The 72089-nt window shown below is 39.9% G+C and overlaps 1 protein-coding gene across 1 annotated transcript; it reads left to right on the plus strand.

Moving 5' to 3' along the window:
* Positions 1-27862: 27862 nt before the first annotated feature.
* Positions 27863-59341, plus strand: LOC308705678 (uncharacterized protein; the record flags this gene model as incomplete). The annotated part of the gene is made up of 10 exons (XM_081390803.1): positions 27863-27875; positions 45603-45727; positions 46004-46100; positions 51265-51359; positions 54344-54427; positions 54519-54586; positions 54672-54758; positions 55475-55529; positions 56270-57119; positions 57954-59341. 10 exons carry the CDS (start codon positions 27863-27865, stop codon positions 58340-58342), a joined length of 1863 nt encoding a protein of 620 aa, XP_081246929.1. The 3' UTR covers positions 58343-59341.
* Between the last annotated feature and the right edge of the window lie 12748 nt (positions 59342-72089).

Consider the following 72089-nt stretch of genomic DNA (forward strand, 5'->3'; position numbering starts at 1 on the left):
AAACACCTGTAATGATGCACACTGCTGAGGGAAATGTTATCCGGCCTTATGTGTTCGAGACGAACTCGGATCCCGAATCGGCGACGACATGAGACAAACAACCACCTCCTTACTTTCGGCGTTATTGTAAGAGTATTATAATTACCATTACATCAATGCTGCACGCATATTTAATGTTAACACTAATTTAAACTGTCTGTAAACACACTCAGACTTTTTTATTTGTCAACTACTTTGTAATGTAACGTTAGCAGAAACACACTGAATGCAGTAAGCTGTGTAACTATTGCTTTCTTACTTCTTACCTTTTTTCTGTAAAAGGTCTACTTATGGTAAATGTGCAAAGATGCCCACAGAACGCGAGAACATATGCTGCAATTGACGCCCAAGTTAAACTTGAAAAATTAACTGTAGGGACTGCAGCATCTTTGAGGAGTGGATTCTTTGAAAAAACAGCACTGAACTGTGCCTGACTGACGAAGCAGTCACCTGTGAAATATTTGACAATATGGGCCCTTTAATGTTAACAGCTCAAACAAATCAATGCATGCTTAAATTTCACACAGATTCTGGAAAATTACTAGCAGTGAGAATGAACCAAAATCAAACAATCCCGGGACAAATCCCAGGTCACATTATCCGTGTATTTTCCGGAATCTCTGTGTGAAAGGGGCTTAGAAATGAATCTAATATTGCATTTGGATGTTTCTTGATGCATTCAGACCTTGGAATGTGTCCTCCGAAGGCAGCATTTATCAGTTTTCAGATGCAGACAGTATTGTTACTACCCATACAACTTACCTGACTCCTTACCTGAACAACTCACCTGTTGAGATTCCTGCCTGTCATCGTCCTTCATCTTCTTGTCTTGTGATCCACAACAATCACAATAGCAATCACAGAGCAAAAGGACACAGAGACTATTACCAGTCTCTATTCCATTGTCTATATCTTACATTCATCTATTTTCTGAACACTCACCAGATTATCCTGTTTGCTCTCTGCTACCTGTTAATAAACTTCTGTGAACTTGAGTTACCTGTGTTGTCTCCTGTATCGTGACAAAAGACCAGACCATAGACATGAGAAGTAGCATGGTAAATGCAAGATGCATTCCCATATTGTTTTTCTAAGACATGTTTATAAAAGCTACTGAAATGTCCTAATTGAACTAAGGCCTACACTGTAAAAAATAATTCCGTAAAAAAACGGATAATGTACTGGCAGAAAATTACCAGGACATTTTCCATTAAATTACGGACAGTTCCTTCACTTCTAAAACGGAAAATTCTGTATATTAACAGTACATTTTCTGTACTATTAACGGATAATCCTTATACAGACATTTCTATTTTATAGCATATATTTTGGTGGCAAAAAATTCAAGAACGAGTGTTGTGTCCTCTCTATCTATTGAACTGCTACAGTAGCATGTCCACTAGGTGGCACTGATGTGTTTACATGTTCAACAGATGGAATAGCGGTGAAGAAAAAGTTAAGTAAAGAAATGCTAAGCTACTGCTCGTGTCTGTCTGCGTTTTATCCATTCCTACTCCAACTTAACAAGTGGCGACGAGGATGTTAAGATGGCCCTGCTCTCTCTGCAACCCCCAGTTGCGTTCCTGGAATGCCCAGGTGAACCGAAACTGTCCTTTGATGCATGGGAAAAGTTATTTCAGAACTACCTGCTTGCGATCGGCGGAGAAGAGTTTTCTGCCGAGAGAAAGAGAGCACTGCTCATACACTGCTTAGGAACAGAAGGGCAACAAATCTACAATACATTGCCTCTTACTGCTGATACATACGATGGATCGTTACAAGCACTGAAACAGTTCTTTTCTTTTCTCCTAATGTGGTTTCAGAGAGATATCGTTTTAGACAACGTGCTCAAGCCGTGGGTGAGTCCACTGATCATTACGTTGCAGCGCTGCGCGAACTAGTGATAACATGCGCTTTTGGAAATATTGAGCATGAAATGATCCGTGATCAGATTGTGGAAAAAACGTCCATGCCTCGAATTCGTGAAAGACTGTTACTAGAGCCAGATTTAACCCTTGAAAAGACGATAGCTATTGCAAGACAAATTGAATCGGCAGTAGCAGACGCCAAAGTCATAGCTGACGGGGAATCAAAACAAGTAGCAGCGATTCAGAGGCAAGAAAAGACACAAATGCAAAAAAATAAAACAAGGATTAAGTCGAAGGAGGATAAACGGGTGAAGGGACAGCAGCAGTGTTACCGTTGTGGTTCTGCTAACCACCTCGCAAATGATAAGTCCTGTCCTGCTAAAGACTGCAAATGTAGAACATGTGGAAAATTCGGACATTTCTCAAAGGTGTGTAAGACAGCATCAAAGTCAGTTAATGAAGTATGCTTGCCTGAAGTGACAGTACTGTGTGTGAATGACTGCCATACAGATGATGGAGCTCCAGTGGGTACTTTTACCATAGCCACGCCCACATCTCCTATACAGACTTGTACCATTAGGATGATGGTGGATACAGGGTCTGGTGCATCAATTCTACCGCAACACATATTCAAAGAATATTTCAGCTCATGTGTTCTGTCACCACCGAAAGTGCAGCTTTTGACTTACTCAAAGGAAAACATACCTGTGTGTGGCTCCCTGAGACTGAATGTGACATATTACGGAAAGACCGTTGCTGGTGAGCTTAACATTGTCAAATCAGGAACTCCTCTCATTGGACGTGACTTATGTAAAGCACTGGACATTGGGATTAAGGGTGGTCGCTTGATTGAACCTGCTACTTACTGTGCAATTCTTCAACCATCCAGCATTTCACTTGTTTCTGCTGATAGTCCTGTTTCCGTACCAACTGGCGCTGGATTTGGATGCGCTAAAAATTTCACACACAAAGTGAAGTTCCGCCCTGGAGTTAAGCCTATACAACAAAACTTCGTCACTTACCTTTATCAGTGCGAGCAGCAGTGTCAGACGAACTCAAGATGCTAGAGGAGAATAGCATAATTGAGAAGATTGATTCATCTGAGTGGGTTTCTCCTATTGTGGTCACAAAACGAAAGAACAACACAATCTGTATGTGTGTTGATTTACGAGAACCTAACAAGGCGGTGGTACAAGACAGTCACCCCCTACCACTAATCGAAGACATACTATCTGAGTTGCATGGATCAGTGATGTTCTCTTCTCTTGACCTCAAAAATGCATACCACCAAGTACAATTACACGAGGAGAGTAGAGGACTTACTGCTTTCATTACCCATGAAGGTTTATATCAGTTTTGTAGAGTACCATATGGACTGTGTTCGGCACCATCTGCTTTTCAGCGAATGATGACCATGATCTTAAAAGGCCTTGATGGTGTACAGTGTTACTTGGACGATGTGATTGTCCATGGTGCGTCCGAAGCCATTCACAATGCAAATCTCAAAGCTGTTCTGCACAGGATCAGTGAAGCTGGGTTGAAACTGAATACAGAAAAGTGTAAGTTCAACTTGACAACACTTAGTTTCCTTGGATACAGACTCTCAGCTGATGGTCTGCATGCAGATGATGCTCATGTTACTGCAATTATAAATGCACCCCCTCCTACTGATGCAGCTACACTACGGTCGTTTCTGGGTCTTAGTGCCTGGTACAGTAAGTTCGTGCCTGCCTATGCTACTCTGGTTGAGCCAATGAGAGCCTTACTCCGTAAAGACTGTGAATTCCACTGGAATACTGCAGCACAAGAAAGTTTTGATAGAGTCAAACAGGCAATAGTGGATAGCCCTGCTCTTTCCTTATTCAATCCCAATCACAGTGCAATCCTCTCCTGTGACGCCTCAGACTATGGTGTGGGTGCTGTATTGACTCAGCTGGATGACACAGGAACAGAAAGAACCATTGCTTTTGCTTCACGTTCCTTGTCTGATGCTGAACGAAAATACTCCATCGTCGAGAAGGAAGCACTGTCATGTGTCTGGGCTGCAGAGAAATGGCGTACATGGCTGTGGGAAAAACAAGAAAATTCTTACTACGCACTGACCATCAAGCTCTGACTACTCTTCTCACGAGTAAAGGAAATAGTCGAGCTGGGTTACGTGTGGCTAGATGGTCTGCACGCTTAATGGAGTTTGACTACAATGTTGAATACAGACCTGGTCCATTGAACAGTGTTGCTGATTGCTTATCAAGATTGCCTCTTGTTAACAATGTACATGACTTTGCGGAAACCATTGAGTCTGTTGCTATGATTTCCTTTGATTCCAGCACAATCACCAAGGAAGATTTCCAGTCTGCATGCAATAACTGCCCAGTGTTCGCTAAACTGCGTACATATCAACAGACACGTTGGCCAAAATACATGAAGGATGTTGATCCGGACTTACAGGGATACTTTCCTGTCCGACATGAGCTCGCTGACGTGGATGGATGTATTGTCAGAGGAACATACCGTCTCTTGGTACCTGAGTCACTACAGAAGAAACTCATAGAACTGGCACATGAATCACATCAAGGGATGGTCCGGACAAAGCAAAGACTTAGGCAACTGTACTGGTGGCCAAAGATGGACAATCAGACGGAAGCTCTGATACGTAACTGTCAGACGTGCAACCAAAATGACAAATCTGCGGTGATACATAATGCTCCTCTCAACCCTGTTGAATTGCCTTCTGCTGCATGGGAAAAGGTCTCCATAGACATTGTCGGACCATTCGAAACAGCACCATCAGACTGCAGATACGCAATAACGCTCGTGGACTACTTCAGCAAATGGCCGGAAGTCGCTTTCGCGTCCAGGGTTGACACATCTACTGTTAAACAGTTCTTGATTACTGTTTTTTCTAGAGAAGGAAATCCAAAGGAGTTGGCCTCAGACAATGGACCTCAGTTTATCTCTGCTGAGTTTTCTGAGTTTCTGAGAGAGAGAAACATAAGTCATTTCAGATCTGCTGTCTATTATCCACGTGCGAATGGAGAAGTTGAGAGGTTCAACAGAGTTCTGAAAGACTGTCTACAAACTGCTTCAATTCAAGGAGAACCTTGGAAGACGTTCACTCAAACATTCTTGATGGACTATCGAAGTACTCCTCATGCTACTACAGGAGTTACACCATCTGAGTTACTCCATGGTCGATGTATGAGAACCAAGTTACAAATCATGGACTTTCCAGTAAAAGAAGCTGACAGAAACTTGATACGAGAACACGTAAAAGTGAAACAAGACAAGGTTAAACGGTACACTGATGCCAGGAGAAATGCAAAGCCCTCAAGATTCCGACCTGGTGATCTAGTTCGAGTTAAGAAACCTTGGATGGTAAAGAAGGGTGATCAGAAGTTCACACATCCAAAAGCTGTTGTACAGAAGAAAGGTGAAGATTCTTACCTGCTTGATGATGGTAAGGTGTGGAATGCCTCACGTCTTGCTGAGATGCCGAAATCAAGTGGAAGTGTTACTCCTACTGAGGTACAACATGGAACAACAACAAGTCTGTTAAATAGGTCTGTTAGAGTTAGACAAAAACCCGTCTGGACCAAGGACTATGTTTTAGATATGTAAGGAAATGCAGAACTTTAGATAGTGGAGTTAATATTTGAATGAAAAAAACAACACGAAAAGTAAAATTTATTTCGTTGTTTCAAAATACTTTTATTCTTGATTTTGTTATTTCTGTTGTGATATACATACAGTTGTATTCTTTCTGAAAAGGGGAAGATGTTGTGTCCTCTCTATCTATTGAACTGCTACAGTAGCATGTCCACTAGGTGGCACTGATGTGTTTACATGTTCAACGGATGGAAGAGCGGTGAAGAAAAAGTTAAGTAAAGAAATGCTAAGCTACTGCTCGTGTCTGTCTGCGTTTTATCCATTCCTACTCCAACTTAACAACGAGATATACAAATTGAACATGGTTTATTTTTGTACAAATTTTCATACATTCTTAAATGCATTCAATGTGTATATATATATATATATATATATATATATATATATATATATATATATATGAAACCATGTACAAAGCACCATTAAAAAGTGCTTGTATTGTGGAATAAGTTTTAGACATTAAACAAAAAAGAGACAGAATTCAAAAAAGAAAACATGAGAAGGTACTTGCACAATTCTTTGAAAAAAACTTCAAACTGTGAAAGTCAAGATTCAAAACATTTTCAAATGCAATACAATACAAATACAATACAGAAAGAAAGAAACAAACAAAAACAAATGCAATACGAATACAGGTCTGCTGCTTTTATCATTAAAATAGCTTTAGACAGTCAATAGTAGAGTGAAATGTTAGTGTTGATGCCATTTTTCTGCAAGAGAACACCATATTCCTTAAAGGGTTAGTTCACCCAAAAATTTTAATTGTCATTAATTACTCACGCTCATGTTGTTCCACACCCCACAAGACTTACATTCGTCTTCAGAATAAAAATTAAGATATTTTTGAGGAAATCTGAGAGATTTCTGTCCCTCCATTGACATCTTACGCAACTACCAATTTCAAGGTTCAGAAAGGTATACAGACAAATGTAATCCATGTGACTCCAGTGGTTTAACCTCAAATTTAGGAAGTAATTTCTACCTTTCTGGAGCTTGAAACAGTGATGCGCGGGTTGATCCGAAATGAGCGGGTGCCTGCGGTCACCCGCGGTTACCCGGGGTTACGAGTCATCCAAAAATATTTTTAATGATATTCGGGTTGCGGTCGGTCGGGTCGTTTGAAATAAAGATGCCAATTAAACCTTTGTAATTTATATAGCCTAGTTCTAGACACAATTTGTTTTAAATTTAATTTACACTTTATTGGCTGAATAACTGGCGCGAAGATGACGCACGAGCTCAGTCTGCAGGTAGAGATGGAGGCGGCAAGAGAAAAGGTGAAGACTGGGGAGTGGAAGCTCCGCAAATACACAAATAGAAAGAGCAAAGTGTGGGAGACATTTGCCGAAATAATGAAAGATGATGACCAAAGTGCTGGCTTTGTCATGTGTACTTCTTGCGATGCTATTTACACATTTGATAACCACAAAACTGGCACGACCAACCAGGCACGGCGCCAGGATTCCAGTTTTGGAAAAGCCAGACCAATTGTGGGTGGGCCTTAAATTAAAAACGTTAAATAAAAAAAAAATAAAAAAAAACGTTATCCAATCACTGCTTAACCTAATAAAAAAATACTGACTAATATAGCCTACTGTTATATTATCTGTGCGTATAGCCTACATAATATAGATTTTAATAGCTTGATGCTCTTTAAATATTGTGTTGCATTGTTAAAGTAAATCCGCGATCGCTCTCCATGGTTCTGACCAAAGAAGAGCGCTTTGGAATCTCCATTATGCATATACCTGGGCTGCATTTTCCGATAACATTGTCTCTTAGCGCGCTGCGATAACTTAACTTAAGGTCTACTACCACTAAAGGTATATCATTGCTAGGCGTCTTCAGGGCTATCATCCACTCACGAGGCAGAGGCGCTGAAAGGCAGAGGCGCTGAAAGGCAGAGGCGCTGAAAGGCAGAGGCGCTGAAAGGCAGAGGCGCTGGCGCCCTCCTAGCAACGGCGCTGTTTTTGGTAAAACATGATTTTGACGACTTCATTAAGTTTTGTTTTATAGAAAACTCTTTTTAAAAGATTTTCGTTTTGTATAAATTGTATCTTAATTTTGATCAATGTTTTATCAATCAATTACCCGTATTTATTAAATAAGAAGCAAATATATAGCAGACAAAATAAGGCGCCGGTACCATCACTGCATGTGAACTGGAGGGCGCCGAAACTCAGCTTGTGCCTCACAGATTTGATAAATATAGGCTATATATTACAGAAAGCTTGAAATGTCTACTTTTAAACGAAAATATTCAAACCAAAATAAATAGGCTATACTCTCTGATTATGTAAGCTAATCCATATGAAATGTGCATTTCTCTCTGGCTTTCATGGCGAGTCCGCAATCTCCGCATTGTCAACTTCATCTTTGCAGCGACACAGAAAACACCAGTTTATTACTAAACAATTAAATGTCTCCTTGCTAATTTAGACACATTCATAATCATTACTTTAACCGGTTCTTTGTGGAAAGCTTTATGCGTGCGGTCATTACGCTTATTCCTGTAGGCTAGACTATTTAAGTAGCCTAATTAATTTAATATAAAGGGACGATTTGTCCACGAATGGCTTAAATGAACAACTAGTCGACTAGAAAAAAAATTAGTCGGAGGCAGCCCTTATTCCACATATTTTCGAACCAGCAGGCCATCTGGGTTGGGCAAGCGACCGTGAGCGGAGCGGAATATTCAGAAATGCACTCTCCGCTCACGAGCTCTGATCGGAACAAACCCGAACCTCACTGTCTGCTGAACTTAAGCAGAAACATCAAAATAGACATAGCCAGCTTTTTTAAAATTGTTTTTAAAACCAAACATTTAGACTATTTTAGTACAAATTATGAGCTTATATTGACGATTTTTTATAATTCTTGACAAAATTAGAATATTAAATTATATTAAGACGCTACGATGAGCATTATAGCTACTTTTAAAAAAAATGCGGGTCAGGAAGCGGGTCGGGTACAACTTTTTCTTTTTCGTTTTTTGCGGTCCGAGTTGCGGGCGGGTTAGTTGAAAACGTCGGTCGGGTGCGGTTTGTTTATACAGTGACCCGCACATCACTGGCTTGAAAGTGGTAGTTGCGTAAGCTGTCAACAGAGGAAGAGAAAGGTCTCAGATTTCATCAAAACTTTCATCCTTGTTCTGAAGATGATCTAAAGTCTTGCAGGTTTGGAACATCAGGAGGGCGAGTAATTAATGACATTATTTTCATTTTGGAGTGAACAACTTGCGTGAAAAACTTTCCTTCTTCTGTATGTTCAGTTAAAGGTCCATTAAGAGATTTGACAAAAGCTTAAATTTTACATGGGTTTTCAGTGGTTCATACAGGAACTTCAGCAGTCTTGGAGGAGTGTGTAGATGTTTGGTTTCCTTCATCTCAGCCTTTTCAACCTTCGTTCAGAATTTCTGCACAGGAAAGCTGGATATGAAGAAAAAAAAATATGTTTTTAGCTACACAAGAAATTAAATAAAGGAAATTGAACTACAAAGTATCATTAAGACCAGGTTGAGGTTGAAAAACAATCGTACAGTATTTTACGTTCGTTAAATTATCAACTGCCATCCCTAATTCTTTCAAATTCAAACACTGTATAAAAAGCTAAGACTTCTGTTTCCAGTGGACTCCAATTGTATGTCATGTTAGCTTGTCTGCTCAACTATACCTTATAATATGTTTAATTATTTCCAATTATATAAACAGTAACACAACAACATGCTCTATAAAAAGTTTTCATTAAAATTTCATTAAAACCCATTATGAACTCCAGGATAAGTGCCATTTTCTTTGGGTATTTTGTAGCTCACTGCCTCAATGGGGTAGGAGATGTGGTCAATAATAACTTCTTGAATGACAGCAATCCTGAATGCCCATCACCTTAAACAAATAAGATATTACAAAATGAAAAACATTACACAATCGCTTCAGAAAGCCGCACCAGAAATAGTGGTTTAAATCTTCCCTATACGATGTTTTTCTACTGACCATATAAGCATAAAATCTTTGAAGGGGGTATTCAGCAGGGGGGTAATTGAGCGCTCGATTTCCGTACTACCCCCGGGAGCCGCCATTGGCTAACAAGCCTTCGCCTGCTGTTAGCATCCCATTGACTCCCATTCATTTTGGTGTCACTTTGACAGCGAATAACTTACATCTGAGGCGTTTAAACACTCCATTTGTCCATTATTTATTTCTAAAGAAACACAACAATGTATAAAAAGGCTCCATTACCTTGTAGCTTACGTTATGGCCCCGTAGAAGCAGTTTTTGTAAAAGTAAGCTAACGATTGCGTCATAACCACGCGACTCTCTGGAAATTACCGTAGAGACAGGAAGAGAAGCTCACAGTCAATCAGGGGGACGTGGAGGCATAATGTCCGATAAAGTCTAGGGAGAAGCCCATAGAGAGTCATGACGTTGCTCCTGCTCCTAGCTCATGGACAGATCCTACTCACACTCTCCGTCTCTGCCAGATTCGGAAGGGAATGGTTCAGATTTCGCTCGGCACAGCTACTAGAAAACTTACAACTGTCAGGCAGGCTGCGCACGTCACATCCACGTCGTCAAGCTCAGTTTGAGACTGCGCAGTACGCTCGGCAATCAGGAAATGAGGGCTTCTAATTTGCTTTACTTTTCTCCGTTGAAGTCTATGGGGTCGCTGTGTCCAGTTTATATACTGTCTATGGTATTCAGCAACCTACTTTTTCTATAAACATTTTTCCTCAGACTTTAAATTTAAATGTGTTTTGCCAATATTGAATATTCATAATGATTAAAAAAATATATACTAATAAAACAAAATACAAACCCATAAAGAGCATGCAGGGTGGTGCTTGGGATGCACAGTAACTCACAGTATCAGCAAAATCCTGTCAATAGATAAGAAAACAACAGAAACACTATGAAACAAACCAACGAAGAGGGAGCTGGTAAAGAATGACTAGCGTTAACGTTAACGTTACAGGCAGAAGTATAACAGCAGTCATGTTAAATGTAAATTAATCTTTCAAGGTCATTATTTGGGGTTTAAAGTCAAATAATATGTGTAGTGTGTGTACAATGTCTATGTGTTGTCTAAAACAAAGACAAGACAATAAAAAAGTCTAACGTAATCATAACATTAACGTACCTCATTTGGCAGAAAATGTTGCGTTATCCTTGATCCAGCTGTAACGTTACTGCATCTTCACACACAGTCTCTTCACGTTGTATCTTTATGCCTTTTAAATCAAGCAAGTATTGAATGGCCTTTCCTTTTCTTGGCGATTCATCTAGTAGCTTTTGTTTGAAGCCATTAAACTGCTCCAAAAACATGAGTAGCAGCTAACATTAACGTTACTGCACTTTAACATATACTGGTTAACGGGTGCGCTCGGCACGAAATATACCGCATCATCACCGACAAAATAAAAGCCAATAAAACAGTTACAATGAGGACACTATAACACATACAATCAGGGGAACTTCCACGAGTGTGAACTAAATCTTTCAATGTGTGACGATATGCATAAAACGATAACGTTAAACACGACGGCTCCGACATTGCCTAACAAGCCGGGTGGCAACTAAATAACGTTACGTAAACAGCTTATTTGACATTTAGCCAAATATAATTTTCGGTTTTTACCACAGAAGTGTCAGAATGGTTTCCACACATCTGAAATCCGACTTTAAAAAGCAACTTTGGCTGCGTCATCTGTGTGTGTGTAATGGCGCTTGCGTCTCTAACTTTTTTGCGCCGACCAGATTCTAGTTCCCACAATGCATCGCGTAATTCAAAATACTGGTAAAAGTCCTGTAAAAGACAAATACTGAAAATTCCTTCAAATGAATATGGTACATTGTACTGTATTTTTACGGAATTTTTTTACAGTGTAATCTTGCCTTGATCTAAGCCATGTGTGTGAAACCAGGCCATTGACAATTAAGATAAGAAAATAAATAAAGTTAACTAGAACAACTGTTGGATTTTACAGTGTATTTCTTCAAGCTTTACAGCCTACAGCTTACAGTTGGCATTCATTTGGCATTGACTGTACAATCTTCTTGTTTCTGAAAAGAGTTTTCTGTCATAAATCACTCCCCCTCATCTCGTCCCAAACCCATAAGGCTTTTTTGAAACACAAATTAAGTAACAAAATCTGTTGGTCCTCCACATGCTGTCAAAACAGTACTGACCTGCTGAGACATGGACTCTACAAAAGCTATGGAGGTGTCCAACAGTATGTGGCATCAAGATAAAGTAGCAGATGTAGTTTGCGAGGTGGAGTCACCATGGATCAAACTTCTTGGTCCAGTACATCCACAGATGCTCAATTGGATTGGAGGCCAGGGCAACAGCTTGAACTCTTAATCATGTTCCTCAAACCATTACAGAACAATTATTATTAGAATTTATTAGGATTAACCCCTTGAGATGTATCATCTCGTTTTCGAGGGGGTCCTTACAATGAAACACAGTTACAACTTAGAGAACATAACAAGATTACAAATAACAATACATCAACAAACAAACAACAATAAAACAATAAAACACCACCCACAAAAAAAAAAGAAAAAAAAAGGCAACAGTACACATAACAACAACGACAGTTTCAATGATAGCATGTGCAATCTACTTTAAAATAAGATAATAAAGATTGTTTGAACAACCGAAAAGAAGTAATGGATCTAATATCTACAGGCAAATTATTCCAGTCTAATACAGCTTTAAACATAAATGCTCTCTTACCAATTGATTTTTTAACACGAGGAACGAGAAAATAAGTCTGGACAGAATGCCTAACTTGGTAGTTTGAAGAAAAGAGTACAAAGTATTGTTGTAGATAACTAGGATAATCAAAGTAAATACATTTAAATATAAATTGGAGCCAGTGAATCTTCCTTCTCACATTCAAAGATGTCCACTGAAGTGCATCTTACATTGTACAGTGGTGAGTGGAAAAAGAACATCCTAAAACGAATCTACAAATTCTATTATATGCCGAATTAAGTGAGACAAGTTCAGATTTTAATGCCGTCTGATAAACCACATCACAGTAATCAAAAAACGGAAATATTAATTGAACAACTAGTTTCTTACGAACACTATAAGAGAAGCAATTTCGAGATCGATGCAAAATACTCATTCCAACATTGACTTTTCGTAAAACATGATTAATGTGTGGTTTAAAGGAAAGTTTAGAGTCAAGCCATACACCAAGATATTTAATAGTGTCAACTCTATGCAGGGGAGTACCGTCTTTACATGATATAACACAAGAACAGGTTTTAGAATTAAGTGTATGTCTAGAGCCAAAAATCATAGTATATGACTTGGTTTTATTAAGCACTAATTTGTTAGCCAAAAGCCAGTTTTGTAAACTATTAAAATCCGATTGAAGAGATAATTGAATTTGTATAGGATCAGAATTACATGTATATATGACAGTATCATCCGCATAAAGTTGAACCTGACAGTTTTTAAGAAGTAATGGTAGATTATTTACATAAATAGAAAAAAGAAGTGGTCCCAGAACCGAACCTTGAGGCACACCTCTTTGCTGAATCAGAAAATCAGATTTATTCCCATTTAGGACAACGCATTGTTTCCTGTTTCCATTATCTGAGGCTGAAAACACATCATTTGTAAACTTAAGTAATGCAGTAGTTGTGGAATGATTAGATCTAAAACCAGATTGAGATGATGATAGAATATTATTGATAGATAAATAATTTGAAAGTTGTTTATAAATTAATTTCTCAAAAACTTTAGATATAGAACATATAATAGATATTGGTCTATAATTATTAATATCAAGTACATCACCTCCCTTATAAAGCGGAGTAATGCGTGCACATTTCCAGATCACCGGCAACTCACATGTAGACAAAGAAAGATTAAATAAATCAGCTAGTGGATACATAAGAATATGTGAAGTTAATTTAAGATACCTATTTTCAATTCCATCTAATCCTTCACCACTAGTCACTTTTAGTTCATCAATAGCACTCTGAACATCAATTGGAGCAATCTTCTCAAATGAAAATGAACTATTACATGATGCAGTCTCATTACAAATATCAGTATTCAAGTAAGAGGCAGATACTAAAGTAGACCAAACTGAAGAAAAATGCTGATTAAATTCTTGCGCAATAGATAAGGAGTCATGAAGTATTATATTATTATTAACTCTAATTTGATTAACTGAATGTTTATTTGATGTATTAATAATGCTTTTAATTTTATTCCAGAATTGTTTAGGATTTTTATAATGAAAAGAAATACATTCTTTATAATAATTAGACTTTGCATTTCGAGTTTTTGTTTTGCTCAAATTTCTTAAATGCCTATAGACTTCCCAATCAGCATTACTTCTTGTCTGACGAAATATTGTCCATGCTTTGTCCCTTTGCCTAAAGAGACTAATAAGTTCCGAATTAATCCAAGGAAGATGATTGCCCTTAACCCTAACAATTTTCCAAGGTGCATGCTTATCTACAACATTTATAAACTCAGTATAAAAAAAATCCCAAGCGTCTTGTACATTAGGAATTAAATGATATCTATTCCAATTAATAGAAATCAGATCATGAATAAATAAATCTAAATTCAGTTTTTTATATTGTCTGATTTTAATTAATTTTGGTTGCAATTTAGGTACTTTACTTTTCCATACACAGAATATAATCGAATGATCACTAAAGCAGTCAGACATCACACCAGACCTTGAAAATCTATTTGGGTGTGAGACAAGTATCCAATCAAGAAGAGATTGTGTGCGAGAAGTAATTCTAGTAGGCTCAGTAATTAATTGGGTAAGATTTAAATTATTAAATATATTTTTCTCTTTATTACATGACATATCCAACCAATTCTTATTGAAATCGCCTAATAAGATTAGCTCATTTTTACCAAAAACTGAATTAATAGTGGATATCAGACAATTAAAGGACTCCACTGGTGAAGAGGGTGGCCTGTATATGCTCCCGATGATTATACATTTATTTAAATGGAAAACCACCTTAACAAAAATGCATTCAAAATATAAAGGATCAATCGAATGTAGAATTAATTCAGAAACAAGACCTGTAGAAACATATATAGCCACACCTCCACCCCTGGAGCACCTATCCGATCTGTAAACAATATAATTGGTTAAGTTAATTTCATTATCCGAAACATTGCTATTGAGCCATGTTTCGGAAAGAGTGATAATATCAGGCTTATTTAAATCAACCCACACACGAAGTAAATCAATTTTACACACCAGACTTCTAATATTCAAGTGAATGATTTTTAATCCCTTAACTTTATCCATCTTGAAAAATAACTAACAATGATACTGTCACTGGTCAAATATAAGAACAAAAATAACTGAATCCAAAAAATCATTACAAGGGTGCAAAAACTATCAAATAAACTGATCACAACAGAACAAACAGACAGGACATTTAAATACAAAACATATAAACATAAAAACATGACACCCTTCAAGATTAACCCAGCTGCCCCAGAGACCATGTTCCAGGGCATTCCAGTGAGTAAACCAAATAATAGGCCCTATAGGTCAAAAACCGTCTCATCAACTCAACTCAAACAGCAATAATAATAAAAATAAATAAAAAGAATGTAACTTGAAAATTAAATCAGAAAAAGAAAAAAGAAAAAAGAAAAGAAAAATATAGGCTATATGCCAAACAGTAGCTCTGTGTGAGGTAATACAGAATCCAACGCTCCAAAATAGTATTTCACATCACAAAACTACCTCCACACAATAGTAATAATTATGCTACTAACAAACTTCGGTTATCCGAAAAATCAAGCTTCTCTTCAGACAGTCAATAAATTATTCTGGTGAAGTCTGAGGTGACATGTAGACAGCTTCAGCATCTTTGTGGCAGCTATAACGCTGCTGTTTGCCATCAACAAAAACACACAACGTGCAAGGATATCTAAGATAGTATTTCATATTAAGTTCGCGAAGCTTACGTTTAACAGGATCAAAGCTCCTGCGCTTCTTCATCAGGTCAGCGCTGAAGTCCGGATAGATATATACGCGTGTCCCGTTGTACTCAAGCTTCTTTTTCTCCCTCGCAATGCGAAGAATTTTCACTTTGTCCTGGAAATTAAGGAGCTTGATCATAATAGGTCTAGGACTGGCTCTATCACTTTGACGAACTGTCGGAGAGCGATGAGCCCATTCAATGATCAACGGAGTGGAAAAGTTGTCTTGACCCAAAAGCTGTGAAATCAAACGGGACATAAATCCGGCAATATCACTGCCTTCCGATGACTCTTGAACTCCAACAAAGCGGAGATTAGAACGTCGACTTCGATTCTCCAAATCGTCAACTTTATCCAGCAGGTAGGAGTTGTCTTTCTCCAGTTGTTGAATCCGATCGACACATACTTGCACGTTGTCCTCATTAGCCCCAACACGTTTCTCTAACAAATGAACTTGATCTCCCAAAGTACTTAATGAATTCTGAATACTAGTCAGTCTGCTATGAATGACGTCCATTTTTACATCAAAATGATCCAGCATATCAGTCTTACTCTGTGTAATGGCGTTCCACAAAGTTTGGAGTGAGATATGTGACTCATCCATTGCGCCAATCGTGTAATCCAAACAACAGAAAACGTGAGGCTGTATGAAAAACTTTAACGCCAATGTATTGAAAAGCAGTCAAAAAAGAAAAAAGAGGAGATCTTACAAAGCTACTATGATAGCAATAAGCATGCTTGAGTAGAGCTTGACACACGTTCACTCACGCCGCGGCCATCTTGAATTATACAATGTGTGCAGTGTGCAATATCCTGCTGAATGGGGCCACTTCTACCAGGCAACACCATTGTCATGAATGGGTGTACCTGGTCTGCAACAGTGTTTAGGTAAGTGGCATGTGTTAAATTAACATCCACATGAATGGCCGGACACAGGGTTTCCAGCAGAACATTGTCCACAGCTTCACACTTTCTCCAGCGGCATGTCGTCGTCACACAGTGATACTGGTGCCATCACTTCCCCAGGTAAAGAGCGCACATATACACAGGCATCCACATGGTGTAGAAAAAAATGGGATTCAACAGACCAGTTGTCTTTCTTCCACTGCTCCATGCTCCAGTTCTGACAATCATCCTTCCTCGGACGGTAAATTCTCACCACTGCTGACAGAGCAACACACAAGTCTTGCCGTTTCAGAGATACTCTGACCCACACTGTAAAATCCAACAGTGGTTCTAAAAATCTAATAATCTGTACTATTTACATACCATGCCCTTTTCACTCAGAAAACCCAAGTTAAGATGAATTGATTAGTTTGAGTGCCATTTTGTGAAAAAAAAAGGATAAATAAATAAAAGTTAAGCCGGGGCAATTCTTTATAGACTTTTCACTCATTTCCTCCACTTCTGCAGTTATCTTTCTCTAGTTGCATTCACTGATTTCCCAAAGTCATCTTAAATGTTTCATTTTCAATATAACTGAAAAATTTGAGAGAACATCAAATAAGAATTCATAAACTGAAAGTGATTTTCCTCTAATGTTTTTGTTTGAACTTACCATTATGTTGATCAGTGTTTATTTGGTTGGGCACTTTGAACTTTCATATAATCCCTCTATATTAATGACAATATCTTGTAATTGACCATGTTTGAGTCACACACAGACTTCAACATTCATCAGCAAAACACAACAATGGTAACAACATTGTATTTTTAAAGTTAATTTTCAAGTACTCTCTGTTCTTTTTTTAGTTGCTACAACTCTTGTGTAAGTGAACTATACTAAGCATTTGTCAGTACAACATACTATTCCTATTTACCTTGTTTTTTTTGTTTGTTTTTTTTATTTTTTAAGGCAATCGGTTTGCATGCATTTTTTTCACTCCAATCTTTACTCCTGCTCATTTCTCCTGCATCCAACATGCTGATTACGAGAACCGACTGTTTGCTTACCATCTAATCTACCCAGACCTTAATATGTGGCTTTGTCAGGAGATGATCAGTAATATTACTTGTGAATGGCCATTGTGTTTTAAGGCCTGGCTAAATCGAACCAATGGGGTTTTGCACGTTACTGTCTTTCCTTATACGCAACAAAACAAGATTAAAAGGAACACATTTTCTCATATGTATTTTCTCATTATTTCATGTGACTCCATAAATTAAAAAAGTTTTAATGATATCTGTGCATCATTAAAAGTGAGCAAATGTTTGATTATTCTTTTTTAACTCTTAATCATATTTTACCCGCTCAGATTAGGAAACTATATCACTTTGAGGTCCTTTCACAGGTCTCCGACACAGTCTCGTCAGTTCCAGTCATCAAACAGGGGCGATTGGTTATAAACCTGAGATTTGCCGTATTCACACTTACACAATCAAAGATACGTTAATAACCCCCTTGAAATGCCTCCTCTTGAACTTAATTCAATCGTTTTACTTTAGTAGAGGTTTTGGCCACCATTACAGACGTTAGTCGAACAACTTACTTCTCTTATAATAGTTTGGATTGGCCAAGCCCGTGATTGCTCACGCACACTTATCTAAAGTAACATTAAATCAAAACAGAGATATTAGAGACACCCAGATTTAAGTCGATCAAACCGCATTCGCTGCACTAAACGGAAATAACTCGTCTCTGCACTCAAGCACGCTTGAACTGATGCTAGATATTAGCTGTCGCTAATCTGACGCAAAACTTGTGGGAGTATACGAATCCTGAAACACAGACAGCTCAGACAGTTTAATCTCTTAACTTTGTTATGCAGAAAGCAACGTCAACAATTTATCAAGTTTTTCAAGCATTTCATCAACAAGTCTTCTTTTAAATAACTCTGTTTTTACCAATCCAGTTTCCTCATTACTCTGTTCTAGTCTGTTCTAGGTAACCTGTTCTAGAAATATGTTGTCAGTTTGGTCAGATACATGTCTTGACCCTTTTTTCACTCATATTTTGTAATCAGTTTTTAACATGAAACAGACCCCTATATTCATTAGCATGCTGCTATCAGATACAGTACGCCAATGTCCCATACAGAACACTGTGACATACAAGAACCTCTCTTATTCAAAGAAATGTAGAGCTGATTCTAACCTGCATAAAATTAGTTTAAAAAAAGAAAAATGCAAATTCATGTTACAGTAGAAAATCAATACATAGGAAGTATATGCTAAAGTTGACTAAAAAGAGGAATAAAAAAATCATCTTTTGGAAATTGTTCTTAGTGCCTTAATTAAAAAAAAAATCGTAAATAAATAAATGTTCTTCCTTAAAATACAGGGTGCATAAGTCTGGACACCCCTATGTTAAATTCCCATCGAGGCAGGCAGATTTTTATTTTTAAAGGCAAGTTACTTCATGGATCCAGGATACTATCCTGATAAAGTTCCCTTGGCCTTTGGAATTAAAATAGCCCCACATCATCACATAGCCTTCACCATACCTAGAGATTGGCATGGAGTACTTTCGCTTGAACGAAGACTGCTCTTATGTTATGAGGATACTCGACAAAACTGACATATTGGCGTAATTGTGTGGGTTATTGTTCGTTCAAGCGCAAAAGAGAACTCGATTCTTGCGCACGATACTGGTGGCGCACGTCTTTCTTGTGTGTCGTGTGTGTGTCACAGACATTCAAACAAAAATAAGATTTAAGGGTGAAAATGTTTTATTACACAGGAAAAATATGTGCAGAAATATAAAAATATAACAACAATTACCATAATAACTGTTTTTCCGAATTGTTTACTTTAAAAAAATTTTTTAAAAAATATTGGCAGTACGATTATATAGACATATATATATATATATATTTTTTTTTTTTTTTGTCTAAAGTTTTGTCTAAAATACTGTAATATGATTATAAATAATTTCAGGCAAAGTACTAACTATAGTCACCCACTCTTTTTGAATACAAGTGTGAGGACATTTAGCAACATTTAGCCAGATTTTGATTATTATCATATTTTGCTTAACATTGATATTTCTAGTTCAGATAATGCAACTTTTTAGCATATTCACGCATTACATAAGACACTTTTGGTTGTGAGGGAGGAGCTTAAGCAAATAAATAGAGGACCAGCACTAAAGTATAAAGAGATGACCAGAGCTGATTATTCAGCCAGACTCTTCATAGGAATCAGGTGTGTGAATGTATATTTTTATTTAATAGAATCTGTGTATAAATTAATTGACAGGACATATATATATTCAATTAAACAAAGAATATATATATAAAAAAAAAAAAAAATATATATATATATATATATATATATATATATATATATATATATATATATATACAAAACAGTGGTTTCCAAAACAAACAAAAAAATATTCTGAAGAAAGTCAAATAAAATAAAAATGCATGTATTTGCAGGGAATTCTTCTTGGGAGATCATACGTTACATTTCAACTGCGGAGATTCCAGGTCAGTTAAATTTTCAGGTAATTATTCACATGTTTTTTTTATTATTATTATTATTATTATTATTACATTCTTTTCTAAATATTTTAATGTTTTTGTTATTGGAAATGACAATTCTCACAATTATTTAAAAAAATAACACATTACATAATGAATGTTAATGTTAATAATTAGGATAAAATTTATATAATTTGTGTTTATATGGAGCATAGTTTTAAACTGTAATTTAAATATGCTTGAAAAATGAAAGTATAGTATCAAACATTTTTTCGCCTATCGTGCGTCTACTCTACACCTGTACCACTAAAAAGACGGATTATATCCAAGACTTCAGTCATAAATTAGTATTAATATTGATAGCATCACTGGTAGCGTCGTTGCTAACTTAATTTACTGTCCATCTGTTAAAATGGCGAATATATCAGATGTAAGTAGTCTACCTTTTGGTGCAAGTGAGGACACATTTGAGCTACACGCGTTGCAGTCTGAGCTGGAAGCTGTTGAGAAACAGATCCACGACCTTTTAGTGAGAAAAGCCGAGCTGATAGACCGGCGGTTAGCTCTTGAAACATCACGCGCCGATGAACACAAATCAGTGATTAACGTTACTAACCCGCTGACTCCGACCTCGTCTACTCCGTGCGTTACTCAGCATCGGTCACGAGCGTCGAGGCCGCGATCAGCTATGGTCTCGTTTACGCCGGCTCCAACATGCCACCACGAAGCCTGGATATTTCCGCAGCGGAAGACGCGAGTCAGGTCTAGACCAAGAAAACTCTCTCCGACCCTCCCGGTTTTCGAGATATCCACACAAAACCGCTTCTCCCCTCTTCGCGAAACAGAACGCGATGCTGTGATCATCTGTGATTCCATCGTTCGACACGTACACGCTACGTTAAATAAAAGTAAGGTGCATAGTCACTGCTTTCCTGGTGCTCGTGTTTCTGAAATCGCTGCTCACGTTCCCGAGACTCTGAACGAGCGCGTTGGAACTGTGGTCCTGCACGCGGGAGGGGCCGACATCAGGCTGCGCCAGACAGAGGTTCTGAAGAAAGACTTCAGGAATCTGATCGATACGGTACGCAGCACATCGCCTGATATAACGATCATTGTGTCAGGACCGCTTCCCACGTACCGACTAGGTCATGAAAAGTTTAGTAGATTATTCGCGCTAAATGAATGGTTAATATCATGGTGCAATGAGCAGAAACTGCTCTTTGTAAATAATTGGAATCTGTTCTGGGAGCGTCCTAGGCTTTACCGTGCTGATGGCTTACACCCAAGCAGATTCGGATCGGATCTTCTGTCAGATAACATCTCCAAAATGTTAAATACCTTTTGACTAGTAACCAAAAGTTCAAATCATAGTCTCTGCTGCACCAAATTAACTGATATAAATAGTGTAGAACATTGCATAGAAGCTGTGTCTATTCCTCGTTTAGTGAGATCAAATAATAAATCTACTGCAGGATCTAGAAAAAATCTAATTGTTATTAAACCAGAAAATGTTGCTATTAGTAACCAAAAACAATTTCTAAAGCTAGGTCTTCTAAACATTAGATCACTCACACCTAAGGCTGTTATTGTAAATGAAATAGTCACGGATAATAGCTTCGATGTACTTTGCCTTACTGAAACTTGGCTTAAACCTAATGATTATTTCGGTCTAAATGAGTCTACTCCATTAGGATACTCCTATAAGCACGAACCCCGTCTGATTGGTCGTGGCGGCGGTGTTGCAGCGGTCTATAGAGGTATTCTCAATGTTACTCAGAAAACGGGTTATAAGTTTATTTCGTTTGAAATACTTGTACTAAATGTCACGCTCTTAGATGTTAGAAAAAAATCCATATTATCTCTAGCCTTGGCTACCGTATATAGACCGCCTGGGCCTTACGCTGATTTCCTAAAAGAGTTTGCAGATTTTCTCTCAGATCTATTGGTCAATGTAGATAAAGCATTAATTGTTGGAGATTTTAACATACACGTAGATAATCCAAATGATGCGTTAGGGGCTGCGTTTATAGATTTATTAAATTCCTTTGGGGTCAAACAAAACGTCACCGGACCAACTCATCGTCTTAATCACACACTCGATTTAATTATATCATATGGATCCGATCCAATCGATATAGATATTGTAGCGTTTATACGCCCACGTATAAATATTATTAATTATTATTCATAACGAATTATGATCAATAATTAATAATTTAATTATTTTCAATTATTTACTGTAACAGAATCAATAATATGATAATTTATCAGTTCATCCAATGAACAGAAAGCATAAACAATTATTAACTCTAGGAAATATAATATCTTCCTGGCCAAGAAAGAATAACCCCCTAACAGTAAATTAAGAAATAGGGTAAAAGCATAGGTAACTTTTGATCGAAGTTCAAGACAATAAAATTTGATAAGCACATACACAAGCAATCTCTTTTCAAATACAAACAATACTTTATTGATTATATACTAACACGTACAGCTAATGTCTAACACAAACACACACACACGCACACACACACACACACACATTCATACGAGTTGCAGAAAGGAAGAGAGTGAGGAAAGAGTGGGTTTAAGAGTGAAAGGATGAAATCTCACGATTCCATAATGCACTTAGACATGACCTGAACGAACCATCAAACATTAATTTAACCCTTCTATCGTTTTAGGCAGGTTATTAAAGTTATATAAATACACCAGTGCAGCTTTAGTCTGGAGGTTACTTGCTTGTCTTCTCGTTCCTTTTTGGAATTCCTTTGGTCAGCGTCAAAGGGGTTCGTTTGTTGGTTATGGTCTTCTCGTGCTTGGATAGATGCGGCGAGAACCAGTCACGTGTGGCTGGCGGTTGCTGATGGTTGAATGAGTCTTTGAAGTTGAAAGCGTGCGTTGCAGCCGCGAATCGTGGAACGAAACTTTGCAGCAAAACTTAACTTTGACTTGAAAAACTTGACTTTCAATCGGAAAATAAAGGAAGACTTAGAAAGGAAAAGAAGACTTAGACGAGAGTAGTAAGACGGCTTGAATGAAACTGTTTAACCCATGTTCTTCAGATCTTGATTTGGGTTATTTCTGCTCGTTTGTTACATGGTACTAGTCTGCCGGAACTTAGAGAGCTTAGAGCTTTGAGAGCAGCGAGAGAGCTTCGAGAGCAGCGAGAGAGAGATTTGTTTTTGGGTCTAAGGTTTTAAACTAAAAGTTTGTCCAACCTCCAGGATGAGTTCTGACCAATTAGACACTGCCTTTGTTTTCAAAGTCATAAATCATGCGCTATCTGGGATCTCCTTACTAGCAGAGAGAACAGAGGCTACAGTTTAGACATGATTTCTAATTAAAAGAAGATCAAAACATATTACACCGATATCATTCAAGCCATCTTGCTAGTTGTGTTCGTAAGATAGCATTGATATGAAACAGTACACACTTTCATTCATTCACTCCTTCTAATAGTTAATATAATAACTATTACCTGAATTAAATGGGATCAAAACATATTATCTTATTAAAATATGCATATAAGTGGTGGAAACAACCCAGGATTAGGTAGTTGCATGATTGTTTGATCATGAGTCCATTGAAAATTGTTCTTGAATGATTTTATGTATAGTTATTGATAAGAATCAGTTCTCTGGTGAAGAGACAGAACACTGTTTGTTCTGTTCAGAGGTCTTAAGGAGGAGGGGTCAGGAATGCTGTGGTGTCATTTCTGAACCAATTTGTCTTTTAAAACCCCCCTCATATTGACAAGTTCTTCCTTTAGCTGGGCTCATAAAAGTTCTTAGTTGGGGGTTTTCGTTGGTTTGGTCATTAGAAGGGTCTTTTGCAGACTCTGTGGCACCAGGATGGGTGACTTATGGCTCTGGACTGTGAGGACACTGTCTTTATCTTAACCAGTCCGTAGTTGGCCACAAAGCTAGCCATTGACCAGTTATTTAGTTAGTGTTGGGGGAGGCTCTTTTAAATAGCCAGAGTGATGAGGATCATTTGACGTTCTGAACAAATCTTCTGTTTTGTTCGGCAGGAAGTAGAGAGTTTGAATTAATTTTCTGGAAGAAAATTAGTCTGTGGTTGATTTCTTCTCATTGTCGTTACATATCCCCCCTTCGGTCGACGATGTGTTGAGTAGAAGACATCGGTGAACGCTGGAGAAATGGGTAGAGGAAGCAAACACAAACAGCAAACAACAAGACAACACCTCCATGACTGGTCACTTTACTGGTGCAGGGCATTAGATTACCTAGGCATAAACAGGTTCACTCTCTCAATATAGTTAATCACGTTGACTAAAGTTTAGTTCAATTTTAGGACGTTATCCTAATTTGTTTTGGGATGGTGATTAATTAATTTTGTGACTAAATTTGATTTGTTTGTTTTATTCTCTTCTAAATTGTTCTAGGTTTAGACCAATTTACCTTTCAATTTGTGATTCGAATGATGCAGGGAGTTCTCTGGCTCACATTCGTTTTGAGGTGACTTACAAATATTAGGCGTGGTGTGTCAATCCTATTATTGTGACCTTGACCCTTATGGGGCGGACAGGCATTTTACCTAATAAAAGAAGAAAAGGAAGGAAGGAAGAGGTAAAACAAAACAAAGCAGTTGAGTGTTCCTCCTGATATGACTTGTAACTACTGTTGCACAGCTAAGGTGTCAGGGATCATGATGTAATGATAGGTGTTCTCAGGTGTACTTGTTGGATGAGTAGTTAGTTGCCATGTTTCCTATGGTAAGTGTAGCTAAGTTGTTAAGCTAGTTTCTGAAGTTAGTTTCTACCTGTGGGGGAAAACATGTTTGTTGAATGTTTTGCACAGTAGAGGCGGTTAACTTCTGTATGTTAGTGAGTATGTTAGGGATGTTGTGTAGTGTATGTATGTATGTATGGTCAGATCTGTTTCAGTCTGTTTTGCTCCCCCCTTTGCTTGATGGCTTAGCTTTGATGAGCTTGTTGCCTCTTTGCCTTGGAAAAGGGATCTTCTGTGATCTGCTGGGAGTCAAACCAGTAAGGCAGGAAGTTCTCTGGCAGACATTGGGAGGCAGTTTGGCATGGCTGCGTGAAGCTGTGGTGCAAAACTTGGTCTCCGTTGTTGCATTCCTCCGATGATACCTTTTGGTTGTGACAGACTTTCTGACGTTCTGGGCTTACTGTTGTTTCTGTAGCACACATATGGTTCTTGAGTTTGGAGCTCGTTTGGTGGTTTCTTTATGAGTGATGGGTAGCCAGGATGGTGTTTTCTGGTACCTCTGGGTGTTTGTCAGTGGTTGACTGTGAGAGACCACTTTGTTCTGTGTTGTTGTAGAACAAGTGGTCGTCATCTTCATTATGAAGGTGTATCAGATGAATCAGTGGTCTTCCGTGTTCAGCCTGTTTTCTAGGAACACTTCCAGTCGCCTCATTAGTTGCTCCATGTCTTTTGAGGGTAAACTGTCTTGTTCTTGGGCATACTCAGTGCTGTGCTTAACTGAGTGGTGCCGAGGTGGGTTTCCTGAGATGCGTGGCTGGTCCCATGACTTTTCCATGTGGTTGGTGTGGTATCTGTCATCAGCATGGGAATCACGTTCTCTGTGCTTCTTACGAAGAACTGTGGTGTTGTCATGCCACTGGTTGTCTTCCAGTGCAAGGCTTGTGTCTTGGCTGAAGGAGTTTGAAACTGTGGATGTTTTCAAACCTTTCTTTGAGGACATCTTCTGTTTGATGTGGGCCTTGTGGGTCAGGTCACGTAACTGTTGAATTGTCATTGTGTCTGCGCAGGCCTCAAGACCAAGATGATGACTTAATCCGGGGTGCAGTTTTCTCAGAAAGAGGTTTTTGAAGTTCACATCCTCTTCTTGTTCAGGTGAGTTATGTGCACCAAAGAAGGCTTGTCGAAAACGGTGGTAGTATGCTTGGGGAGTCTCGTGTCGACCTTGTTTGGTTTCCAAGGCGATTAACACACCGTGTTCTGACTCTGGGCCTGTGAATTCTTTTATCAGTGTCTCACATAGCAGCTGGTAGTTTGACTTGACATGAGCAGGTTGTCGGTCCAGGAAGCTTCGTACCTCTGAACTGGATGTCGATTTGAGGAGGTAGAACCTGTCTCTGTCAGTCACATGTGGTCTCACTTCTAGGTGGAAGTTGATATCTCGGATGTGGGACTGGATGTCCGGGCATTCCGTGGAGTTCGGGTTGAACTGAGTGATATTCTTACCCAGCTTGTTGAGATCTTTAAAGGTCATCGCCTGTGCAGCTCTGGGGTCTGCCTGGATGAGCTCTCGTTGCTTGTTGGCAGTGAACGGTTCTGTGGTGAAGGCCTGTGACGTTTTGGGTTGTGGCCATTCACTTCTTTCACTGTATGGCAGTTCTTGGCTGGAGGACTCTGTCCTGCTCGGCAGTGGTGATGCTGAGGGAGGTCTCTCCCTTCTTGGCTCTGGTTTCTGTTGGAACATGTGCTGGAGTTCATCTCTGACCGCGTAGAGCTCGTCGTTGACGTCATCTCGCTGTTGGGTCAGATGGTTGATTTCAGCATTGCACCTTTCCAGGTGGTCTTTCAGAGCATTAATTTCAGAGTTCTTATCTTTAATGTCAGCTTTAGCTTCCTCTAGCTGATGTTCAGCAGATTGGAGTTGGTTTACCAGGTGTTTCTGGACAGTCTTTAATTCTTGTTTGTCACTTTCAGTGGCTGCAAGGGCTTCTTGGAGCTTGTCAACTTGGTTCTTTGTTTCTTGCTCCACTTTGTCAGGCACTTGAGCTTTCGCTTTGAGCTGGTCTGTGCAGCGTTGAGTGTGCATCAGCTCTCTCAGGAACTCAGTGGTCTGACGCTTGAAGTCGTCCTGGACTTTCACTTCCAGCTTGTCCATGCGGCTCTGGGCACGTGTCAGCTCCTCCTGAAGGTGGGTGATGTGCTTGTCGCTCAGTGTCAGCTGGGCTGTGAAGGCATTGCTTAGGGAACAGATGATCTTGGTTAGTTCCACTTGGTTGTGGTTCTGATTCTGGCTTGAATCATGTGTCAGGAATCTTCTCAGAATTATGATTATTATTAAAAATAATAACAGTTCAATTGTCTTTGGTGTGAGGCAGTCCGTAATGCCTCTGAGCCAGGCGTCCACGTCAGTGGGGTTTGTCGTCCACGGCATGTTGGCACGCTGGGGTGAAGAGACTGACACAGATCTGTGTGGGGTGTAAGCCTATGTGGTTGAACAGCTAAGTGTCGTTTCAGTGACTGTACAACAATAGTGAAGTGTTGTAATGTCTAAGTGTTGGTCTCAGTGTAGACAGGTAGGTTAGTGATGTGGAAACTTCGTCACTCAACTAAGTGAGGAAAAGAGAGAAAAAAGTTAAAACAAATCTCAATTGAAAGAATTTTTTTTTTTCCAATGGGAGAAATATTTTTTTTTTTATATTTTCTATCAATGAAAAACTGGTTTAAACTCGTGATGTGTCACTCAACTGAGTAAGGGGGAAAGAGAGAGAGGTTAAAACCAATTTCAATAAAACAAGAAAGAAAATTCTTAAGTAGGAGAAATATTATTTTTCTCATAAATGCTGCCTATCGGTGAGAATCTGTTTCCAGAAAGGTAAACAATATTATTGTTTATGTTTACAAGGAAAAATAATACAATAATAATGCTGATACCTTTTTCCGAGTTTTACAGGATTGACACCACACACCGTCAGTTGGACTGCTTACAGCTGGGATGCTATGAAGGCGACTGTTGCTCAACACTTGTCTCTGTTAATTTATCTTGGATAAGATGTTAAATTGTAAATTGTGTTTACAACGACAAAGAGAGTATGGAGAACAAGAGAGGGTTTGATTACAAATCAAATACCTAATAATTGTTTTCTTTGGAAAAATTATCTTTCTCTTCCTTTAGACTCGATTGATGGTTCTTCCAGGTTTGTTTCCTACAAATGTGAAGAAAGGGGATGGAATAAAGCAGGACAGAACAGGAAAGACGTGTAAAGGAGGAAGAGGAAGGAGTGAAAGGAGATTGGGTCCACAAATGGCTCTGAAGCCTTTGTGTCGAACTACGAGTGTAGAATTGATAGTTGCCAACAACTAAACATTCAAAAATAAAACTTTGTAAGAGAGGGTTATCTCTGATTTATTTGACACTTGTAGTGAGATACCAATGTCTCCTATTGAGGCTCAGGTGTGTTACTCCCAAGCTTTCAAAGTTCAAAAATGTATTCACCTGAAGTGATTAAATCTAAAAGAGAATTTTAGAAATTAGGAAAAATTATGAAATTAGATTTATTAAAAAAAATAAATCGAGAAATCATTAGAAATTACCTGTTTAGGAAAATAGAATTTAAACCCTTTTTAAATCAAATTAAAATTTGACAATTAATAATCATAAACCAGTATTTTCTTTTCAAGTAAAATGCAGGTAAATGAAATTAATAATTGTGAACCAAAATTTCCTTTTCGCAGAAAAATATGGGTAAAGTATAATATGAGACAGGTAAAATAGGAAAGAAGAACAGGTGTAAACATCAAGGTGTTTAAATGGTTAAATCCCTTTAACGTTGTTCAAACAGACACTGTATTTAACCACTGTCAATGACAACCGTAAATAATGCTTAAGGCTTTAGTATAGGTTAGGCCTCAATGTAAACAACTACCTAGCTTAGCTTTAGCTTAGCTTAGCTTAGCCACAAATGGGTTTGTTTCAGTTTGTTTACACTGTGGCCAGACGGGCTTTGCTGTGGGGTCCGAGTTCCCCCGGAAGCGTTGGTTAAGACTTCCGTGTCACGATTGTAACTATGGCGACAAAACAAACTCTAGTGGGCGAACTTGTGAATTGCAGCTCGTAAACAGTAATGCATGTTAAGTTACATGAAATTTCGGCACATTTCAAACAATGTTCAAAGAATATGCACGTCGATCATATTATATGAAATGTCGGCGCATTTCAAAAATACAAATAAAGGACACCACTCGTAGCTGTTTTTACGACGTGGGGCTTCACTCGGTTGTTTAAGAGTGATTAACTTTAAAGGACAGCTTTGTGCTGTAATAGATGGAACAAACGATCTCGGCGGATCGTCTCTGTGCAATGTTATCTGAGCACGCAAAAACAACAAGGTTTTTAACTGTTGGTTGAGTTTCAACGTCAAGCTTTACTTGAACACAACTTTAAATAATTCCTATTCAACTACACTCGGACATACGCAGTGTTTACACGAGAATTAATTGAACAGACACAGATAAGCTTATAGTTTATCACGGGGATTGCCGTGGAACACGCACTGACAATCTGAGAAATAAAGACTAATCTGTGAGAATATTCGTCCCAGTGGAACACGCACTGAGTGACGATCAGATAAATAAGGACTAACGTTCAAGTTAGACGAGGGACACGCTCGTCCGTCCTTTACATGGTTATTTTAATTACTGCAGTTTTAATTTCATTCAGCTCTCTGACTGATACAAACACACATAACGTTATAGCTATTTGAAAGACTCTGGAACACGCAGATGTCTTAAGCTATAATTAAAGTATTTCAGAATCGAGGGACACGCTCAATTGTTACCTTGTCGTTGTGTGAGATCTTATATCTTGGGTTATTTTACTGCAGTTTTAAATAAAATAAAAATAGGCAGGCAGCCTAGACTAGAGTACTAGCTCTCTCTTGTATTCACTCAGCAGACAGTCATTCAAACAGAGCGCGCGGCGCGCTGCATACGTCACACACAGACTCAGAGGTCCGGATCTCTCTCGAAAAGATAATTACTTCGTATATGCTTACAATTTTAGGTTAAACTGCCCGCATTCTCCACCATAAATGTAGCGTTTATACGCCCACGTATAAATATTATTAATTATTATTCATAACGAATTATGATCAATAATTAATAATTTAATTATTTTCAATTATTTACTGTAACAGAATCAATAATATGATAATTTATCAGTTCATCCAATGAACAGAAAGCATAAACAATTATTAACTCTAGGAAATATAATATCTTCCTGGCCAAGAAAGAATAACCCCCTAACAGTAAATTAAGAAATAGGGTAAAAGCATAGGTAACTTTTGATCGAAGTTCAAGACAATAAAATTTGATAAGCACATACACAAGCAATCTCTTTTCAAATACAAACAATACTTTATTGATTATATACTAACACGTACAGCTAATGTCTAACACAAACACACACACACGCACACACACACACACACATTCATACGAGTTGCAGAAAGGAAGAGAGTGAGGAAAGAGTGGGTTTAAGAGTGAAAGGATGAAATCTCACGATTCCATAATGCACTTAGACATGACCTGAACGAACCATCAAACATTAATTTAACCCTTCTATCGTTTTAGGCAGGTTATTAAAGTTATATAAATACACCAGTGCAGCTTTAGTCTGGAGGTTACTTGCTTGTCTTCTCGTTCCTTTTTGGAATTCCTTTGGTCAGCGTCAAAGGGGTTCGTTTGTTGGTTATGGTCTTCTCGTGCTTGGATAGATGCGGCGAGAACCAGTCACGTGTGGCTGGCGGTTGCTGATGGTTGAATGAGTCTTTGAAGTTGAAAGCGTGCGTTGCAGCCGCGAATCGTGGAACGAAACTTTGCAGCAAAACTTAACTTAAAACCGAGACTTTCAATCGGAAAATAAAGGAAGACTTAGAAAAGAAAAGAAGACTTAGACGAGAGTAGTAAGACGGCTTGAATGAAACTGTTTAACCCATGTTCTTCAGATCTTGATTTGGGTTATTTCTGCTCGTTTGTTACATGGTACTAGTCTGCCGGAACTTAGAGAGCTTAGAGCTTTGAGAGCAGCGAGAGAGCTTCGAGAGCAGCGAGAGAGAGATTTGTTTTTGGGTCTAAGGTTTTAAACTAAAAGTTTGTCCAACCTCCAGGATGAGTTCTGACCAATTAGACACTGCCTTTGTTTTCAAAGTCATAAATCATGCGCTATCTGGGATCTCCTTACTAGCAGAGAGAACAGAGGCTACAGTTTAGACATGATTTCTAATTAAAAGAAGATCAAAACATATTACACCGATATCATTCAAGCCATCTTGCTAGTTGTGTTCGTAAGATAGCATTGATATGAAACAGTACACACTTTCATTCATTCACTCCTTCTAATAGTTAATATAATAACTATTACCTGAATTAAATGGGATCAAAACATATTATCTTATTAAAATATGCATATAAGTGGTGGAAACAACCCAGGATTAGGTAGTTGCATGATTGTTTGATCATGAGTCCATTGAAAATTGTTCTTGAATGATTTTATGTATAGTTATTGATAAGAATCAGTTCTCTGGTGAAGAGACAGAACACTGTTTGTTCTGTTCAGAGGTCTTAAGGAGGAGGGGTCAGGAATGCTGTGGTGTCATTTCTGAACCAATTTGTCTTTTAAAACCCCCCTCATATTGACAAGTTCTTCCTTTAGCTGGGCTCATAAAAGTTCTTAGTTGGGGGTTTTCGTTGGTTTGGTCATTAGAAGGGTCTTTTGCAGACTCTGTGGCGCCAGGATGGGTGACTTATGGCTCTGGACTGTGAGGACACTGTCTTTATCTTAACCAGTCCGTAGTTGGCCACAAAGCTAGCCATTGACCAGTTATTTAGTTAGTGTTGGGGGAGGCTCTTTTAAATAGCCAGAGTGATGAGGATCATTTGACGTTCTGAACAAATCTTCTGTTTTGTTCGGCAGGAAGTAGAGAGTTTGAATTAATTTTCTGGAAGAAAATTAGTCTGTGGTTGATTTCTTCTCATTGTCGTTACAATATCATTCCACAAAGTGATGATGTCACTGACCATTACTTGGTAACTTGCATATTACGTACTGCAGTAATATGTCATGCGGCGCCGCGTTTTCGACCAGGCAGAACAATCCTTCCATCCACCATAGATAATTTCTCGAGTTGCTTGTCTGATCTGTCTCAGCTGCTGCCTGAACCCAAACAAACAGATGAACTAGAAGAACTAACTAGCACTATGAGCACCATTCTCTCTAGAACATTGGATGTTGTTGCACCCGTTAGATTAAAAAAGGTCACAGAGAAAATTAAAGCACCATGGTACAATAATCCTACGCATGTTCTAAAGAGAGAAACCCGTAATTTAGAGCGTAAATGGAAACAAACTAATTTAGAGGTCTTTAGAATCGCGTGGAAAGACAGTATGTCACGTTATAAAAAGGCCCTAAAAGCGGCCAGGGCTGAGCATCTCCGCAAACTAATAGAAAACAACCAAAACAATCCTAGGTTTTTATTTAACACCGTGGCTAGACTAACAAATAAACAGACGTCACCCGAACAAAATATCCCGTTACAGTTTAGTAGTAATGATTTCATGAACTTCTTCACTGAGAAAATAGAAAACATCAGAACCACAATTGTAAACGTTCAATCCTCAATCGCACCTTATAATTCAGCCTCAATTTTCCCCCCGCAAGAACAATTACTGTGCTTTACAACTATAGAACAAAAAGAGTTAAATAAACTTATCACTTCATCTAAAACAACAACATGTTTATTAGATCCTATACCAACTAAACTACTGAAGGAAGTGTTACCTGTAGTGGAAGAGCCTCTCCTCAATATTATTAACTCGTCTTTATCTTTAGGTCATGTTCCAAGAACATTTAAACTGGCAATGATAAAACCTCTCATTAAGAAACCACAATTAGACCCGCATAATCTAGCAAATTATAGACCCATTTCAAATCTACCTTTTATGTCTAAAATACTAGAAAAAGTTGTGTCCGCTCAACTGGGCTCTTTCTTGCAAGAAAATGATATCTATGAAAAGTTTCAGTCAGGATTCAGGCCGCATCATAGCACTGAAACTGCGCTCGTTAAAATCACAAATGATTTACTCTTAGCTTCTGACCAAGGCTGCATCTCAATACTAGTTTTACTTGATCTAAGTGCTGCGTTCGATACTTTAGATCATACAATACTCTTAGATCGACTACAAAATTATACTGGTGTTCAAGGACAAGCATTAAGCTGGTTTAGATCATACTTATCAGACCGCTACCATTTTGTCTATTTAAATGGAGAAAAATCGATCATAATTCCAGTAAACTATGGAGTGCCGCAGGGATCTGTGTTGGGCCCTCTGTTATTCTCAATATATATGCTGCCACTTGGAAATATTATAAGGAAACATGGAATTAGTTTCCACTGTTATGCTGATGACACTCAAATATATATTTCATCACGGCCGGATGAAAACGCTAAATTATCCAAATTGACAGAGTGTGTTAAAGATATAAAAGATTGGATGACGCGTAATTTTCTTTTATTAAATCCAGACAAGACAGAGGTAATACTTATCGGTTCAAAAAACCGCCCACAGAACCTCTCACAATACAACTTTGACATCGTAGGATGTCCTGTTACTTTATCCTCTACAGTAAAAGACCTGGGTGTTATACTCGATTGTAACCTGTCTTTTGAAAATCATATTTCGTATGTTACAAAAACAGCCTTTTTCCACCTTAGAAACATTGCTAAGCTACGTAATATGCTATCAGTTTCTGATGCAGAAAAGTTAGTTCATGCATTCATGACCTCGAGACTAGATTACTGTAATGCTTTATTAGCCGGTTGTCCTGCATCCTCAATAAACAAGCTACAGTTAGTCCAAAATGCAGCCGCTAGAGTTCTTACTAGATCAAGAAAATATGATCATATAACACCGATTTTATCATCACTACATTGGCTACCTATAAAGTTCCGTATTAATTATAAGGTATTGCTATTGACTTATAAAGCCCTAAACGGCTTAGCTCCAGTCTATTTAACGGATCTTCTATCACCCTATAATCCATCACGCTCTTTAAGATCAATAAATTCTAGGCTTTTGGTCATACCTAGGATATCCAGATCAACCAAAGGAGGGAGAGCATTTTCGCATTTGGCTCCAAAACTCTGGAATAGCCTTCCTGATACTGTTCGTTACTCGGACTCACTCTCCCAGTTTAAAACTAGATTAAAGACGCATCTTTTCGGCCAGGCATTCATATAATATTGTTAATCTCACAGTTTCAAACTACAATCCGGCCTCTAGTTCATAAATGCCAGAGGAGAACTGGCCCCCGACTGAGCCTGGGTTCTCCCAAGGTTTTTTTTTCTCCATTAGGTCACCTGATGGAGTTTTAGGACACCATTAGGTCACTTGATGGAGTTTTTCGGTTCCTTGCCACTGTTGCCTTTGGCTTGCTCAGTTGGGGATATTTTGGGGATATTTAATTTAATTCTATCAATCAATAAATTCCACTAGAAACAAACTTTGTTGTATTATTTTATTTTAATACTGTGAAGCTGCTTTGATACAATCTGTATTGTGAAAAGCGCTATACAAATATACTTGATTTGATATTTCCCCCTTAGTTCATTTTCAGTTCATTATATTTTAATTTACTTAGGCTGTTTTAATATGTATTTAATGTACTGTTATTGCTGCAAACTTTTTGGATGCTAAAATATTGTAATCTGGGTGTCAATGCAGCAAATAACATCAACTGGTTATGGTGAGATTTCAGGCGAGTGAACCTGATGATTGATAAAGGAAGAATGTAGGATGAACAGCGATTGCAGTCATGATCTATTTTAAAGCAGGGTAAATGTCATTATACACGATTGGACTGTTTTGGGCTGCTGCGTTTATACAGTTCTTAAAAGCAGGTGCACTATCATGTGTTTTCAAGCACTTGTTGCATAGATTTCAGGTCAAGATCACTTTTCTCGTGTGTAACCGGTCCTACCCGAGCGGGATTCGAACCGTAACCTAAAGACCTCAGCCTCTTGAGATCAGGGGAGTGAGATTTACATGCACAGCTCTCACTTGCCTACATATGTTGTGTTCACGTAGAAGCCAATGTGAATAAATCTAGATTTAAATTCAAAGAGACAAGATCTCGTGGTGTTTTTACATGTAGAAAAGGCAAAGATAACATGCTACATTGTCCAGTTTTCCCACCGATTGTTTTATCCAGATGATGGAGAAATGCTCCAGATGACCGAGACAATCTCAACAGAAAATAAAATACTGCCAAATAATACTATCAAATACAAATAGGATTAGTTCACTTCTGAATGAAAATTTCCTGATAATTTACTCTTCCCCACGTCATCCAAGATATTCATGTCTTTCTTTCAACAGTGTCCAACGGTTTGAAGGTCCAAATGTCAGTTTCATTGCAGCTTCAAAGTTTTCATATTCCTATACTCTAATGCCTCTCTATAACTCCCACGTATACTGGGTTTTACATGATTCTTTGGTTCTTTTGTAGTGTGGGGTTGGTGAAATGTAAAAAAAAAAAAAACACCTTTCTAATGTGTGTCCTCCAAATTGAACCAGTTTGTAAGTAAAGAAATCCATTTATTCAGAAAGTCCACGTGAGACGAGTGTTGTTCAGGCAAACCGCTGTTTCTCACTGCTGATTTCTGCAGCTTTCAGAGGACAGTTACTCTGAGCCTCCACTGTTGTATACACAATATTATATTTTTGCAATACCGGAGGCTGAAGTTTCGGACCGCATTTTTTTTCTTTTCTTTTCTTTTTTGCGACAGTGCCACCTAGCCACCTAGTTTTTTATTATTTTTCAACCTTATTTTTAAAGGGATACTTCACCATTTTTTCATATTAAACTATGTTATTCCCTTAACTAAGACGAGTTGATACATACCTCGCTCGTCTCAGTGCGTGCACTCAATCGCTCTGGTGCGCGGCGACACTTTGATAGCACTATAGCTTAGCCCAGTTCATTCATTAGGATCCAAACAGAGATGAAGCTAGAAGCGACCAAACACCTCCACGTTTTCCCTATTTAAATACAGTTACTCAAGTAGTTACACAACCAAGTATGGTGACACAAAATAAAATGTGGCGCTTTTCTAAGCGGGTAAAAATGATAACTATAATGTATGGCGGAATAGCACTTCGACTCGGCACAGTAAAAAGTCACTCCTGAAAAATCCTCTCCCCCTCCCTCTCACTTCTGTCATTAGAACCACAACCAAAGTCACTTTTTACTGCGCCGAGTCGAAGTGCTCCCAGTGCTATTCCACCATATCAAAGTGTGCTATCAAGTGTCGCCGCGCACCAGAGCGATTGAGTGCACGCACTGAGACGAGAGAGGTATGTATCAACTCGTCTTAGTTAAGGGAATAACAAAGTTTAATATGAAAAAACGGTGAAGTAATCCTTTAACATAAGAGCGGATGCATTTTTAACTTGAATGTGTGAGGCTTTCAGAGTCAGCAGTCTCCAGTTATTATTTAGCTGTGCTAAACAGTTCACTGTGCTGCTGTTCCTGGAGATCTACCTACCTGAAAAGTTAATCTTCAACCTGATCAAACACAACTAAAGTTAATTAAGATCTTCAGAACACTGCGGGGAGGAAGATCTCCAGAAACAGGATTGGACACCACTGCTCTACTCTCTGTGTTTCAGTCAGCGGAGTATACGGTGCTGAGACAGGCAAAAGTAGAAACAAGCCTAAACCTCCATCGGAATGAATTCAAAACGTCCGTTCTGCTCAGCACCAGTGGACACGTGCTGCAAAATCTATTGTGTTTGGTTGTAAATGTTTCCTTATTGTAATATGTAAGGAGAACATTACTTAAAGCCACACTAGGTAGGAATTCCGTTTTGGTCAAACAACGACCCCTAGAGTCGCTGTTGACTACTTGTATTTAACGTTAATACCACTCACGCAGAGCAGTCTCTTTACTCACGGCTTGATCCCCTCCCCCCTGTATACCGGTCCCTAAGAGTGTTTCTCAATATGTGTTCTTCAGAGATCTTGCGTCCTTGTGTTCTCGTTTACGTCATCATTAACCGTCGAAGTTCAGACCCAATTCTCAAGAACGCAAGTACAGAGGACGCATGAAAGAACCCGGATGTGTTCTTGATACCGAGGATGCATCGAATGCAGACTTGAGCTAGTACTCGCCTGGTGTCCCAGAAGTCATTGCGGCCGGTTACGAGTTCGTTCTTCCAAGGAAGCTTGGCAAGACCGGTCTCCACGAGAACACAAGTCCGTTCTCTGCGTTCTTGGAATTGAGAAACAGCCTATGGTTCAGTCAGATGGAAGCTGTAACGAGTGGCAATAAGGTGTGTCCCCTTTAAGAGCTGCGCCTGCGCGCGCCCTGTTTAACTGACTCGGCACAGTCTGTATTGTATGTGCGCCTCGAACACCCCGTAAGCGGGTTGTTTCTGTTTGATGCTCATTCTTGTCCTATTTTTGTCTATCAAGTAATGCTGTGGACGGTAGAACGTGTGACAGACAGTTACACGAGTTCGATTGGGGAATAAACACAACGCGTTTCAAATCGTCGGACATCGAACATCGAGCTATAGCCTCCGAAGATGTCTAAGTTACTAATCCATCAACAAGAACGCCAGGTGCTTTTTAGCTCACAACAACGAGTGAAAGCTTGTCCGAGTGATATACAATATAAGCATACTTACAAGTCCAACAGCATGTGAGGACGTGTTGGGGGAAGTGAGGTAGCCTATGCCGTAAAGCAGTCGAATTTTGTAGTTCTTTTTGTGCGCGGGGGTTACTACCCGAACCCCGAAGTTTAAAAGTACGATTAAAAACTATATAGACCCCGTCAGGCTATGGCAGACATGTCATTCAACCTATTGTAAGTCGATGTACCATCACAAGAGTCTTGGAAATATATTATGAAGGTTGAAAAGTTACCTAGTGCTGCTTTAAACTGGTGCAGTAAGCATTTTTAATAGCTGCAAATTAGGGCTGTCAAATAAAAATTAGAATTTCGAATGGAGGCAAAAATCGTGCAAGGACACACTTGATCAAACCTGCACATCAGCTGAATGGCAGTTTGCTGTTTTGTGTTCATGTAGATCATTTCGTGTGTTGAAGTGTGTTTTCTCAGGTGACTGATGCACAGATAGTTTTATGCACTATTGTAACCTAATTTCCCTTGCATGCACATTAAGGAAATTATATTTTAAGAACAATTATTTGAAAAATGAATGCAATTTAAAAGGTAATGTAATTTAAATAAAAGATGCGATGCTGGATTTGGTTTATATTTGCTTAATGCGCTCGCTTGCACCCACTTGTGGGCATAGGAGACAATACAGTACTTTTCCCTATAACATTAAGTATCGCCTTTAGAATTCGAATATAATTCGAATTTTGCCAGTATTTAAGAAATAAATTCAGATTTAGCTTTTCAGCCATTTTGACAGCCCTACTGAATACAATGATGTTGCTATTTGACATATTATTGAAATAGGTCTGGTGAGAGAGCATGCCCATCATAAAAGGGTCTAGTTTAATCTAGAATCTATTAGCAACTAATCATTTTAGCCAATCATAAGTGTTTTATCTGTCTGTCAATCAAGGTTTTTAACATCATGGAATGATGAAGCAGTTGAATTGTTGCTGCTCGAAGTTGGACTGAGCACTGAGAAAGACACAACTGAAACTATTCAATAAACAGCTCATTTTTACAGTAACTTTGCCTCATTCAATAATCTCGGTCCACTTTGTTGCTAAACTGACCAAAAAAAGCCCACTTGTGCTTTGAATGTTGTTATGTGCTGCATTGTGTAAAACAATTTACTGTTTTGTTTCTTTAAGTACTAATTTTGAACCTCATGTCCTATTTTCATAACAGCATAAAAAATGAGTAATTCAGCACAAAACAATCGAAATGATAGTAGAGCAACAGCAAGAGCAGGTGAGTATAATTAGTCAAAGTGTGAATGCACTTATACAACACTATATACTTTACTATTTACTCCTACAACAATGACTGTGAGTGTCTTTTGTGATTTGCATATCTAAACTGAGTCTTACTGGCCTTTCTTAGCTGTGATGAAGTAAAAACCAAGACTTCTCTCAACAACCAGCTCAATTGTGAAGTGGGCTGCAGCCTGCAACTGATACCGTTTGTGTGTGTGTGTGTGTGTGTGTGTGTGTGTGTGTGTGTGTGTGTTAACCGTCACAGTTGTTTCTACCTTCTAATTTTTATTCACATAAATTGTATATAAATATTAGAAATTATCATTTATATAATATTATATAAATTAAATAGTAGTTTAATTTATATAATGTTTTGTTCTCTTACGAGAGTCCTCTCGTACTGCGTTTTATCAAAACGCTACGGGAAAAGTCTCTTTTCACGAAACACTGAAGCAAAAATTATCCTTTAATTTTCATATATGTAAAACGCGTTGCGGCAGCAGCAGACAGCTATGGCGAGACGGCTTGTTCGCTCATTGGCTGCTCTGCGGCAACTGCTTAAGCCTATCGAGCGAGGCCTGAGATGACATCAGGCCAATGAGGGCGCTTCGCGCCCTCCTCGCCACTTCCCGCCGAAACGGGCGTGGCTTACCTCTATAAAAGGAGCTCGAGAAGGCTGACTCACTTGATTTTAATCTCTTCAGCGAAGCGCACGCATCGCTGGATCACGGAAGCAGCGTCGTTGAAGCAAGCACATCAGCGGGACGAGCCCTCGAAGCTGCTGGCCAACGCCGCCTTCTACAGCCGTACCTGCTGCGCTTTCCGGCGCCTATATCCTTTCATTGCCTTTGTGTGTGTGTGTGTGTGTTTCCTGCATCACTCACCCCTAAAAGAGCTGCGTCTTTTTTAAGATGCCTTCTTGCGGCTCGTGCCGAGCCCCACTCACCGAGGGAGACAAGCACGTCATCTGTGTTTCCTGCCTGGGTGAGGACCATGCAGCGCTCGCGCTCGCTGACGGCGGATGCCCTCACTGCGAGCTTTTGCCGATGGTGACTCTGAGGACTCGCCTGGCATCCTTTTCCAAGCCTGCATTCACCGCCGCGATGCCGCGCCGTAAAAAGCGCCGCTCGCAGCGGGTCCCGGAACCCGCTCCAGCCCGACCAAGCTCGCCGGTTCGCCCGCCAGCTTCACCGGCCTCTCTCGAATCACTTCCTGATGCTCAGCGCCCGCAGTCTGCCGCCGCTTCATCAGAGGAAGTCGGTTCAGAGGCCGCGTCGGGGGAAAAGGATTCCTGCTCTCTGGTAGCTTCAGGCAGCGAGGATTGGGCGAGCTTTGAGGACCTCGCGCCTCCTGCCCGCAAGCCCTCAACGAGAGCCAACATTGAGAAGGAGCTCATGCGAGTACTCGCGCTGGCCGCGGCGAGCCTCGGCCTCGAGTGGTCTGCACCGGAGCCCCCCTCTCGAACCCGGCTGGATGGTAGCTTCCTCCCTGGTGAGCGCACTTCTCCGGAATCTAAGCCCGCTCCTTTTCTTCCTGAGTTACATGAAGAAGTTGCGAAGGCTTGGAACGCGCCCTTCTCTGCGCGGACGCGCTCATCTGTCTCACCCGCTTTTTCCTCCCTGGATAAGGCCGGAGACCGAGGCTACCTCTCTCTTCCGCCGGTGGAACAGGCGATAGCGACCCACCTTTGCCCGCCCTCTGCTGGACGGCGGGCTAAACCGGTGTTGCCTTCTAAAGCCTGCCGCATGACGTCGACGCTGCTCGCGCGAATCTTCTCCGCCGCTGGGCAGGCCGCGTCATCGCTACACACCATGGCTACGCTGCAGATCTACCAGGGTGATCTCCTCCGTAAACTGGACGAGATGGGACCTGACGCTATCTGCATCGCGGATTTAAGGAGCGCTTCAGATCTCACGCTCCGAGCTACTAAGGCCGCCGCACAAGCCATGGGACGCTGTATGGCTTCCGCCACTGTCGCTGAGAGACACTTATGGCTGACGCTCACGGAGATGGCCGATTCCGAGCGCACTGCGTTTCTCGATGCCCCGCTGTCTTCCACCGGCCTTTTTGGTTCTTCTCTCTCCGAGTTCGTGGAGAGATTTACCGAGGCCCAAAAAGCGTCTCAAGCCTTCAAGCACTTCCTGCCGAAGCGCTCCGGTTCTGCAGCGGGTCGTGACAAACGGACCCCGCGGAGCTCTCAGCCTCAGCCCCCGCCTTCGGCCGCCTCATCGCAGCAGCCACAGCAGCGCAGCTCGAGGCCCCGCTCTCGGTCCAGCGCCCGGCGCCCCTCCTCGCGCGGGCCGCGATCGAAGGTCGTGGTAAAGCCTGAAGTGCCGAAGAAGTCCTAGCAAGCCTAGGAAAGCGCAGGTGTGTGAGTCCCGTTGCGGCCGGCCTCCCACCCAAGCGCCCCACTGTTTCAGTCCCAAGATTTGCGACTGTTCCAGTGTTTTCTGCAGAGAGCAAGCCCGCACTGCTGCCCGCTTGCCTGCACACAAAAGCCGTTTTCACGGCTACCCAGATAAATCTCAGAAAGAGTGTATTTTCTGGTGTCCCGGCCACGGCCGATGGTGCTATAAATGTAGTCTCGATGCCCACTCCTCAGTGCCCATCACTACACATAAGCACAGCCCTACACTTAGGGCCCGCGCACATAAAATCGACTCAGGTCGATTGCGCTTCCAGCATAGTGAGAGTGCCCACTTCCCAGTGCCCACGAACACTATGTCTAACACATCACAGGCTCTCTGTAAAAACGAGAACTGTGAGCGCGCGCTCTGCTCAGGCAGACGCCGCGCCCAAAGCAGTAAATGTGCCCGCTCCCAGCCCACATCTACTCGCTCACATGGGTCCTATGAGACTTTCTCAGTCCTCCCTCACTCAGCTAAGCACTGTAGCGAGGTCGAGGATGAGCGTCTCGCCCGCTGTATTAAGCGCGCGCCCCGCCTCAAATGCCACAGGCATAACGCCTATGTTTGTATCCCCCGAAGCGCCTCTGTCGCACGGCGATCAGAGCGCGCTCCGTATCCAGCCCCTAGCCAGCCATGCAGATGCATGGGCAGCGCTCCCAGGGGTTTCGGACTGGGTGCTAGGCATTATAAAGAGAGGCTTCTCGCTACAGTTTTGCCGACGCCCTCCCCGCTTCACAGCGCGCGTCGAGACTACGGTTTCGTTGGAAGTAGCTCACTTACTTCGAGCCGAAATATCAAAACTGATAAGCAAAGGGGCGATAGAGCGCGTTTCCCCAGCTCTAAGCGAAGGGGGACTATACAGCAGATACTTTCTAGTCCCCAAAAAGGACGGCGGTATCAGACCCATACTGGATCTAAGACGGCTGAACAGAGTATTAGTGAAACGCAGTTTCAAAATGCTCACAACCAGCAAAATTCTCGCGCACGTTCGCCGAGAAGACTGGTTCATGTCGATAGATCTGAAGGACGCGTATTTTCAAATACAGATAGCGTCACACCACAGGCGATACTTGAGATTCGCCTTCGAGGGTCAGACATACCAGTATACAGTCCTGCCATTCGGCTTGTCCCTAGCACCTCGTACATTTACGAAATGCATGGACGCAGCGCTCGCTCCTCTCAGACTCAGAGGCATGCGAGTGCTGAACTATTTGGACGACTGGCTGATCCTAGCTCAATCACGATCACAGCTCGTGGAGCACAGAACCATTTTACTCGATCACCTCGAGAATCTTGGTATCACAGTCAACTGGACGAAAAGTTCATTGAACCCCAGTCAAACGATTTCGTTTCTGGGTGTCGTTCTGGACTCACAGTCTATGACAGCGCGGCTGTCACCACAGCGCGCGCTGGCCATTCAGCGCGCGGCGAGGGCTTTTCGCCGCGGCGCTGTCACCCCGCTCAGGAAGTTTCAAAGGATGCTGGGTCTCATGGCCTCAGCATCGTCAGTTCTCCGGCTGGGCTTGCTCCGCATGCGCCCGCTGCAGTTCTGGTTGAAAGCGCGGGTACCGCGCAGAGCGTGGGCGACCGGTCGATTACGCCTCAAGGTCGATCACAGCTGTGTTTCAGCCCTGACGCCTTGGACGGCGGACGACTGGTACCAATCAGGTGTAAGCCTGGGGACTTCCTCGAGAGTGAGGATGGTGTCTACAGACGCATCCACCTCGGGATGGGGAGCTCTGCTCGAGGGCAGACCGTTCTTCGGCCTGTGGTCGGAACGAGAAAAGCTCCAACACATAAACTGCCTAGAAATGCTGGCAGTGCACAACGCGATGACGCGTTTTTGTCCCCGCATCAAGGACGAACACGTCATAGTCCGCTCGGACAACATGGCTGTGGTGTCCTACATAAATCGCCAGGGCGGTCTGAAATCCTTATCCCTGTACAGGCTGGCGAAACGCCTCCTATTATGGGCTCAGCACAACTTACGCTCGCTGAGAGCAGTGCATGTACCTGGGCTTCAGAATGTGGGCCCAGACAGACTGTCCAGGAACAATGTTCCCCCGGGCGAATGGTCTCTACACCCACAAACAGTCCGGCTGTTGTGGGAGAGATTCGGCAGAGCGGAGGTGGACCTCTTCGCGTCCCGCGAAAACGCGCACTGCCCCGCATTCTTTTCAAAAACCGACAGCGCGCTGTCCCGAAGGTGGCCGCGCTGTCCGTTATACGCTTTTCCCCCCGTCTCCCTCCTGCCACAGGTGCTGGAACGGGTCAGGGAAACGAAATGCCCAGTCCTGCTTGTAGCTCCGTTCTGGGAGAACCAGATATGGTTCCCAGTGCTTATGCAGTTGACAGATATCGATCCATGGCCACTGCCGCTGAGGAGAGATCTCCTCTCGCAGGCCGGAGGCTCGATTTGGCACCCACACCCGGAACTATGGTCCCTTCATGTGTGGGTGCTCAACGGATACCCGTTGGTCTCACAGAGGGAGTCGTGAATACCATCACTCAGGCTAGAGCGCCGTCGACACGGCGGCTTTATGCTTCGAAGTGGTCGGTTTTCTCCGGCTGGTGTACAGCTCGGAGCATTTCACCCCTCGAGTGTGAGGTAACGGAGGTTCTCTCCTTCCTACAAGAGCTGTTGGATAAGGGCAGATCCCCTTCCACGCTCAAAGTGTATGTGGCGGCTATTTCAGCGTTCTCTGGTTCAACGCTGGGTCAGTCGCTGGGAAGGAATGATTTAGTCATCCGCTTCCTCAGGGGAGCTAGGAGACTGAATCCACCTAGACCTCCTTCAGTTCCTTTGTGGGACCTTTCTACGGTCCTAGCGGCCATGAAAGATGCCCCTTTCGAGCCTATCCAGTCTATTAGCCTCAAACACTTGTCTTTCAAAACAGTGTTTTTGATGGCTCTCGCTTCAGTGAAGCGCATAGGCGACCTGCACGCGCTCTCTGTGAGCCCGGCGTGCTTGGAGTTTGGCCCTAATGACTCTAAAGTCATACTCAAACCTAAGCACGGCTATGTGCCGAAATCCCTCAACACGCCTTTTCGGGCTCAGGTCATTTCCCTGGCTGCCCTGCCGGCATCAAGTGAGGAAGGGGACTCGAGTTTTCTTTGCCCTGTTAGGGCTTTAAGAGCTTATATGTCCCGCTCTGCTGTCTTCAGACAGACAGAGCAGCTCTTTGTCTCGTTCAGTGGACGTTCCAAAGGAATGGCTGTTTCGAAACAAAGTCTATCCAGATGGATAGTTGACGCCATAGCGCTGGCTTATACTGCCAAAGGCATTCCATGCCCGTTGGGAGTCAGAGCGCACTCCACGAGAAGCGTGGCTTCTTCGTGGGCTTGGTCCAGCGGGATTTCCCTACAGGATATATGTACGGCGGCGGGCTGGGCCTCGCCGTCTACATTTATGAGGTTTTATAACCTAGAGGTTCCCGCCTTGCAGGCTAAGCTTTTGTCGGTGTAATCCGTTCAGCCGTCCAGTCAGACCGCTGAAACTCACGCGCTATGCGCTACCGACTATCTTGGGCAGAACTGTGTAAGACCCACATTTCCACATTAGTTCAGGCTCCCTACCCTGTCTATGTGATGTTATACTTGCGTCTGTGGATATGTCTATTCTACGACGCTACAATTTAGGGAATCAAGGCTCCCACCCTTATTCCCTGACTCTGTGTGAGTCAATCTGGTGATTATGCACTGTATGCCTGAAATAGCTTCCGGTGATCAGTGTTTTTATCCCAGCACGCACGGCGTTTTGCAAGGGGTTCCCGTAGCGTTTTGATAAAACGCAGTACGAGAGGACTCTCGTAAGAGAACGTACTCGGTTACTAACGTAACCTCGGTTCTCTCTAGAAGAGGGAACGAGTACTGCGTTCTCTGCCGTGCGTACGGTTCACTCTGGTTCGCTTCGGCGATCAAAATCAAGTGAGTCAGCCTTCTCGAGCTCCTTTTATAGAGGTAAGCCACGCCCGTTTCGGCGGGAAGTGGCGAGGAGGGCGCGAAGCGCCCTCATTGGCCTGATGTCATCTCAGGCCTCGCTCGATAGGCTTAAGCAGTTGCCGCAGAGCAGCCAATGAGCGAACAAGCCGTCTCGCCATAGCTGTCTGCTGCTGCCGCAACGCGTTTTACATATATGAAAATTAAAGGATAATTTTTGCTTCAGTGTTTCGTGAAAAGAGACTTTTCCCGTAGCGTTTTGATAAAACGCAGTACTCGTTCCCTCTTCTAGAGAGAACCGAGGTTACGTTAGTAACCGAGTACGTTATATTGAACACTGCACACCAAGAAATGCAACCACAACACAAAATGGATAAGTATTGTATACTACTAAGTTTTAGTATTAAATAAATGTATTAAATAATTAACATTAATAATAAATAAGCATAAGGTAATCAGTAGCTACTGTATATATTGTAAATCATTTTTCTGCCAATAATTTTTTGAGTAATATTTGTATTTATATAGTTTTATTGTTTTGCTAATGGCAATTTTTCCGATTTGAATCTTGATTGTAGAAGTGTTAAAAACACATAAATACACCATAACAAAAGAACTTGGACAAGGGATTTCAGGAAGAGCGTTTCTGGTGAGGAGTCCAGATGAAGATTTCCTTGTGGTCAAAGAGATCAACTATAGAGATGTAAGTACAATCAAGAATTTTTTTAAGTATTGCACGTATTAATTAGGGATGGCACTGTCGTCTCACAGTAAGATAGTCCCTGGTTCGATGCCAACATTTTTTTATGTGTGTGAATGTGTCCCAACTCTGGCATAAAACCTGTGCCAAATCCAAATGTGTGTGTGAAGTGAACCCTGCAACAACCTGAAATAATGTTAGGAAGATGGATGGATTGATTGAACATATTAATAAGATCCTGTAGATAAACATCACATAGATTAAATGTGTTCTTCGCAGAATGGGAATTTTAATCTAGACGCAGCCAAAAACGAAATCAACATCCTGAAGAATCTGCAGCATGGATATATCGTTGGTTACGAGGAATCCTTTGAAGGTGTGTCTGTTTATATTACAGAAAGAGAAGCATGACAATGTTCCTTCAGTCTGAAAGTAAATGTAACAGGTTTTTTTGTTTTGTATTTTTGTTTTTTTAAGGCAAGGCAAGGTGATTTGCATTTACTTTTAATGTGTAATGTAGCCTATTAATAATAATAATAATAATAATACGTTTTATTTATATAGCGCCTTTCCAGAGCTCAAGGACACTTTACAATAAACAAACAACAATAAAGGCAGTTGACAAAGACAGCAGACAGGACAACAGTAGGCAGTTGAGTACAGTAAGTGAAAAATTTGGTAGATAGGGCGGCAACCAGCAGAATACAAACAGATATATCTGAGAAAAAAAAAAAAAAAAAAAAAAAAATTATTGGAAAATTAAGAATTATAACATTCAGAAAATAGGTGAGTTTTGAGCATGGATTTGAATTCAGAGATAGTGTTAACAGAACAGAGTGATCGGGGGAGAGAGTTCCACATTTTGGGCGCAACAACACTGAATGATCTGCCCCCCATTGAAGCAAGGCGATGCCGAGGGACGACGAGAAGGCTAGAATCAGCGGATCGTAAAGAGCGAGTCGGGGTGTAGGGGAGAAGCAGGTTACAGAGATAGGGGGGCGCCAGGCCATGCAGAGACTTAAAAGTGAGAAGGAGAATTTTGAATTTGATACGGTAAGCCACAGGAAGCCAGTGAAGATCATGCAGAATTGGGGAAATATGTGCAGAACGCTTGGTGTGGGTGAGTAGTCTGGCAGCAGAGTTTTGATTGTATTGTAATTTGGAAATGGAGCTAGCCGATAGACCAATGAAAAGTGCATTGCAGTAATCAAGACGTGAGGTGACAAATGCATGGATGACAGTTTCAGCATCTGAGATACTGATAAAGGGACGGAGCTGAGCGATACGACGTAGATGAAAGAATGCCAATTTAGTGATAGAATTAATGTGAGAGTGGAAAGATAGAGAGGAATCAAAAATGACACCAAGATTTTTAATAGTACTAGATGGTTTGATAAGAGAGCCAGCGATCTCACAGGTGAAGTTGGTAGGAATTTTATTATTGAGTGACGGAGGTCCAGTGAAAATAATCTCAGTTTTGTCCATGTTAAGTTTTAGAAAATTTGAATGAAGCCAATCTTTTATTTCATGTACACAAGCAGAGATTTTGTCAGTTGTGAGAGATAAAGTCGATGTACAGGTACTATATAATTGAATGTCGTCAGCGTAAAAATGATAATTAAAACCATGACGGCGGAGGATCTGACCAAGAGGTATTATATAGATTATGAATAATAATGGCCCAAGAACGGATCCCTGAGGGACACCTTGCTTCAGGGGGACAGTAGGTGAGTGAAAATTCTGAAGTGAAATGTAGAATAGTCTGTCAGAGAGATAGGAGGAAAACCAGGAAAGAGCAGCACCAGAAATACCCACATCCGAAAGGCGCGAAATGAGTAGTTGATGGGAGACGGTATCGAAGGCAGAGCTGAGGTCAAGCAGCAGGAGCATAGACAGAGAACCAGAGTCACCAGAGAGAAGCAGATCATTCAGTACCTTAACTAGTGCAGTTTCAGTACTATGCAAAGGGCGAAAACCAGACTGAAAAGGATCAAAAAGATTATTTTCAACTAGAAAAGACTGAAGCTGGGAGGCAACAGTACTTTCTAGTAATTTAGCTATGAAGGGGAGATTTGAAATGGGACGATAATTAGATAAAACTGAGGGATCAAGGTTGGGTTTCTTGAGAACAGGGGTAACAGCTGCAGTTTTGAGTGACAGAGGAAATGAAGCAGAGGTAAGAGATGCATTGATGAAGTGAGAGATAGGTGCAGAAATAACTGAATGGCAACGTTTCAGAAGAGTAGTAGGAGCAGGGTCAAGATGACAAGATGAAGGGTTGGATTTCAAGATTAACTCAGAGACAGAAGAAGGAGTAGACAGAGAAAAGAAAGACAGGGATTGACCAGGTTGATTCGGCACATAACTAATGTTAGTAGCATCATTAAAGAGGCACTGGTTTACGGCATCTGTCTTTTCTAGCAAATAGGTCAAGAATGAAGTGCAAAGTTCATCAGAAGCTAGAGCAACATGAGATGGAGGTTTGGTAAGTTTATTTATTGTGTTAAATAATGCTTTTGGCCTGTTGCTTGATTTGTTAATTGTAGCAGATACAAAACTGGAACGAGCCAGGTTCAGGGCCGATTTGTACTTTTTGATATGTTCAGTAAATGCCAAATGGTGAACAGTCAGGCCAGTTCTCCTGTAGTAACGCTCAAGCCGTCTACCAGTGGCCTTTAAGATACGGAGCTCAGGAGTGTACCAAGGAGACGAATGTGTGGAAGGGACACTTCTGGTCTTGACAGGAGCATGCTTATCTAAGATATCCAAGATTATGGAGTTATAGTTAGATAGTATCAGTGAGGGTGAAGAGATATCAAAGACATCAGAGAGATTAGAAGAGGAAACGGAGGTACAAAATAATGCAGTATCAACAGCTTTCAGATTGCGGTAAGATATGACAGTTGTAGAACAATTCTTAAGCATAGGCAGGCTGAGGCTAAAATCAAGGAATTTATGATCAGAAATACCAGTGTCAGTAGAAGTGATGGAAGAGATATTGGCCCTTGATGTACAAATCAAATCAAGGGTATGACCACGCGTATGAGTTGGAAAATTAACATGCTGAATTAGATTAAAACATTCAAAGATAGAAAGTAACTGGTTGGTGTTAGAGCAAACAGCATCAACATGAATATTAAAGTCACCAAGCAGTAGAATGGGAAATGACAATGAGCAGGCAAGGGTCAACAGTTCACTGAGTTCAGAAAAGAAGTTAGACAGGACCTTAGGAGGTCGATAGAGCAAAATAATTATGAGAGAGTCAGCCTTCAAAACCATGTACTCAAATGTATTGGTGTCATGAAAGTCAAGTTGCTTGATACGGAAGTTATCACAATGGATGATAGCGAGACCACCCCCTTTACCATGGGGTCGCGGTCTGGACAGATAATTATATCCATCTGGCGTAAGTAGATTTAACTGTAGAAAATCTTCAGGAACTTGCCAAGTTTCAGTGAGAAGAAAAATGTCAAGGTTATTGTCAGTGATCATTTCATTGAGATAAGGGGCTTTGTCCGAAATTGATCGACAGTTCAGAAGTGCAAAGTGATGATGTGAGGGATTCAAATTAGGTGTATGTTGCTGATCGCTATCAGTGAGATAGATCAGAGAACGCTGAATGGTGGGACCGGCAGGCAGTTGTCTAGGCATGGAAGATAGTCTATTGTTGGTCCAGATGCAAGGAGGAGCGTCAGGCTTTGAACAAAAGGAACTCAAGAGTGTGCGCCGCGAACGGTGTATGTATCTTGGGCGACGGAGAATCCCTAGTGTCTGACAGTATTCATACGTCACCGAATCAAGACGTGGGCGGCAGTTAAAGGCCCTCAGTTGTGATGTAGAATATTCAATATCCATCACAGATGTAAGACAAAAAATAATGCAGAGGAAAAAAGAAAAAAATGTTTTTGCACAAGGCATGTTGATGCTGAGAAAGTGAAAGCCCAATCACAAGCAAAACCACGTTAGCCAAACCTGAACGTCACTTCACCAAAACAGCTGACTAAATAGGAGGCAACGCACCCAGATAGTAAGCAGTAAACAAACAGCGCAACCGACAGAGAGAGCGGTAACTCACCCATCCGAGGAGCCGAGTGTGGTAGAGATGTTGTAGCAACTAACTATTGTAGCAATCAGAGGAAATGATAGACTTACTTAACAGTTTTAATGCTCTTTTATTAACGTGAGCCCCTGTGTGGCCGATGCTCTTGCCTTACACAGTCCGGCGAACCTTAAACCTTCCGGAACTCCCCTTTTTAGCATCACTATTTTTCTCGATAGTCCACTTTAGACATTGTAAAAAGTAAAATGCTCCAAATTCAAACTAAAAATGCTAAAACTACCAAAAAATGATTTTATAATGTCTACATTTACATGTACATGTATCTGTATGCATACTGAAATAACTGACTTTAGGACCCAGAGGAACAGCATTTGCTCTATGTAGAGATATAAAGCCATCAAGTCAGTAGCACTTCACTGCAGTACACGACTCACAAGATCCAGGGGGCGGAGTTGGATCCTGATCTAAGGGGTGGAGATTGGTAGGGAGGAGTTGGATCTGGATCTAACTCCGCCCCCTGGATTTCATGTTCTGCAGTGAGGACCATCTCAAGAGTCATGAAATATCGTAATGTTATATTATTTATTTATTTACACAAAAAGGGTTGGCAAAAAAACCCAATGTAAGATATTTTGAACTGAATTTAAAAGGGTTATGAATGAAATTGTGAGTTATTTTGAATTAAAGGTGAAATAATATGAGGAATGTGCTTAAATTACTATTTATTTATTATTTATTGATCAAATCTAGCAATTTAAAGGTAAATAAAATAAATAAATAAAAAAGAGAAAAAATCTAAAATGAAATAAAATAAAATAAGCTTTCTGAAAAAAAAAATAAAAAAATAAAAAAATAGGGTTTTACGTGATTTTGACCCACGAGGGAAGGATTTTTTACTGAACGTGAGGGAATGATGAATGTTAAAGAGGTAATTTTCCCATTGGCAAGAAGCCTTTATACTTTTAAAGAATATTGCATATTAATGACATATACTGTAGTGTCATTAATGTAAAACACTACATTTAATTAAAACTGTTTTGACAAATTAGTTTAATATGTGAATAAACAATGACAGACAAAGCAAAATCTTAGTATAAGAGATTATTCTGAAAGGTAAATGTATTACTTGTATATGACTTTTATACAGGCATATGAATACACTACCGGTCAGAAGTTTGAAATAAATATGATTTTTGGGTCACCAAGCCTTAATTTATTTGATCAAACATACAGTGATATTGTGAAATATTTTTACTATTTCAATTAAGTGTTTTCTATGTGAATATATTGTAACTTAATTTATTCCTGTGATCAATTCAGTGTGCCACTGCAGACTGGAGTAATGAGGCTGCTGAAAATGTTTTGGAAATATGAGAATTTCCAAACTTTTGACTGGTAGTTTATACCTATATTTTTAAATTAAGATATTCCATAATAATACATCATTGGTTTTATTTTTTGGATGTTTTTCATGATGAAGAATCTGGGTACTTTTACATTGTGATGGAGTACTGTGCAGGAGGAGATCTATTCAAGAAAATGAGAGCACAAGAAGGAGGTTTTGAAGAAGAACAGGTGAGTGTTATATGCATCATGCACTCTGGCAATATTTGCCCCCTTAAATTTATTTACAGGTGCATTTTTTTACCCTTATAAAGGCAAAGTTTTTTCTAGCCCCATAACATTTGTGTCATATTCTCAAAATTCCATTAATTGTATTGTTAATCTAATAAATAAAGCAATGAATAATGGTAAAAGTATTAAACTGCAACATAACTCACTCTTTATGAGTGAAAATATGGTATAAAATATATAAAAATATAGTATAAAATTTATTGACCTGTGCCGTGTTCGTTGTGACCTGGAGCTGCTGCTTTTGAACAAAAGGGTGAGATTGGTAGTTATGGTTTGGAAACTAGTGTTAAACTCTAAATTTGAGCGTTTTTTACAAATTTATTCTCACTTTATATTTTTTTATACAGAATATAATTTCTGATTATCTCATAAATTATGAGATCTTATACTACAGGGCCGTTGAATGCTTGAATCTGATTGGTTGACGAACGTTCTAAGGTGTGCATTATTTTCAGGGAAACGCACGGCTAAAGTAGTTCCAGGCAGGTCTTGACCGCATTACAGTTCCATATCACTTCGCATAGTCAACTGTAATAACGGAAAATAAGATACAATTCATAACAAGAAAAAGCATTTAGCCCCATGCGCTTGATCTGCAATTTTCAATGTCTAGTTTCACAATCATGCAGTTTAATTTTAATAAATAAAATATATAGTCCTATATAATCAATAGAAAATTAAACTGAATATAGGCTAAATAAATGGATATTCCTGCAGCACGGATTTTTATTGCAGATAATTTAACAAATAAATAATTATTGATAGGCCTACTTGTTAAAAGGGCTTTATGTTTCATTTATTTGGCTAGTCTACTGTCATCTGTCAATAATAGAAAAAAAAAAATAGAAAAAAAAAGAATGAACGAATTAATTAAAACGAATTGAATTAATAAATAAAAAATAATAATGACGCACATGCTTTTCTGTCTCATTATTGCAACATCTCTCTCTAATAACTGCATTAATAACTGCATGAAGCCGGGGACACACTTTAAGGCCGGTTATGAATGTAATTTGATACTTATGACTGATCATGTCCAAACGCGTGTTCAGCGCGTTCAGTCTGTGTTCAAAGTCGGTGTTTAAAATCTGCTGCAGTCGATGAAAAGTCAGAGAATGTGTCAGCTAGTCGTGTGTCCCCAGCATTAGTCTGCTATTAGTCTCAGCCTCAGACGTCACGCCCACGGAACGTTGGCTAAACGTCTGATGCATATGGTACACTTAACTGGAAACACTTCAGGAATGTCGAAGTCGTCATCTGATTGGTTGAATTTTATCGGATTTCCGGGGGGGCGCGAGTGTCGCGTTTATTTTCGGTCCGCCGGGAAACAAAGCGCAGACGTTTACATGAGTGACAATGAGCATTTATCAAGATCAGCTAAAAGATGTGGTAATGCAGATGCCATTATTGTTATACGTGCACGAACAGATCAATGACTTACTGCTTGTTTTCTTCTCCTTCTTTGATTTTCTATGCTGACTGACTTGTTGCTAGCCGGTCTGTTGTTGTGGGGACATTTCCACGCCCCGAAACGTGACGCTGAACGAAACGAACTGTAATTGGTTGTTTGACATGTCGTTCAAACGGCCTTATGGGCGGGCTTGGCCAAAGAAAGCTGCTATGAATTCCAGACCTTCAGCCGTCAGTCTGAAGGTCTGGCTACGCGAGACTAGTCTGCTATCAGTGGCTCAAACCTCCGTTACTAACTCTAATATGACGTTTTGGAATTAGCAACGGAGGCATTGGATTAGATGCGTAAGAAATTAGTCCTACATACAAGAGCGTTTTAATGACAAAAACTTTACAAACGTCTTGAAATACATAATCTGAACAATGTTTCAAGGTGTGGTAACTGTAGTATAAGCGGAATAATTGACTTCAGGCCGTTGAATTATTAGAAAAATAATGCACACCCGAGGTGTAACGGCCACTCCGCTTCGCGTCGTGACCGCATTACCACCTCAGGTGTGCATTATTTTTCTAATAATTCAACGGCCTGTCGTCAATTATTCCTTACTTAAGAGCTTGAAACAGTGTACAGAGCGCTGAGTGTGCATGTGTGTAGAGAGCTCATTCGCTATAGCTGTCAATTATAATACATGATGCTAATTGTAGCTCTAATTATATTTTATGATATATTTTGTCAAAAGCATCATAAGCATTATAGTTTGTTTCTGGTGTAGTACCAAACTTTATCTTAATTTACCGTTGTTTGTTGTGCAGTGGATAAGGTTAAACCAAATGGAAAAACCTTGTAAATGAGATACAAACACAAGGGAAAATACATTATCGGTCAGCGACACCTATCGCGCAGGCTTGAATTAGCTGAAGGCAATCAATTGTTTCGCGTTCGGTGTGAAAAGAACCTTAAGACACTTTGGTTGCTATGATACCGAATATCTGCTGAACTGTTACTAGCATCTGATTACACAAATAGTTTGTTTCTGGAAATAAAAATGTCAAAACAATTTAAAGTATGTACTGTGATTAGATGGCTTTGTAAAAAGTTACAGTGATTAGCACCATGTTTTACACAATTTTCCATCCCTTATTAAAGACCAGAGAAATGCTTTAAAACATGCTGTGCTTCTTTTGAAAGAATTAAAAAAACAAAAAAAAAACGCTATAAACACTTTGGTGGACAAGCGACCCTAATGTCACATTTACTTCAGAAAAGTTATCCAATGATTACAGTTTGTTAGTTAGCTATAAAGTACTCCAGAGAAGAGCTAATATCACTCAGCCCTGTTAATACTCAACACTGAATGATACATTTGGGGCTATACTGTAAAACAAGAACCTTTTTTTTTTTTTCACTATGGTAGACTAATGGCAAATATGCAACCTTTTAGAACTCATATACCAAATGAAACAAATACAATGCATGGAATAAATTATTGCTTTCTTGTTTCTTCTGTGTGTAGATCCTTGACTGGTTTGTTCAGATGTGTCTGGCTCTGCAGTATCTCCATAAGAACAATGTTCTCCACAGAGATATAAAACCACAGGTAGACATTGACCAAGGTCATTTAATCATTTATTAACATTAAAGACAAATGTGTTTATGTGTTCATGTGATGATTTATGGTGTTTTTCTAGAATGTTTTTCTTACTGAGGATGGTTACATCAACCTAGGAGATTTTGGATTCTCAAAAATGCTGCAAAGGTGAAATTAAATAGTAATAGGATTTTTGAAGAGATTTTGTCAGTTTCATCCATTTGAATTTACATGTTTGATTTTTCTTTTGAAGAGCTGATGAATATGCAACATCGGTTGTGGGTGCAGAGCTCTATGTCAGCCCAGAAATCTATACAAAACACAGACACAATTCAAAAAGGTATGCTTTTTGATAAAAATGAAAAAGATATGGTAATGCCTAGTTTCACAGACAGGTTTAATTTAAGCCAGGATTAGGCATTAGTTCAGTTAGGACATTCAAGAAGCTTTTAAAAACATGTCTTAGAAAAAAAACAAAAAAACAAAAACAAAAAAAAACAGTTACAGTTTATTTCGATAGTCCACTTTAGACATTCTAATAACTATAAGTAACCTTTCAACTACATCTCAACTAACTGTCATTAGAATTTTAGTAGACTGTTAGGTTATGTAGACTGTTAAACAATGTGTAAGTGCTGTGACAGGTGGGGTTGGGTGTTCATTAATAGAGCTTATAGTTTTAGTGACGGGGAGGGTTAGTTGTTGGGGTGGGATACGTGATCTTGTCAAGAATAGAATAGAAATAGAAATAAGTGCTAGTATTAATGAGTCAGGTTTTGATGAAAACATGCGCCTTGAGTCGTTTCTTGAAAGTGGCTAAAGATTCAGAGCAGACAGGATAATCACAGAGAAACCAGACCAGTAAACTCAAAGAACTCAGGGCTTAAATACACAGAGGATGACAATAACTGACGTAATGGGGACAGGTGTAATCTAATTAAAAATCAAGGAGAGTAACTACAACACAATATAGCAGGCAAACTAAATCAATGCAAAACAGAACATTGATGTGGCCCTATATCAACTGAAGTAACTAATTAAATTATACTTGTTTAGTGACATATGGTCATTGGGATGGTTGCTTCATGATCTCTGCATGCTGGATCTGTGGGTGAGTATTTTTATTTTTAAAGTAGAAAATCCATCTATTCTCTTAAATGGGTCTCCAATGTTCGGTCTCTATTTTCCAATGTAGGGTCACAGGGCCATAGACACGGACACACCCTGCACAAATGGCCAGTCCATCAGTGCATTAAATCATGTCAATGCAAATTAAAATAATCATATGGCTCATTCAATTAACTTCAAAATGTACAAACAAAGAGAACAGTCCTAATCTATTTTAAGATCTCGGTAACTACAATGAAGGAAAATTTTGCCATTTGTACAAATAGGAAATAGTAGTTTACATTTGCACACACAGAAATCTTCTATTTTTTTTTTTTTTCTCTGCATTTCCCCTCTTCTCTAACTTGTTACTTGTGTATAATAAGTCTGGAATTGTGTCCTACAAATACTGTTGGCTTTGTTTAACAAATTGCCTTTGTTATTCTATGGCAAGTCACTTTGGAGAAAAGCATCGGCTAAATACATAAATGTAAATTTAACAATTTTGAAATTAATTGTGCAGAGTTATGGGGTGATTTTTGGGGAATGGATTTTGTCCTTGTACACTTGCACAGTTTTTAAAGTAGCTTTGCAGGTAGATTTCTCTAAGAAGGAACAGCATCATGGAGATGTTGTTTATGGCTTCATTATAAATTCAGTCACATGAATAAAGGTCTTAATTTTTTTAGATATTTGTTTTAATCTAGAGTTTAATCAGACTTTTATTTTTACTTTATCTGACAGTCAAACATCATACAGCGTCGGCCTCTACATGCCAATAGCTTGGAAGGAACCATACCCAAAATCTCAAATAGGTACTCGAACAATCTAAAGGGATTAATCTGTCAAATGCTCAGCTGTGACCCTCATATGAGACCTTCAGCTGATGAGATTCTGGCAAAACCATTCCTGAAAAAAGCAGCAGACAGAAACAGGAGGATTCCAGATGCACTGCAGCGAAGGCTCTTAACTTCCATCAGTAACTTTAATGAGGCCTACGACAAGCACTATAACGACTTTAAGACTGTAGTTAGTGAGTGGAAAACAACAACAGATTCACTAGAGGAGATACACCGTAACTGCACTGTAGGCAGTCTGACAGGTTCAGTGATCGGGGCAGCTGGAGGAACCACTGCATTGGTTGGTGCATGTTTGGCACCGTTCACATTTGGAGCGTCTCTGATTGTAGCAGGTGTTGGGATTGGTGTTGGAGTTGCAGGGGGTGCAACAGGTGCTGCATCCAACATTACCAATTCAGTAAAACAAAAAGCACTCCGTGAGAGCTTTGAAAAAATTCAGCAGGACTACAAAAGAACAAGTGAACCGATTCTCAATTCACTCAAAACACTGAGAAAGTTACTGAGAAAACTTACAAGGTTCCGTGATTTTGTCCGTAGCTCAACTCTTGATAATGTGCAAATGTCATGGAGAATAGGCAGAGCCGCAGTAGCAGGTGTCACAGAATTCGTGACTCTTGGAATGTTGGCAAGTTTCGGCAGAATCGCTGTTCAGTCTGCTGGTGTCGGGCGAGCAGTAGCTGCAGCTTCAGGAGTGTTGAGTGGAATCTTAGGGCGCTTTCACACTAGCACTTTTGGTGCGCACCCGGGTTCGAATGACGTCAGAGTTCGGTTCGTTTGGATGATGTGAACGCTGTTTTCCGAACTCGGGTGCGCACCCGCGAACCGTACTCAAGGCCGCTTAAAAAGGTGGTCTGGGGTACGGTTCATATGAACTCGGGTACGGTTCACTGCTGATATGAACGCAATCATACCAAATCGCGGAAGTGAACCGCAATTGATGACATATAATGTGGTGCGTGCTTGCGTGCGTGAGTGTTTAAAGCCGCTTGTCCACCAGCGTCTCGATTTCTGACGCGACGCCAAAGCCCATTAATTTCCTATGGAACTACGTCAGGCAGCAAAAACGCCCCCGCAAAGCATGATGGGTCGCGTCGCGTCGATTTGGTCAACAGCGGCGCTGCAAAAAAGTATCTCGGTGGATACTTTATGCAAATGAGAGCGTCAAAACGCGGGGCAGCAGAAAACAAAATTTCTGCTTGCCTCCACAAAAATTGTCTTCGGCGGGCGGGCAGACATCCCGCTGTCTTTGGAACTGTTTTAATACTTTTGCGGCAGACAGACGCAAGTGTGTTTCTGTATCTTTTCTTTGAAAACAAAACCAAAGGTTAAAAAAAAAAAAAAAAGAAGAACAAATGTGAAACGAGCAATTCTATCCATTTTGACGCCTTTTCATAGCGGTTACCAAGCAACACGAGTACACGCCAGCTGCAGCTTGATGACGCAAGCGTACTGCGGTTCGGATACAAATAATATAATGTGAACACAGTCCATCGGAGGCAGGGGGAGGGGGGAGCAATCGAACTCGGGTTCGGAACAGGCAATCGAACCAAGTGTGAAAGCACCCTTAGTCATAGCTGACATCGCCTTCATCGTGAAAGATGCCAGAGAGATTCACCGGATGAGACAGGGAAGAGTAGATGATCCAGAAAACATCAAATCCCCTGTACTCAAAGCCATCGCACAGATGAGGAAAACACATACAGAGCTTTGCCAGGTCTTGACAGTAATTCAAGAAACAAGAAATGAATTTGCCAATAGGGCTGGGGCGGTTACCGCATTACCGCAATACCGCGGTCACATGATGCCTACCGCGGGTCTGAGCTCGTCACCGTCATCACCGCAAAAAAAAAAAAAAAAGCATTGGCCTGCACATGTGTGCACGTTGTGTCTAATTACATTGATTCTAATGACATGGATTGTGTCTAATTACATTGTGTCTTACATAAGTTTTGTTTAGAAAACCTTGAATCCATCAAAAGATGGAGCACATCCGACCTTTCGCGAGTTGGGGAGCGCAATGTTCCATGACACATAATAACATTCCATTCGTATTGACTATTAGGCCTATATGGGTCATTCTATGAAAATGTCCATTTTTCTGTCCCTAGCCTTTACAGAAATATTACACTTAAAAAACACTTTAGGGTTACAATTTCTTAACATTTTAAAATAAAACAATATGTTATTTGAACAATTACACCTTCTTGAGCCATCAATGTGGCAATATTTGATTTTTATTAATTATTTAGAATTCTAAGCTCCACAGAAGTGCTCGTCCCCACAGTCATGTCCAGAGAGAAAATCCTTTATTTTGAGGTCAATAACAGATTTTTACACCATTTAAAATACAATAATGTATACATAACTATCAAATATATTATGTAAATGATATATATAAAAAAATGCAGAATAAATATTATAAAATTTATAATGAAAGTAGTGGTCCCCTGGAGTTGTGTCACTGGTGTTACCGTTAAACAAAAATCTCTTATTTTGAAATAAAAATCACACTGATGACATCACTCAACTTCCTTCTTCCAATTTCCTGAATATCTATGAAGAAAAGCCCACGGTAGATCCACTGTCTCTTTTCAGTTAGCAGAAATCTTCTCATTTATCTCATGATTTCATATGAAGCTTTTAGTTGAAGTCACTGGTATGACCTACTTTACTGTTAGGTAATTTAAAAAAAATGAGAATACAAATGGATTAAACTACTTAATTTAGTTAGTATACCCTGATTGACAACATGTGGGCCTGGTTTCACAGACAGGGCTTAGACTAAGCCAGGATTAGACCATAGATCAATTAGGACATTTAAGTAATTTTTATAAACATGCTTAGAAAAAAACATTACCGATGTGCATCTTAAAACTAAAAAGGCACTGATATATTTTTAAGATCAGTCAGTGCAAGTTTATTTCAGTGGAAACAGCTCAGACTTACATTTTAGTCTAGGACTAGTCTTAAGCCCTGTCTGTGAAACCAGGGGGTGGTTTGTTACCTTGCAGCAGCCATTTTGTAAAATTAATTTTTCATGAAAATTGTCACTGGTGTTACTGTCACCTTTCTTATGGGTAACACCAGTAACACCAGTGACTCCCATTTATAGATAAACTTTATTCAAAGCTATTCATTTAGATTATATGCCAAATGTAACAATTTAGTCTCATATACTTAATTATAGTTGAAGAATAATGATCTTTGGTCTTATGCATGCCATTGGTGATTCATTGTGTCACTTGTGTTACTGTCTTTTTTTCTGTCACATTAAATACAATGTCACATGTGACATAGTAATAATGTTACATCCATTTAATTCTGCTACACTCAAAAGTTAAGATTTAAAGGATTGCATCATTACTTGATTTTAACTGGTTTTCAAATATTTTCATTTTTATAGCAAATAGATTGTAGCGCAGATGAACTAACATCATTCAAGCATACTTTTAACAAACCTAATTAAAATAAATAAAACATAATCTCCTTATTTGTTGCATTATTATTATTTTTCGGTAACTCTGACTGCATGTGCTCAAAATAATTAGAAATAATATTTCATAAAAACCTTTAATATTGCCAAAGTAGTAAGGTAACACCAGTGACAAAAAAATGGTACATGCGGTCTTTAAATAAATGTACAAAAAATATAAAAAATCATTAAGCTGTCATTTATGCATATTCATAAAGTCAAAGGGTAGTCTAATAATGTGGTGTAAGTTTAAATGAAAAAGAAATCAATTTTAAGACATCTTGCCATACCAAAAGTGGACGTTTCTGTAGAATGACCCATATGCGAGAGTACCTACTACAGACATCCCAAGTCTCCCAGAAGTTCCGGGAGTCTCCCGCATATTAATAGCGGCTCCATGATGCCCGCAAATTAGTTAAAATCTCCCGGAATCTAGAGCGAGCGAGCAAGAGTGCGCATGCGAGACAGAGACCGTGTTCCAAACATAGACTGTAAAAAAATATGGACGTAGTGTCCGTGACGTCACCCGTAGGTTTCTGAAGAGCATTTTTGAAGCCTAAAGTGGGCGGAGCCATCCGTCGCCATCTTGGCCTTGCGTCACTCCCGGATAACAGAAAATAGGCAAACAGTGCGTGAGTGGAGCTGAGGAGCCTGGCCATAGATATGAGCCTGGCTATCTGAAATCACCTAGCTCGACGTGATCGAGTTAGCTGATGATGTAAAGCCAATTAAAAGTTCCTGTTTTTGCCCTTCGAAATATTATAATAGTTAAAATACATGGCTACAAGTGAGACTGTGTATTACTTCGAGAGTGTTTGTGTGTGACAGTGATTTATGTGCATACATGTCAGTCACTCTTTCATGGTCCGTCAGCGCGGCATCGCTCAAGTTCGTAGAGCTTATTCAGTCCATTTTAAATTCTGATTTCGGCCGCCTCTCAAATGGGTTAAACCGTTAAACCATAGATATATTGCCTTTGAAGTGCAAGTAACGTTAAATGCGCTAGAAAATCCGCGCTCATTCATGGATGTGCATTTATTGCATGAACGGAGAAAGCGCCGACGCCTGCATGATTTTATCTGACGGTACATAAGTATAATCCATCTGTTCCGTGAGAGCAGAACGAACGAGCCTTTATTGACGTTGAAAACCCCAAAAAGCAACGAAATTGTCAGACATCCATTAGTGCATGTTCACAGAGGAAAACTGAAATACAGCGCTGGTTGTTCTCTCAAACGATACTCGACGACAACGACTGAATCCAAAGACGTGGGCTTTGTACCCAAGTATTAAATTGTATGAAATAATCCCGAAAAAAAGCACAAACACGGCAGAGAAGGCAAGTTCAGCAGCTAACATTTGCTGAAGTGAAGTGACGGCTAGTAACAGCAGACAAACGGCTAGCATTGACATCAGCGGCAATCCATCTGTCACTCAAGTGGCCACACCCTTAAATTTAAATATTAATCAACTAAACGGATGAGTTATAAAAAAATTCACCCCCCTCACAGTTGTTATGAAGGGCAAAATTAGCTGTATAGACCAAAGCCACAGAGAGAACCAGGCTGTAAACATGTTTTTTTCTGCTGTAAAGTTGGTAATTTTAACATGAGGGAGATACAGATTTGACTCACTTCTGCAGCCAGGCCAAGCGGCCAGTTAATGAATTGCAGTTTAACTCACTTCCGTGTTGGTTTCAAGAGAGAGACGGGGAGGTTGCCGCTTGGTTCCAAACCGCGTAGCGCGCGCACGGCAGAGAGGGAGAGGGAGAGGGAGCGAGAGAGAGCATCCTGATTGGCCCGTTTCGGAAAGTCAACCAATCAGTTGTCAGTGTGGGTGGGCTTTTATCTCTTCTTCTCAGACTGCGCACGCGCCTCCCCAAGTGGACGAGGCATTTATGATTGACGCGCTCGCCGTATTATTCTTTGGGAAAATGTTCAAAAATCCCAGGGAAAATGTTCAAATGTTCAAGCAAAAACTGTAGCAAAATTGTAATTTAAATGTTATTTTTTCTTAATTGCATTTACACTCACAGTTAAGACGCTTGCGATTGCATTTCCATTAAGTGTCACGCAATGAATGTAGCAAAATTCAATGTGCAACTTGAAAATGCATTCTGAGCCGATCACGTGTCCGCCCCGCCCTGTCAATCAACTGCGTTGCTCGGCAACAGGTAAACATACGCTATGGTGCGTATTTTGAGGTGTTGGAAGGAAACACGGCGGCGGCAGATCTGATACGAGTGTAACATTCACTGGCAGATGAAGTGGAGCGTGAACAGAGAAATTGTAGTGTTTCCGAAGATTATTACGCGTCTGCAGGTGATAGAACCAGTACGATGTTGGACCATCTGGGTCTGGGAGAATGTTCTGCCTTATCAGGCGTCAACATTGCTGAGTTGCTGTTGTCTGATGCTGGACTGTGTTGATGGTTTCATTTTGTATAAAATATTATCATTGTCTGATACATGCTTATCTTTATTCTTATTAGCCTCCTATTAATTTTAATACCCAATAATGAGATCCTATAGTTTTTTCCTTACAAATGCATAGGCCTATTACTCTGTGATCACATGACAAAGCTCCATTGGTATTCGGTATTAATAGCTACCAAAAAACGTGACCGCTTTATAATAACTGACTGTAATGTTCAATAAAGTGACGAATGTGATGTGTGACCAACTCTGTTTGCAGCTGTATAATCATAAAATATTATTCTTTGAAACGACAGCGGGCGACTCGTCCTCTAAACCATCAGGAATCAGCAGTGAGAAGAATAATAATGTTGAAAAGAATGATACTTTATGAAACTAGCGTTTTGTCATTCAACGTTGACACTTGCTTGAGAAGTTGAAGTCGTTCTCTATCTCCGTCAAAGAGTATAGAGTACGCCTCCGGTTCCGGCGAGTCTGCCCTTCAGGAGGTAGTTCTCCCCGCCGGCCTTCGAGCACTGCATGCCGATGAGTGTCGCGACCACCGCGAACGAGCTAACACAGTCATCAGCGCGCGAGACGCCTGGATATAACCTGCGCGAGGCTTTTATACTCTTTGTCTCCGTTGCTTCTAGCGCCACAGTGGTTAAAAATGGTACGGTCAACAATAGGGGTGTCTGAAATCGCTTTACATTAAAATGTTCCTACTGTGAAAATAGGAGTTGACTTGTATTGTAACTGTAATTATATTTTTCACAATATCATAAAAATTATCTGACCCCCCCAAACCTGATATTTCTGTCCCTTTGGGGGGTACTAGGTCTTCATTAGGGGGTATAGTACCCCCCAGTACCCCCTGTAATTCGAACTATGGATGTGGGACACGAGCAGGAAAACACGAAGATATCGATCTCTTTATATCTTCGTGTTTTCTACTTGATGTAAATTGGTTTGAAGAGCGAATTTTATCCTCCACAAGGGCGAGATATTTAGGCTGTGTTTGAGATTGCGCTGCCAGAGAAAGTGAAACTAAAAATCACCCACACGTGTCAAACGTGCTTTACAACTAAACTCGCGCCCAATGTCTAATATAACAAGCACAAACTGTGTTAAAAAGAATTTGACATGCAAGTACAAATGTAGGCTATCTGTCCTACAGCGTTTTTCTACTTTACCACAGTAAAGAATACGAATATAATAGGCCTAATTAAAAGCGAACCAAGAAACGTTTATAATACCTTTAGAAAATGGGTGAGACGTGACGTGAGTGAAGATTTGGGAAAAGAAACAAGAGATTCCATGCAGGGATGAGTCACGATTTTTGGATATTCTATTAGTTTATTTAATTATAAAATATCGAATAGGTTGTGCGATTATATCTACTCTAAAATAAAATCTCCATGTTCTGGCGCTGATGCGGTGACGTGTTCATGTAACAAGAGACGCTGCCAATAACGCACATAACAGCTGTCACAAAGAACCAGCAAAAGTAATGATTATGAATGTGTCAAATATATCAATGAGACATTTTAATAGAATAACTAATGGAGTAATATATGGTTAAATTCGCTGATAATCGGGTGACCAGATCGCAATCCAGAATTTAAAGCCGACAAAGCTATGGGTTCACGCACACCTCTCTCATTCGTTGTGACGTTACATTTCGTCTCGTCTCGTTTTGGTCAACGAAAATGAAGAGACATTTTAGCATAGTTTTTATTTTTTAAACCACATTTAGTCTCGTTTGTATTCGTCAACGATATTGCATTATACATGTATTTTAGTCATCGTCACATGACCATGCATTTACGTCTAGTCTCGTCTCGTTTTCGTCAGGTGATAACGGTTCGTTGACAACAATATTTCGTCATAATTTTCGTTGATTATTAATTGAATAATAATTGAAAGCGGTTTACCGCTATACCGCGGGAATTTCTTGCTTTTCAACCGCGGTAAGAAAAAATCCATACCGTCCCAGCCCTATTTGCCAATGGTGGCAGTGATTTAGAGAGTTTAATCATAAATACAAGTCAGAGACTCGAGCAATATTCTACTGATTTTTATGTTAACTTCAGTGAAGAAAGAGGTTTTTGCAGAAAACGATTTAAATGTGAATGTGGCGAGGCGGTGCAATTTGAGACACAAGCCCAAGTTGTTTACTAATAAGAAAGTCCGACTACGCCACCCTAGGAGTTAATCCCAGGGAAAATACTCAAACACTGAGCAAAGCACACAGGTTCGGTTCCCTCATATAATTAGACAAGAGACGTGAATACAAAAATACAAATGTTTATTGATACAATGATTAAAATGTTGAACACTAAAAATGACAAAAGGCACTGAAACCCACTTTAAACTAAACAATAAGAAAAACATGCAAAAACAGAAACTAAATACCGGCAGGCCTGAGGCTCCCAACGGCAGGAAGCAGCGTGGAGTTTGATTTTACAGAGCACACTTCCACACGCACACACACCCCCGTGTCACTTAATCACACAATCACACACTCGACAGTGTACACTGCACACGATAGAAGACCACCACCAGGAGGAGGAAGAGCAATCCACCCGTGGGACCCCAGCGCCTGCAAAAGAAACTATAACAATGTTCATAAAAATGACCAGATGGACATCAATAAAGCAAATCCTCACAACAATAAATATCAATGACAAAAATAAAGAAAAAAAAAACATTCAAGGCAGAAAAGTCAATTAGTTTGTCACCTGATTAATGCAAGACAATTTTAGCTCAGTAGAGGTTCACACACACACACACAAATAGAATTGTACTGATAGATGGTTGATCACATGAACCAAGCAATTAAATGGCTTGATTAAATATTTCACGCAGTTAAATGGCTTTGCAATAGTAAAGATGAAATGAAAATAAAATAAAAATCAAGTTAACTAAACAAACTATACTTCCAAAAGATAAGTTAACAGGAAACAAACAAAAAGAGGTTTCAAATCAAACAAAGACACAGAGGGCAGCTAGCTCCCCTACAAGTGGAAGGAACCAACTAGTCCCCCACACAATCCAGGAATATGAAGCAGGTCAAATATAACACCACGATAAGAACCAAACGAGCAGTCCCCTTCTCTTTAGTGATAATCGCGTCAGCGCGGCCGTATTAACCGCAGCACTTTAATAGTGCGAAGACAGTAGCAACAATCACGGCATAGAACGAGAGGGAGAATCCTATAACAAACCAACGGAGATGTTACCAATCATAATACTATCCCCACTCCCAGTCATAGTAACGTATACACTTACCATCAGGAGATCACGCTAGATAGCACGCTTAATCGACACGACACGGTCAGTCATGCCCACCGGTTACACAATAGAATACAGGGAATCACGCCTATTAGATATCCGAAAAGAATGTTAAACCCACACAGCCATTTCAGCACCATATCACGAGCTCTTAACCATAAACATTACCTGTGAGGTGAACAGTCATCAGACCCACTAAGCAGCACTAATTGATAAAAATGATTAAAAAAAAAAAGCTATGCATAGGAAAACTCCATAAATGATCACCCATTAAAACACAGCTCGCTTACCTACAACCATCGTCGACACTAGCAAAACAAACGGGGAAATCGGACGTGACGCATCCCAGGTAACAGCCAATCAGACTTAAATGCAAGGTACTACTTGCTGATAGGATGACACTGCTGTCAATCACTTGATACCGTTACATGTATGTTGCACTAAGCCAAACAATCTATCCATTCTTGCAATCATTCTATTTTGTAACTATCAACTATACTATATCTACTATATATAACAATAAGACTCATTTACTAATAATTGCATGGATTATTTCTATTTATATGCACAGTAAAATTTCTCTGAAATGATTTTGTTTTAAAGTTAATTCATTTTGTATTTCTGAATATTTCTGTGAACAGCACACCTGGGATTAGTAATTTGCATAAACATGCCCAAATAATCTCAATATAAAGGTTTCGTTTACAGCCTTTCATCCCTCTCAGCAAACATGCAATAGAGTTCACCCTGAACTTTGAAATACAATGAACACTTTTTAAGAGACGCTGCATGTACACGTGTGCTCACGGCTGGACTGGCCATTGGGCATACCGGGCAAATGCCCGGTGGGCCGACGTGCTTTTTGGGCCGATACATCTCATAAATACTTCTTTTTTTTTATTATTATTTTTTTTTTTAACGGCCCATAAAATGTGTACATCGGCGGGCCATTCGTTTTGTTTTGTTTTGCTTGCGTTTTGGGTTTGTGTCGGTGTAATGCATTGGTCAAAAAAAGTCAGTGTTAGTTTTTTTTCTGACAGACCAGCCCATGAAACACGTAGATCAGCGGCCCATTGGTTCTTTCCTTGATTGACACTGGGCTGGCCCAATCACAACTTTAAATGAGTGAGCGAGCGTGCAGCAGTGTCAGTGTGTAATATCTGCCAGCCCAGAATAGTCTGCGAGATGGAGAAGAAACGCAAGGAATGTGCAGATAAATAGCGTGAAAAAATAGAACCAGGCCCTTAAAGCAGACGCTTTATGTGTCAAAATATATGTTTTCTGACCTTCGTCAGCTCCTGTGGCAGATGATGATAGTGAGGACGGAGGATCAGGAGAGAGATGAGAGAGTGTAGAGCCTGCGGTAAGCAGAACTACTTTCAAAACACTTAAGCTATGTCATGATGGAGTGTAGGAACCCATAACCCAGTTACAGATTATTTCCACATCTGCATAGTTGACGATTACCGCAATTCACTAGAAATTTAATGACAGGCGTTTGTAAACCATGTTTTCCGCCAAAATAAAAGCTTGATGCAGTTTGCGTCAAAATAAAAGATCATGTGCTTATCTCTTTCAAGTATAGAAATTGTTACAAAACTAATTATGAAAGTGTCCTTTATTTTTTAGTGCATTTGTTTTACAAAATATGGCTATTACTGTCATTGGATTAATATTATAACTATTATATAGTAGGTGTAATGTAAATAGACACTGTAACTAAAAGAGGTTTGAATTTTTCTTTGTTTAATTTGCACACTGAATATGGGTTGGAGCTTTTAATTTTGAACTCTCAAAGTGCACCAGATTGATGAATTTAACATTAAAATGCACAAAATTTTCTCACGGGGGAGCATGCCCCCGAACCCCCCTAGAAGAACCAAGGTCCACCCACCACAGTTTTACCAAAAAATCCTGTAAGAAACCCTTGTATTGCTATGCCAGAGCCACTTATAGCTTGTTTTAGGATTCACCACTGTGGAGTATAGTTTGACTGTATTAATAAATGTCAAATTTGTACTTATTTCATCTGTAAACTCTCACTCGTTCCTATACTCACTCATTACATGGCATTAGTGGTTTTAATGAATAGGAGTTGGTATGCATATAATTAAGGGCGTGCAAAGATGGGTGGTGTTTATGATCATATAGTGGGCCGGTCTGGGCCAAAATGCCCGGGCCGATTTTTTGTCCCAGTCCAGCCCTGCGTGTGCTTGTGTGTGTGTGTGTGTGTGTGTGTGTGTGTGTGTGTGTGGTTATTGATAATTTAAAGCCATTCGCACAGCTTTCAAACTAAAATGTATGTTCACAATTAGTGTTTGAGACCCAAAGTTTTTTTTTATAACACAGTTTGTTTATGGATTAATTTTAATGGATTACTGTTAAACCATTCATTTTTGGTGTGTTTAAAACTTATGTTTTAGTGATTTGTGGGTATCACATAAAGTCAAATTCCAATAGAAATATTGTCATGTTCTGATATAAACTGCAGATGACAATATTCCTCTTAATTCAGATTAATGTATATCTAATACACTTATGAATACACTAAAAAAATAATGATTCTGTATTACTTGACTGTATTCTTGTTCTTAAATGAATCATGACAAAATGAGCATAATGTATAAATAATTTGCCACATTTTATTTGTTACACTTCACTGGATCAGAAATGTAATGTAAAATGTCTTTAATAAACATGAAGCAAATTAAAAAGGAGTCTGTTGTTTATACATTTACATTTAACATTAAAGTCCCAGTTAAGTCTAACGCCTAACATCTTCAGCCGTGTGACGATGTGTGATGGATAGTCCCCCACAAGAAAATCTCAAAATCAAAAAAATCAAAGTTCAGATTTTTCAACTCTGGCGTCAGATGCGAATTCGCTTCAAATGCGTGAATGCACAAAAAGAACCAAAAAAAATAACATTATGAACATACCGCGGCAGACACTCAATTCGCCTCTTTTGTGCGAAAGAGGCGAAATCATGTACATCGTTCCACGCTATCGCGCCGCAGGACCTCCAGACACACATCAACGCGTCTTTACATTGACTTAACATGGAAATCACTCACTCTAGACGCTCAATTCGCGTTCGGTGTGAACAAAGCATTAGGCCTACAGATGGTGCCGAAACCCGGGATCCCTTGCAGTGAGTTTTCCGAAATTTACTTTGAGCGGCATGAGGAATGAATCAGAATGAGGACAATTTTTCACAGTTGATTTTGTGAATGGATTAAAGCTGAATGGACCTTCTGACCATGGAATGGGTATGTCTGTTTTCATTGTTTAATGGTAATGGAATCGTAATGGTAATGGAAAAGTCTCCATTTGATTGAATTGAATGAAACAGAAATTATAAGGTTTTTAATAGCTTCAACAGTCCCATAACTAGAGTTGGGGTACTCGAACTTGGACTCGGACTCGGACTCGAGTCCAATTTTGAATGAACTCGGATTTGTCACGCACTCGGATGAATTTGTACTCGGACTTGACACGGACTTGCCGAGTACAGTAGGGCTGGGGCGGTTACCGCATTACCGCAATACCGCGGTCACATGATGCCTACCGCGGGTCTGAGCTCGTCACCGTCATCACCGCAAAAAAAAAAAAAAAAAGCATTGGCCTGCACATGTGTGCACGTTGTGTCTAATTACATTGATTCTAATGACATGGATTGTGTCTAATGACATTGTGTCTTACATAAGTTTTGTTTAGAAAACCTTGAATCCATCAAAAGATGGAGCACATCCGACCTTTCGCGAGTTGGGGAGCGCAATGTTCCATGACACATAATAACATTCCATTCGTATTGACTCACTGATTCTTGAGAGTCGGGACAAAACACGTTTTAAAAAACTTTTTTTTAAAATACACACTATATCAATTAGAGTTATATGTTTCTGCAGAGAAAGGTCTTAGCTATTTAACCATGTAAAGGAACAGGTTCTAAATAAAAACACATTTTTAACAAATAAACATGTTTCTCTTCAGAACTGGATTTGTGTCAACTCCGTCAGACACACTAAAAAGTATACAATTTTAATTCTTCAAATCTAACAAGAATCTAAAGTTCTGAAGTATATTGTAATAGTGTTTAGTTACTCTGATATGTAAAAAAATACAATATATATACTTAAGTTGTGATTTCACACTATTCTGAAAACTCAGATTTCTAAATATTTGCATTTTCAAACTTTGATTTTTAATTTCAATATTGTAAAAATAAATTCCTTAAATAAATAAAACATAAGAGGATGTAGATCAGATGGTCCTTTATTACAAAAACAACATAAACTGAAGGAAGAATTTTTTTTTTCCCCAAAAAATGAACAAAAACATACATACATCCAACGCTGTTGACGAAGATATGACGGTGTTGACGAAAAACTGACGGTGTTGACGGAAAAACTGATGGTGTTGACGGAAAAACTGATGGTGTTGACGGAAAACTGACGGTGTTGATGAAAAATGTTTGAATGTTTTACCTCAGATTTGTGAAATGTTCACCTGTTTGTCATGATATGTTCTGACAATAAAGAGTAGTTTAAAACCACAATTAACGCTCTGTTTTCTACAACTTTCACTTAGGAGCAAAAATCTGCCTTTAAACTTGAAAGACATTTATCGTGATAATTATCAATATCGACTGATATAAAAAAAAATATTGTGATAATTTTTTTTGGACATATCGCCCAGCCCTACACTGGCTTCTCATTTCTCTATCTCTGTCTCTACATATATAAATACATATATATATATATTAAAGTTCTGGCAAAGTTACACGTTACACAATAATAAGCAGACCACTGCCTGCCCATTATCTACAAGTCAGATGCGTATGGTTAAATAATGTAATGCATGCTATGTATGTGCATTTATGTGTAAATAAAACCCTGAAATAACAGTTTAACCCTTCACTATATTCACAAATAATATTATATTCGCACATTAAAGGGATAGTTCACTTTGAAATTAATTTTTGATATGTTTTAGCTTACCTCAAAGGCATCCAAGATGTAGGTGTCTTTTTTTCCGGAGTAGTTTCAATTTTGATATTTTTAGGTCAAACCGTTCTTGTCTGTCAGTCATATAATGCAGGTCTATGGTCACTGTCTCAAAACAGCATGCACAAAGTCCAAATTAAACAATTCCCCATCGTCCAAATTAAACAATTCCCCATCATAAGTACACATTGATGGCTTAAGACACGAAACGAGCGGTTTGTGTGAGAAAACGAACAGTATTTATATAGTTTTTGTCCTTTTGTAAACACACACACCCAAATGATCAGAGGACACGGGTGCTTCGGTCTGCGCAAGCGCCGGAAAGCGACGGAAAAGTTCAGAGGGCGCGGGCGCTTCGATCTGCGCAAGCGCCGGAAATTATCTCTCGCGCGTGTACGTCACTCATTGTTTACACAGAGATTTCGGAAGCCTTACCTTTCACTGTGAAGATCTAAACATATTTAGACGTACAGGAAATGGCAATGGAAGACGATTTCGATATATCAACAGACAACGTTGAATTTTTTACACAACCATATTTATTTGAACCAGAGTAGATATATGGAGAGATAATTTCCTGCGCTTTCCGGCGCTTGAGCAGATCGAAGCGCCCGCGCCCTCTGACCTTTTCCGGCGCTTTCCGGCGCTTGCGCAGACCGAAGCACCCGCGTCCTCTGATCATTTGGGTGTGTGTCTTTACAAAAGGACAAAAACTATATAAATACTGTTCGTTTTCTCACACAAACCGCTCGTTTTGTGTCTTAAGCCATCAATGTGTACTTACGATGGGGAATTGTTTAATTTGGACGATGGGGAATTGTTTAATTTGGAATTTGTGCATGCTGTTTTGAGACAGTGACTATAGACCTGCATTATATGACTGACAGACAAGAACGGTTTGACCTAAAAATATCAAAGTGAACTATCCCTTTAAGAGGTTATTGGTGGATTTGAGGTTATTGGTGGTTATTGGATATTGGAGGTTATTGGTGGATTTGTCAACTCCGTCAGCTTACAGGTCAACTCCGTCAGACATAGAACCTGACGGAGTTGACGTCTGACGGAGTTGACGTAAGGGCATGTATTTTCCCGCCAAAATATGCATTGTACACTGCAGCTAGGTAGTTTTTCCTCAGTTGATAGCTGTCCCAATAACCTCACTAAAATGCTTAAATTCAGTCCACTATGGTTTAAAAAAAAGTATCTTAACAGAAAGATGGTACTGACATGTTGCAGCTGTGACCATAGGAATATTGACATTGTTTGTCTAAAATATAAAAAAATGTAAAATGCACCAGAGCATGTGTGGTAGTGCTGCATTCACCACAGGCAGGGAGATGAAAAGGGGTCCTCAGGGATATAGCTGACCATGCTATTTCCTGATTTAAAGAGCTTTATGAAAAAATCTGACGGAGTTGACAGAAACTGAGGACACAACTTTAATAGGCAGATTTTTATGGAAAATATTGTTTGATGTTCACTTCATGCATTGTTTTTTATATTTATACCCCTTATTTTT

This window comes from Scardinius erythrophthalmus (assembly GCF_964197995.2).
Source record: "Scardinius erythrophthalmus genome assembly, chromosome: 2".
Taxonomy (NCBI): domain Eukaryota; kingdom Metazoa; phylum Chordata; class Actinopteri; order Cypriniformes; family Leuciscidae; genus Scardinius; species Scardinius erythrophthalmus.